Here is a 62418-nt window from a genome sequence, read left to right as displayed (position 1 = left end):
GCTCCTCATGTACTCGCCATACACTCTCATATACTTCCTATATATTCCCCATGTACTACCCACACACCGTCATATATTCCCAATACACTCCCATATCCTTCTATATGCTCCCCATACACTTCACATATACTCCCCATATGCTCCCCATATACTCTATATGCTCTCCCCAAGTACTTTCCATGCACTCTCATATGCTCCCCATAAACTTCCTATACGCTCCTCATTTACTCCCCATACACTCCCATATACTTCCTATATGCTTTCCATGTACTCCTCATACACTGTCATATACTTCCTTTATGCTCCCCATATTTTCCCCATACACTCCCCATGTACACCTCCTGTATTCTCCCCATATATTCCTTATACACTTCCAATGTACTCCCCATACACCCCCCATATACTTCCTATATGCTCATGTACTCTCCATACACTCCATATACTCACTATACACTCCCCATATACCCTCTACTTGCTCCCTATGGACTCCCCATACATTCTTATATGCTCCCCGAGTACTAGCCACATACCCCCCTATATGTTGCCCATGTACTCGCCATACACTCCCATATACCCTCCACACACTGCATATACTCAGTATACACTCCCCATATTCCCTCCATATGCTCCCCATGTACTTCCCATACACTCTTATATAATCCCAGTATGCTCCCCATATACCCCCTATATGTTGCCCAGGTACTTGCCATACACTCCCATGTACTCTCTATACGCTCTCCATATACTCCTCATATGCTGCCCATGTACCCCCCATATTCTCCCCACACACGTATGGCTGCAGTGTGTGCACAGTGTCTATAAGCTGCGGCACATCTGTGGGGGCCAGTGCCGTGATTACAATATTAGAGGAGTAAGGAGCGGGGAGGACTCCTCACACATGGATAATGTAAGCAGCACGCAGCTGTGTGCACTTGTAAAGTTCCTATAATCCCCTCCGCGCTATAAACAGGAAAGTGCACATCATGGAGGCTGCAATCACAAATAATAAAACGCTCCGCCGCCAAGTAACCTCATGTAAGGAAACCAAAACGCAGGCAAAAAGCACCCCACAAAGTGACACCCCACAATGTAACACGTTCCCAGGCGTTGTTTACTAAATAAAGAAAAGGCGCACCGTAGGGTAAAAACGTATGCGTGATTAGAGAAAAGTAGGTCTTTTTTTGTTTTGCGTTGTAGATCTTAATTTGCTGGGTGCCCAAAAACTTTTTAAAAATGTGGTGCGGATGGTGTAAAGTCATTGTCCAAAGTACTATTTCGTCTAATTCTTTCGAACTGACTAAAAGGAATATTGACTTTCCTTTTTTTGTAATGCGTACACGAGAAATCTAAATAACTATTACTGTCTTTTTTTTTTAAAAAAGGTCCATGTGGTTATTTTGTGTCCTAAGGATCCCAGTTCAAGGTCTAAATATTCAATTTTGCGTGCGTTGTATGTCCCTGACAATTTGATACCGCAATCAGTGCTATTCACATCCTCCATAAAGGAAGTAATAGAGGTATCGTCATAATTCCAAATGAATATCAGGTCATCAATGTATCTCCAGTAGAAAATGATATTATTTGTCCAATACTTGCATCCGTAGATACATTGATCCTCGAACCGCCCAATGAACAAATTCATATAACTGGGGGCGCGAATTTCATCCCCATAGCGGTCCTCTTCCTTTGTAGATGCAGTGTATCTTAAAATGTAAATATACCATGCGTCAGGATAAATCTAATACATTTTAGGACAAAAGACTTTTGTTCATCTGGTATTATAGGGTCACTTTCAAGGTATCATTTTGTGCACTCAAAGCCCAACTAATGCAAAATGTTGGAATACAAGGCTGTGACATCTAAAGTGACCCAAGGATATGTGTCCCTTCACTCAATTTCTTTCAAAAATTATATCAGGGACGTAGAATTTCTTAAATAATATGGTAATTCCACCACATATTTTTGTAAAAAGAACATCTACATATTGAGATAAGTTACAGGTAAGGAAGGAGATACCCGAAACACCCCCAATGTAGTGCCCCATCTGACACCCTGTAGTGTGCAACTCCACCACAAAACACCCCAACCCTAAATCCAGCAACAAAAATATCAAATGACACCCCACAAAGTAGCACCCCACATAACACCCTACAACATGACATCCCCAATGCAAAATCCCCACATGACTCTGCACATGACACCCACAACATGATGACTCCCCACGGGACTCTCTGCTCTATGTGATACCCCACAATTTCTCATATAATAATTCCGTTCCCATCCAAAGGGCAAGACTACAGCCATGACTGAGCCCCGGTGGGTGTGGAGGGTCCCTGGACCTGCCGCCGCCGTACATACTGTGACCACCTCCTTGGGCTCCATTGCCGATCATTATCATCATCATGATCCAGGAGTTCTGCACTGCACAATTCTAGATCATCAGGAAAGTGTATTTCCCCAGAGTTAAATGGAGTCCTGTGGTCTATAACACACAGGGCTTGTAAGAATCCATGCACAGCTGCAGAAACAACCCCAATTCTGCAACAAACCTGCTGAGTGAGAACAGAGTCTAAAACGAATTTGCCCCTCAACACTGAGTTACTTCAGCCAATTGCAACAATCTGTACACATTTGGCATTGACATCAGAGATCTTCACAGCGCTATATATATTTTTTTTTTACATATTTGCACCATTTTAATATAATGTTAAATTTTTGACTGTAAAATGTTCTTCCAGAATGCAGAGAGTGTAGGTCCCAGCAGAGGATGCACAGAATGCAGGTCCCAGCAGAGGATGCGCAGAATGCAGGTCCCAGCAGAGGATGCGCAGAATGCAGGTCCCAGCAGAGGATGCACAGAATGCAGGTCCCAGCAGAGGATGCACAGAGTGCTGGTCCCAGCAGAGGATGCACAGAATGCATGTCCTAGCAGAGGATGCACAGAATGCAGGTCCCAGCAGAGGATGCACAGAGTGCCGGTCCCAGCAGAGGATGCACAGAATGCAGGTCCCAGCAGAGGATGCGCAGAATGCAGGTCCCAGCAGAGGATGCGCAGAATGCAGGTCCCAGCAGAGGATGCACAGAATGCAGGTCCCAGCAGAGGATGCACAGAGTGCCGGTCCCAGCAGAGGATGCACAGAGTGCAGGTCCTAGCAGAGGATGCACAGAGTGCAGGTCCTAGCAGAGGATGCACAGAGTGCTGGTCCCAGCAGAGGATGCACAGAGTGCAGGTCCTAGCAGAGGATGCACAGAGTGCCGTCCCAGCCGAGGATGGACAGAGTGCAGGTCCCAGCAGAGGATGCACAGAGTGCAGGTCCCAGCAGAGGATGCACAGAGTGCAGGTCCCAGCAGAGGATGCACAGAGTGCAGGTCCTAGCAGAGGATGCACAGAGTGCTAGTCCCAGCAGAGGATGCACAGAATGCAGGTCCCAGCAGAGGATGCACAGAGTGTAGGTCCTAGCAGAGGATGCACAGAGTGCTGGTCCCAGCAGAGGATGCACAGAATGCAGGTCCCAGCAGAGGATGCACAGAATGCAGGTCCCAGCAGAGGATGCACAGAATGCAGGTCCCAGCAGAGGATGCACAGAGTGCAGGTCCTAGCAGAGGATGCACAGAGTGCAGGTCACAGCAGAGGATGCACAGAGTGCAGGTCCCAGCAGAGGATGCACAGAATGCAGGTCCCAGCAGAGGATGCACAGAGTGCAGGTCCTAGCAGAGGATGCACAGAGTGCAGGTCACAGCAGAGGATGCACAGAGTGCAGGTCCCAACATAAGGTCCCATATAAGAAAGTGGTGCAATTTGCTTCTAAGGTTTCTACATTTTTTTCCGACATGCTCGACAAGGAGAAGGAGCTTAGTGGAAACATGTCTCACCACTATTGTTGAATGCACGTAAGATCTGCATGAATTTCCTTGCGGATTTATGTGCGTTTCTGCAACATATTAGCACCAAAATCCACAATGTCTAACAGCAGTTTTTGGTGCAAATATTCTATTTCCACATGGAAAAAATCCACTAAGTGTACATGAGATTTTGCTAGTACTCAGGGGCGTAGCTATAGGGGGTGCAGAGGTAGCAGTCGCTACCGGGCCCAGGAGCCTGAGGGGGCCCAAAGACCCTTGTGCCATATAAGAGGACACTGGAATTATAGAAAGTATATGATGGTCAAGTTACACCTCTGGCTGAAGGGAAGGGGTTAGGTCAAGAATTTGGATTGAGGGAGGGGGGGGGGGGGGGGGCGTTTCAATTTTTGCCTCAGGTGGCTTGAAGGCTATGTGTGTCCCTGTCCCTTGCCACAAAGTACTGAGGGATGGAGGGGCCCAAGCTGAACTCTTGCCCCAGGGCCCATGAGCCTTTAGCTACGCTCCTGCTAGTACTGCAATATGCTTCAGTTTTCTGCACTGGAATCTCACCTATTCCGCAACATGTGCAGGTGGCCTTAGAAAAAAATGCCTGAAAAATTGGATCCAGAAGCAAGAAAGGCAAAAGATGCCAGCTAATGAACAAAAAGACCAGCAGCAAAAAACGCCTGTGTGTCCTGTGCTTCACATTTCTTATAGACCATCAGCTAACATCTGGAGCTAGCATGTTTTCCACAAAAACCGCTGCAAAAAAACACCACTAAAAACTACCCACAAATGAGTAGAACGCGATGAGGTATTTCGATGAGATTCCATTTAATTGATCCCTAACCCTTAAAGCTTTGAACCCTGTCAGTCTACAGTTCTTGCATCTGTAAAATGTAAATGCAGTTTTGGGATCAGTGATACAATGTTGCACAATATTCTGAACTATTTTTACAAGTGATAGATATTATTATTATTATTATTATTATTATTATATATTAAGTGTAACGTTTTGCACAGTATTCTGAACCATTCTTACAGATGATGTTTTTTTTATGTTTTATTATGATTATTAGAAGTGATACAATGTTGCACAGTATTATTATGAACTCTTGTTACAAGTGATGCCTATTATAATAAATGATACAATGTTGCACACTATTACAAGTTATGGCTATTATTATAATAAGTGATACAATGTTGCACACAATTATTACAAGTTATGGCTATTATTATAATAAGTGATACAATGTTGTACACTGATTACAAGTTATGGCTATTATTATAATAAGTGATACAATGTTGCACGCTATTATTACAAGTTAGGGCTATTATTATTATAATAAGTGATACAATGTTGCACACAATGATTACAAGTTATGGCTATTATTATAATAAGTGATACAATGTTGCACACAATGATTACAAGTTATGACTGTTATTATAATAAGTGATACAATGTTGCACGCTATTATTACAAGTTATGGCTATTATTATAATAAGTGATACAATGTTGCAGGCTATTATTATAATAGGTGATACAATGTTGCACACTGATACTTTGTAACCAGGAAGAGCATCCTCCAGTCCCAGGCAGTCTTGGGGGTCCCTGTGAGGACTGCTCTCAGCAGGGGCGGTTGTGGCTTGCAGACTCTTCTGTGTGAATGGTGGACGTGAGATTTCAAACAGCAGATCAGGCAGTTTATGTATTGGGTGCCCGGAAAATTTTCCAAACAAACACAGCTTGATTCTACTTGGGTGGGCGACTTATCAACAGACTAATTTCCTAAACAAATGAAGGCAGGAGAGGGGCTCATTGGCTGCTACCCCTCGGACACGTGGAGGAAGCTGCTCAGGGCTTTTTTTCTTTTGCAATGAAATTTTAATTAATGTGGGTGGGCTGAGAATGGGACGAATGTTTATCATAGACAATTTATTTTCCAGCGCTAAGTCAACAGAAAATAGCAAACTTACAAGCATTATTTCATGTTCCTGAGCTATGAAGGGCCAGGCAGGGAGCAGGCAGGGCAGAGAGCTGGGAGTCTGCAGCCCTCCTCACACTGCTCTGCTCAGCTCCTGGGAGCTCCTCTTCTCCTTCCTCTGCCACCATGAGCCGCCTCTACAACCACCACCAACCTCAGCTGGCCACTGACCTGTCCACGCCGCCCCTGCTCTACCTCTATGGAGCTGACAGGACTCTCGTGCCCACCATGGGCTTTGCAGCCAGCAGTGTCCTCAGCAGGCAGGAGCCTCCTCAGAAGCCACCCTACAGCTACATCGCCCTGATAGCCATGGCCATCAAGGACTCTCCAGAGCACAAGGTGACCCTGAATGGCATCTACCAGTTCATCATGGACCGCTTCCCCTTCTATCATGACAACAAGCAGGGCTGGCAGAACTCCATCAGGCACAACCTGTCCCTCAATGACTGCTTCATCAAAGTGCCCAGAGAGAAGGGCAGGCCAGGGAAGGGCAGCTACTGGACCCTGGACCCCAAGTGTCTGGATATGTTTGAGAACGGCAACTTCAGGCGCAGGAAGAGGAAAGCAAAAAGCCTTCTGTCTCAGGAATCCAAAAGGTGCAAAGCAGATGCGGCAGAGGATGCTGAGGAGGATGGACCACCTACCGACCAGAGGTCAGTCATTAAGGGTCCTTGCAGTGACAGGGAGCAGGGCTCTGCCAGCAGGGAGGACAGTCTGGAGGTACTGTCCTCTTCGGACGATGAAGGGGGCTCCACAGAACTGGGCAGAGACCCACAGACCAGGACCTCTATGGCTTTCAATCCGCAGACACCAGGATGCTCCACTTCCTTCTTCTTATCTGTGCCTCTCCTTACTGACAAGGGGACATTATCTGCAGCCCAGGATGTGGGGGCCCAGGCTGCTCAGGAGGAGAGAGCCCTGCAGGGTCCAGGACCAGATCAGAGAGAAGCTCAGACCCATCATCAGCCAAAGCCTGCAGCAGAAGCCCCTCCAAAGCACCCCAAAAGCTTCAGCATAGACAGCATCCTGGGCTCACAAGCCCCCAAGGGAGGGGGAGGGGTGTCCAGGCTGTCAGGGGGCTATAGGTGCAGCCCCAACCTCTGCCCTGTGTTCAACACTTCAGTGATGATCGACTCTCAGGTACAGGGGAGACTCTACCACATTGGGGTGCCCTTCCTCTCCTATCTGCCTCTGGCTCTTACACAATCAGGCTTGCCAAAATGAGAAAAACTCTATGACATTTGTTTCCTAGGGATTGCTGGAACTAGTAGTTCTCCTGAGCCTATCCTAACGTGCTTCCCTTTTATTAGGCTTCATAGGTCACAGTGGATGGAAATGTGGGGGCTTCACCCAGCAAGACCTCAGGGGGCTCTCCATTGCTATCTGCACAGCGTCTATTGCAGCCCCCTCCTCTCATGACCCCCCCACGCTGCTCTATATCACAATCTCCACAAATAAATGGCGTTGATCCTGAGGTTCCTCTGTCTGCACTTCTTTCTAGGATGAACCCTGGTCTCTGCTCTTCTCCTCTCTGGATCAAGCACTGGGGGGCTGCGGATTGGGGGGGGGGGGGGGAAGGGGTGGGGGGGTTCATTAACCCTTGTTCTGCTGGGAGGTAATGAGTAAAGCAAAGGGTTAAAAGGCTGCGGGGGGGGGGGGGGGGGGCAGTCTGAGATCAGAGCAGTCTCTTTCCCACACTGTTCCTGGGTCTGGGGGTCAGTCTCATCCACAAGACGCTGAATCAGTGGGAATCACCGACTGGGGGCTGGGAGATATCAGGACCCCCACCCTGGAGTCTGCAGCCCATGAGTAAGAATCTCAGTACATGTATGCAACAATTAGCCAGAAAAAGTAGCAAATTAATAAACGCTAAATAATCAGAAATATCATGAGGTCAGATTTCTCAAGCTAGTTCACACTGCCATCTTATTGCCCCTTCAGGTTCGCGTTTTTCAGGTTGAGCAGCTCGTCTCATGTATGAAATCACATTTTCATCACTTTTCATGATTTTTTATGCATCCTATAAATAATCAGACTCGGGGACATCACTAGGATCTATCATTCAACCGAGAAAAGAACAAGAAAAAGAGTAAAAAATGGTGGTAAAAGGTGTAAATGTCAGGACAGGGACCCCCGAATCCAGGAGATCTGCACAGATGGGGGGGGGGGGGGGGGGGGGGGGGCTCACATCATCCTCAGCCCAGTAACCTTATGGATACAGTATAGAGACAAGATGGAGAAATACAGGAATGGATACATAGATACACACATACAGATGTACAGATACAGATATACAGATATAGATATACAGATATAAATATACACATATAGATATACAGATATAAATATACACATATAGATATACACACATATAGATATAGAGATATAGATATACAGATATAGATACAGTATACACATATAGATACACAGATATAGATATACACATATAGATATACAGATAAAGATATACACATATAGATACACAGATATAGATATACATATACAGAAATATATATATATATATATACACACACACATAGATATACACATATAGATATACAGATAAAGAAATAAAGATATAGATATACACACATATATATACACACATATAGATATACATATACAGATATATATATATACACACACACACACACATAGATATACACATATAGATATACAGATAAAGAAATAAAGATATAGATATACACACATATAGATATACAGATATAGATACAGTATACACATATAGACACAGATATACACACATATAGATATACAGATAAAGAAATACAGATATAGATATACACACATATATATACACACATATAGATATACATATACAGATATATATATATACACACACACATAGATACACACATATAGATATACAGAGATATATATACACATACACACATATAGATATACAGATAAAGAAATACAGATATGGATCCAGAGACATATAGATATGCACAGACATATGGATACATTTCTATGTAACTGTTCACTATGTGTAGACATTATTAGAAGCTGTAATAGGATGATGAGGGTTATCCACAGCATTCTTCTCACATACTGTATACTTAGTATATATATATATCAATGAGTTGACAAAAGGAAAAAAACGACAGAACTGTATGTGTTTCCCCCGGATAAGTGTCATCTCATCACACCACATCTGACAATATGGATGCCATTAACTGTGACAGATCTCGCCCGGTTGTCAGCCACCATTGCACATCTCTCCCAGGACCAGGGGCTCAGTCACATTACACAGAACATTTCTATTTGTGAGGTTTAGCTGCTGCATAAAATAAAACAAAAGGTCAGTTTACACGAATGTCCATCTTTATTCCATCTGTGACTATAACACAGCTGGGGAGTACAACCCCCAGCATCTCGGATGTTCTCCATCCTCCCGGCTTTAACAGAGGAGAATGCCAAATGTATACAATAAAGCTGCATGTGAGAATGTATATGTACACGAGGGTCAATGTATGGATCTGTCTATTATCTATCTATGTATCTCATATCAATCAATTCATAAAGCTTTATTGGTAGGTCTAAAATGATACATTATTGTTGCCAAAGTATGTGGGAAATAGGGGGTTAAGGAATGGGGACAAACCTGGGGTCAGGGTATCTCATATCTATTATCTATCTATCTATCTATCTATCTATCTATCTATCTATCTATCTATTATCTATCTATCTATCTATCTATCTATCTATCTATCTATTATCTATCTCATATCTATTATCTATCTATTATCTATCTATCTATCTATCTATCTATCTATCTATCTATCTATCTATCTATTATCTATCTATCTATCTATCTATTATCTATCTATCTATCTATCTATCTATCTATCTATCTATCTATCATCTATCTATCTATCTATCTATCTATCTATCTATCTATCATCTATATATTATCTATTATCTATCTATCTATCTATCATCTATCTATCTATCTATCTATCTATCTATCTATCTATCTATCTATCATCTATCTATTATCTATCTATCTATCTCATATCTATCTATCTATCTCATATCTATCTATTTATCTATCTATCTATCTATCTATCTATCTATCTATCTATCATCTATATATTATCTATTATCTATCTATCTATTATCTATCTATCTATCATCTATCTATCTATCTATCTATCTATCTATCTATCTATCTATCTATCTATCTATCTATCTATCATCTATCTATTATCTATCTATCTATCTATCTATCTCATATCTATCTATCTATCTATCTATCTATCTATCTATCTATTTCATATCTATCTATCTATTATCTATCTATCTATCTATTATCTATTATCTATCTATCTATCTCCTATATCTATCTGTCTATCTATCTATTATCTATCTATCTATTATCTATCTATCTATCTATCTATCTATCTATCTATCTATCTATCTATCTACATCTATCTATCTATTATCTATCTATCTATTATCTACCTATCTCATATCTATCTATCTATCTATCTATCTTTCTGTCTATCTATCCATGTGTGTATATATATATATTAGTATTGCTATGTGTACATGTATATTTATTGACACGTACAGGTATTTCCATTAGTGTATATAAACAGTATAATTGTGAATATGTATGTTAGTGTGTACAGTAGATATGTGTGTGTTATATGTGCAATCATCTTCCATGACGCTGTACAATATGGGAGAGAAGAAAAGAATACATTCACTGCAAATACAGAGAAGCAGAAGATACAACGGAAGAGCCTGACTGCGGGAAAGCATGTGTGTGATGTATGTGTGTGTGATGTATGTGTGTGTGATGTATGTGTGCGTGATGTATGTGTGTGTGATGTGTGTGTGTGTGATGTGTGTGTGCGTGATGTGTGTGTGATGTGTGTGTGATGTGTGTGTGATGTGTGTGTGTGATGTATGTGTGCGTGATGTGTGTGTGCGTGATGTGTGTGTGTGTGATGTGTGTGTGCGTGATGTGTGTGTGATGTGTGTGTGCGTGATGTGTGTGTGTGTGATGTGTGTGTGCGTGATGTGTGTGTGATGTATGTGTGTGTGATGTATGTGTGTGTGATGTATGTGTGCGTGATGTATGTGTGTGTGCGTGATGTGTGTGTGATGTGTGTGTGTGTGATGTATGTGTGCGTGATGTGTGTGTGCGTGATGTGTGTGTGTGTGATGTGTGTGTGTGTGATGTATGTGTGCGTGATGTGTGTGTGCGTGATGTGTGTGTGATGTGTGTGTGCGTGATGTGTGTGTGATGTATGTGTGCGTGATGTATGTGTGCGTGATGTATGTGTGCGTGAGGTATGTGTGTGTGATGTATGTGTGTGTGAGGTATGTGTGATGTATGTGTGCGTGATGTATGTGTGTGTGTGATATATGTGTAATGTATATATGTATGATGTATGTGTGTGTGTGATGTATGTGTGTGTGTTTGATGTATGTGTGTTTGATGTATGTGTGTGTGAGGTATGTGTGTGTGATGTATGTGTGTGTGTGAGGTATGTGTGATGTATGTGTGCGTAATGTATGTGTGTGCGTGTGATATATGTGTGATGTATGTGTGATGTATGTGTGTGTGATATATGTGTGATGTACAGTACAGACCAAAAGTTTGGACACACCTTCTCATTCAAAGAGTTTTCTTTATTTTCATGACTATGAAGGCATCAAAACTATGAATTAAGACATGTGGAATTATATACATAACAAACAAGTGTGAAACAACTGAAAATATGTCCTATTCTAGGTTCTTCAAAGTAGCCGCCTTTTGCTTTGATTACTGCTTTGCACACTCTTGGCATTCTCTTGATGAGCTACAAGAGGTAGACCCCTGAAATGGTTTTCACTTCACAGGTGTGCCCTGTCAGGTTTAATAAGTGGGATTTCTTGCCTTATAAATGGGGTTGGGACCATCAGTGGCGTTGAGGAGAAGTCAGGTGGATACACAGCTGATAGTCCTACTGAATAGACTGTTAGAATTTGTATTATGGCAAGAAAAAAGCAGCTAAGTAAAGAAAAACGAGTGGCCATGATTACTTTAAGAAATGAAGGTCAGTCAGTCAGCCGAAAAATTGGGAAAACGTTGAAAGTAAGGGCTATTTGACCATGAAGGAGAGTGATGGGGTGCTGCGCCAGATGACCTGGCCTCCACAGTCACCGGACCTGAACCCAATCGAGATGGTTTGGGGTGAGCTGGACCGCAGAGTGAAGGCAAAAGGGCCAACAAGTGCTAAGCATCTCTGGGAACTCCTTCAAGACTGTTGGAAGACCATTTCAGGGGACTACCTCTTGAAGCTCATCAAGAGAATGCCAAGAGTGTGCAAAGCAGTAATCAAAGCAAAGGGTGGCTACTTTGAAGAGCCTAGAATATGACATATTTTCAGTTGTTTCACACTTGTTTGTTATGTATATAATTCCACATGTGTTAATTCATAGTTTTGATGCCTTCATAGTCATGAAAATAAAGAAAACTCTTTGAATGAGAAGGTGTGTCCAAACTTTTGGTCTGTACTGTATGTGTGCGTGATGTATGTGTGCGCGTGATGTATATGTGCGTGATGTATGTGTGTGTGATGTATGTGTGCGTGATGTATGTGTGTGTGACCGCAGCTCACTGTGGGACGTGTTCTGTATGTATTGATGATTCCTTCCACTTATTAGATATCCCTACATAGAATAATGAGTGATTTTTGCGCTCTCTGCTCGCCCCATGCTCAGTTATTTTTTTTTTACTGATATTCAGATCCAGCGGTTAATCCTTTAATTGTTTTTCTTATTTTTTTTAAGTAATTATTTTTTTATTGAGAACAGAAACAAAATTGTGACTTTACAAAGAAGAGAATTCTCTGCTACTGACCAGACTAATAGAATATGAATCTGGGAGATCTCTGAGGGTAAGGTATGAGTCAGGAAGTGAAAGGTTAAATCTGCCGCACAATTCCACAAATAAGACTAGGGCTGCCACTGCGATTGTATGAGGTTGTGAGTTAACATTGCAAGTATGGGCTCATGCACACGGCAAACAGCGAGTCTGCAATATACCGGCACCGGCAATGCATGGAACGAGCATGAGCCCTAAGGCTGAGGCTACACAGGGGTCCTCGCTGCAACCCCCATCACACAACCAGGGATCACTGTGCAGCCAAGGAAATGAATAGAGTCCCAGTGCAACTCCCAAACCTGCCGCAACCGTCACCCCAGAATCGCAGAAAACTCCTGCAGAGCTTCCACCTAGTTCTATGACAGAACTCAGGATGTATTGTGTGTACCCACTGTGACAGACACATCCCAAACACATCACATGTAGCCACATACAATATCATACGAAACTAGACACAATCAGATAACATACACCCCCCATACAATCACATACACCACATACCCTCCCCATACAACCACATACACCCCCATACAACCACATACACCCCCATACAACCACATACACCCCCATACAATCACATACACCCCCCATACAACCACATACACCCCCATACAATCACATACACCCCTCATACAATCACATACACCCCCCCATACAATCACATACACCCTCATACAATCACATACACCCCTCATACAATCACATACACCCCCCATACAACCACATACACCCCCATACAACCACATACACCCCCATACAACCACATACACCCCCATACAACCACATACACCCCCCATACAACCACATACACCCCCATACAATCACATACACCCCTCATACAATCACATACACCCCCCCATACAATCACATACACCCTCATACAATCACATACACCCCCATACAATCACATACACCCCCATACAATCACATACACCCCCTATACAATCACCTACAATCACATACACCCCCTATACAATCACCTACAATCACATACACCCCCATACAATCACATAGACCCCCCATACAATCACCTACAATCACATACACCCCCCATACAATCACCCCCATACAATCACATACACCCCCCATACAATCACCTACAATCACATACACCCCCCATACAATCACCCCCATACAATCACATACACCCCATACAATCACATACACCCCCCATACAATCACCTACAATCACATACACCCCCTATACAATCACCTACAATCACATACACCCCCATACAATCACATACACCCCCCATACAATCACCTACAATCACATACACCCCCCATACAATCACCCCTATACAATCACATACACCCCATACAATCACATACACCCCCCATACAATCACCTACAATCACATACACCCCCCATGCAATCACTTACAATCACATACACCCCCATACAATCACATACACACCCCATGCAATCACTTACAATCACATACACCCCCATACAATCACATACACACCCCATGCAATCGCTTACAATCACATACACCCCCATACAATCACCTACAATCACATACACCCCATACAATCACCTACAATCACATACACCCCCATACAATCACATACACCCCATACAATCACATACACCCCCATACAATCACATACACACCCCATGCAATCGCTTACAATCACATACACCCCAATACAATCACCTACAATCACATACACCCCATACAATCACCTACAATCACATACACCCCCATACAATCACATACACCCCATACAATCACATACACCCCCCATACAATCACCTACAATCACATACACCCCATACAATCACATACACCCCCATACAATCACATACACCCCATACAATCACATACACCCCCATACAATCACATACACCCCATACAATCACATACACCCCCATACAATCACATACACCCCATACAATCACATACACCCCCATACAATCACATACACCCCCATACAATCACATACACCCCATACAATCACATACACCCCCATACAATCACCTACAATCACATACACCCCATACAATCACAATTTGACTCATTCTCATACACGCTCACATTTCCCTCACATATTCAGAATTCTTTTTGCTTTTCCAGCCCCCGGCAGCGATTTCGTTCTGGTGCCGCGCCGTGTGCCGCTCCCACTGGAGATGCCGCTGGGGGTCATGGAAGGTTTGCACAAATAACGCTGTTTTCTGGACACGGCTCCAGTGTTTGGCTGCCAAATATTTCATCAGATTGAAGCAAAAAAAAAAAAATGCCGATATTATTAAATGTTGCTGGACCGGCGGCTGGAATAATATGGTCAAATCAAACAAAATCATGAATTCCATCAAGAAAGATCCATATCTCAGATCAGTGTGAATAGCGAAGCTTATATATCAGCCATGTGATGGCGCCCACTAGTGACTAACATGAAGGGGACAAAACGGGGCAATGGACATCGGTCCCTTCCGGGGTGCACCACCAATGAGGCCAGGTGAGGCAGCACCAGGTAGGGGCAAGAGGGGGGCAGCAGAAAGGCCATGGGCAATGAACGCTTTTATTGTGTTAAAAAATTGGCACGGGCGACGCAGTTTCAGTTTTCGCCTCAGGCAGCAGAAAGGCTAGGTGCACCCCATACATGCAATCATTTCTCATTGGCCCAGGGCGCTCTAAGATCACACCCATACAGTACACTGTGGTTGGGGCCAACCCCATTGGGCTGATGAGTCCTTGGATCAATCCATTCATCATGATAGGGATTTGCAATGTTAGACCCTGTGTGGACGGTGGCCTTGTGTGGACATATAGGGTGAGTGATGTCTGGACATTCTGTCTCATGTATTGTCAGGCCGGCCACACACGAGAGACCTGTCCACCAAACGCTCCTTCTGCCAACAGCCAACCCCCCATACACATGCATCCTTGGCCGTTATACAGTACGTCTAATGTGCGCGGGCAGCTTTTGAATCCTCATTTACTACAATGACTATGTGATGAATCTTAGGACTTTGTCCCTTTAAACTCTTCACTTTAATCTGAAAAAAAGGTTTTAGAAGAAAAAAAGACCATTTTCCTCCCCTCTAAATATAGCAGAGCCGGGTCAGCAGAATCGCCGCTCGGAGAGCAGAGCAGGAATGTACAGAAATAAATAACTCTTCCAACGTTTTTGGAAACCAAGTGGAACCTAGGAGTTATTTCCTGATTAAACGCACTTCATGGAATGAATTAAATTAGCCTCGGTATCGGAGTGACCCGGAAGCCGGATGCTGCGCTGTCTTCACCCCGCTCCCCAGGGGAGCACATTCCAAAAGCTATTATTATACCGGGGAAATCAGGGGTTAACCTCTGCTGGAATCTGATCGATACATTGTTGCAGATGATAGTGACAAAGATACAACATGTCCAGTGCAGGAAGGTAGGGTTACTGGATAGGAGGAGCTTAAAGGGGTATTGTAACAGGTGATAATCGATCAGACAATCATTGCCCCCCCCAAAAAAAATTGCTAGGGTGGGGAACCCAGCTCCATGTCATCGGCGCATCCAAGATTAGGGAGTGTGGAGGACCCAGTTCTAGGAGTGGGTATGGATCTCTGCTAAATGATAAATGTGAACAACCAATACACCCCTTTAAATGACATCCCTACTACCCAAAAAGACAATTAACATACACATCTCCCTGTTTTCAATATCTCTGCTTGCTGTCAACAAAGGGAAAAGGTATCAGTGTATTGTACATGTCAGACAGAAATTTCCTTTACATCCAGAGCCTTGAAGCCATCCTGACCTAGTCCTGTGAACTCCGCTGATGGGTTGGGGTAGGTTCACACACAGCTTTTCGGAGGAGGTTTTGAGGTAGGTTTTTCCAGCCAAAAGCAGAAGTGGATTTGAAAGGAACCAGAAATATAAAGGAAGAACTTAAACATCTCCTGCTGGATCCACTTCACCCCGAAAGTGTCAGGAACACTACACTGATATATTGTAACAAACCTGCAGATGTGAGAAGTCCATGTTAAGATGGGTTTTCAGCATCTAACTTTAATCAACAATGCCTTCATTTGATGAAAACAAGCAGAGATATTGAAAACAGTGAGGAATTGAAACAAGGATGAAGCTGTATTGACTGCAGTGTCTTCTGGGAATTCATCCAATCTGATTTCGTCTCCCCCGTATTTGCCGCCATGTGTCTTATTGCCGCCTCAGTTTGTTGATACAGAATTTCCAGCTGATTCGCCTGAATATCAATAAGGCGCTGCACATATTTTCCGCCTGAAGTGCGCGGTTCTCACAAGGCAGGCTGCTTTACAAATAAATAAAGCGCAGTCATCTGTGTCAGCGCCCGCACAGGGGGCAGAGGGTCAGCGGATTAAACATGGCTACCTGGAAGCAGTTAGGATTCTCCATTCACACCCAGTGACCTCCTGACTCGGGGACAGTTCGTTTTCTTTGGCGCACACACATGAAAAGCTAACAAGTCGCATCTGAAGTTTAGATGAATATGACAAGAGCTCAGATACTTAAAGGAACACTCCACCGCTACGGCAGTTCACTGCTTGTTTATTCTTCCTGTACTTATCTCCTTCATATCTCTGTGTAAAGAATGGGGAGAAGGGAATATACTGCTGCCAGACTCCTCTGTCCCTTCTAGAGACTCTGTCTCCCCCAAACTCCTCTGTCCCCTCCAGACTCCTCTGTCCCCTTCCAGAGACTTTATCTCCTCCAAACTCCTCTGTCCCCTCCAGACTCCTCTGTCCCCTCCAGACTCCTCTGTCCCTTCCAGAGACTTTATCTCCTCCAAACTCCTCTGTCCCCTCCAGACTCCTCTGTCCCTTCCAGAGACTTTGTCTCATCCAATCTCCTCTGTCCCCTCCAGACTCCTCTGTCTCCTCCAAACTCCTCTGTCCCCTCCAGACTCCTCTGTCTCCTCCAAACTCCTCTGTCCCCTCCAGACTCCTCTGTCCAGACACCTCTGTCTCCCTCCAGGCTCCCATGTCCCTTCCAGACTCCTCTGACCCCTCAAGGCTCCTGTGTCCCCTCCAGAATCCTCTGCCCCCCCCCCAGACTCCTCTGTCCTCATCTAGATTCCCTTTGTTGTTCTCTAGACTCTGTGTGTCCTCCTCCAGACTCCTCTGTGTCCTCCAAACTTATTTGTCTCCTCCTGACTCCTCTTTCCTCCTCCAGACTCCGTGTCCTCCTCTAGACTCTTAAGACTCTCTATGTCCTCCAAACTCCTCTGTTGCCCACCAGACCCTCTGTCCCCTCCAGACCCCTTTGTCAATTCTAGACCTTTATGACCCTTTAAGACTCTTTAAGTCCTCCTACAGACTCTCTATCTCCTCCAGACTCCTCTGTTACCCTTCAGACTCCTTTGTCCCCTCCAGACTCTCTGTGTCCTCCTCTTCACTCCTCTGTCCTCTCCATCCTCCTCTTCCCCTGTCCAGACCTCTCTGCCCTCTCCATTCTCCTCTTCTCCCATCCAGACCTCTCTGTCCTCTCCAGGCTCCTCTGTCCTCTTCAGACTCCTCTGTCCATCTCTGTCTTCTTCAGACCTGTCTGTCCTCTCCAGACTCCTCTGTCCTCTCCATTCACCTCTTCTCCCATCCAGACCTCTCTGTCCTCTCCAGGCTCCTCTGTCCTCTCCAGACTCCTCTGTCCATCTCTGTCTTCTTCAGACCTCTCTGTCCTCCCCAGGCTCCTCTGTCCTCTCCAGACTCCTCTGTTCTCTCCAGACTCCTCTGTCTATCTTGAATCCTCTGTCCTCTCCAGACTCCTCTGTCCTCTCCAGACTCCTCTGTCTATCTTGAATCCTCAGTCCTCTCCAGGCTCCTCTGTCCTCTCCAGGCTCCTCTGTTCATCTCTGTCTTCTCCAGACCTCTCTGTCCTCTCCAGGCTCCTCTGTCCTCTCCAGACTCCTCTGTCCATCTCTGTCTTCTCCAGACCCCTCTGTCTCTCTTGAATCATCAGTCCTCTCCAGACTCCTCTGTCCATCTCTGTCTTCTTCAGACCTCTCTGTCCTCTCCAGGCTCCTCTGTCCTCTCCAGACTCCTCTGTTCTCTCCAGACTCCTCTGTCTATCTTGAATCCTCAGTCCTCTCCAGACTCCTCTGTCCTCTCCAGACTCCTCTGTTCTCTCCAGACTCCTCTGTCTATCTTGAATCCTCTGTCCTCTCCAGACTCCTCTGTCCTCTCCAGACTCCTCTGTCTATCTTGAATCCTCAGTCCTCTCCAGGCTCCTCTGTCCTCTCCAGGCTCCTCTGTTCATCTCTGTCTTCTCCAGACCTCTCTGTCCTCTCCAGGCTCCTCTGTCCTCTCCAGACTCCTCTGTCCATCTCTGTCTTCTCCAGACCCCTCTGTCTCTCTTGAATCATCAGTCCTCTCCAGACTCCTCTGTCCATCTCTGTCTTCTTCAGACCTCTCTGTCCTCTCCAGGCTCCTCTGTCCTCTCCAGACTCCTCTGTTCTCTCCAGACTCCTCTGTCTATCTTGAATCCTCAGTCCTCTCCAGACTCCTCTGTCCTCTCCAGACTCCTCTGTCCTCTCCAGACTCCTCTGTCTATCTTGAATCCTCAGTCCTCTCCAGGCTCCTCTGTCCTCTCCAGGCTCCTCTGTTCATCTCTGTCTTCTTCAGACCTCTCTGTCCTCTCCAGACCTCTGTATTCTCTAGATATTTTTGTCTCCCCACAGACACCTCTGTCTAGAAGGGAAAAGATATCTGGAGCAGGACAGAGGAGTCAGGCAGTGGCTTATTACCCTGTGCCTATTACGAAAACATGCATGCTCAGCCAGGCCAAGTCCTGTATATGTGGGATCAGGAGGAATAGACACCTCACAGCTATTGACGGCGTATGGGCACGTTTAAATCTGAACTGGTATGAAGATTTTGTAGATTTAGTTAAATAGGTGTCTGAATTATATAAAAACCGCCTATAAATGGCCTAAAAGAACAAGCGAATGAATACTCACCTGTTTTCTTCCCTGTTGCACGGGATGTCTCTGCTGAGGCCAGTGATTGGCTGCAGTGTGTGCACAGAACGTCACCGCTGCAGCCAGAAAAACAAAGATTAGCGGTGAAGATGGGCGCACAGCGCAGGAAGAAGCAGGTGAGTATATACACTCATCTGTTATTTTAGGTAGGTTACACGGCTACACTGAGTTTCTATATAATACAGACAACCCCTTTAAACCGTGGATCTGTAGATGCTTTGGATGTGACTGCAGTACCAGATGTGATGTAACTCAGGATTTACAAAGATTCTAGATGGTAAAAGGGGATTCAAAGAGAGAGATCAGACGGGGAGACGTGAGAGGGGTCGGCGTGGGCTTCACGTTGATCCATTTAATATTTGCAGATGTAAAAACAGCATTAAAATTATTTTAACAAGTCGGACTGGGAACAGGTCAGCGGAGCAATGGAGCCTTCACTATGAAGATGAAGGGTTCCCAGCAGGACCCTCGGGGGTAAGAGAGGAAAATATGTAACAATGTTTCAGCTGAAGCTGCCACCTTCTTAAGTCTCCATTTGATATGTGGCCAGGTTTCGGGACCACCCCTCCAGTAATGGCTGCGTGCTGAGATGAATCCCAGCATTTGCCATAAATCAGAAGGAAATGAGACCACCTAGGCTATTCCTGAGTAAGAGGGATGGGACCCACTGCGGTTCTGAAGAGCCTCAGGATGAAAGGAGCTTATGCATGAGGCGGGGGCTGCATCCATCACACAGGCCTCACACCCCTCGCCATGCCCCGGACTGGGCCTTCACAATGAATCCAGTGACGCTCGTTCCTGCAGGAACGGGGCCAACAATAAAATACAGAGACATTCCTGCTCCATGCGTTGGGGAAAGTAATATTCTCTCCAAACCCCAGCCCCTTGTGAGTTGTGGCTTGTATAAGATTTACAAGAGCTTCTCGTGGCCCCGGCTGAAAAGCGGCCATTGTGTGATAACATCTGCCCAGACTGGAGGTTTCATGTAGGAAGCAATTTCAGGAATATTTGGGTCAATTAAAAGGTGTCTGGTTATAATATATATAAAGTGTAACTGGATGTCAGGACGGAGTCCACCTCTGCATCACCCCAAGGAGGGGAGCGCCAGTCGGCTGCAGGAGCTCCTGTGCAACCAGGGGCCCCGCACTGTAAGGTCCTATTACACCCTCAGACTCTGCAGGCGATTGTTGGGAGGGGAGCGCTCCTTCCCGGCAATCACCTGCTGGTGGGCGGAGGAGACAGCTCCTATCTCATGCAGCAATCTCCTCCACAGTATCACTCATGCCATCGCTCCTCCCCATACTGAACCATTGTTTGCCGGTGTTCCGTTAGATTTCCCTACCCTTATGACTTCCTGCTGTGACGCGGCCGCACCGGACATGACGTGCAGGTGGTGTGCTGCGCCGCGCAGGTGCAAAACGACGGGGTAGGGAAATTTCACAGCAGAGTTGTTCAGAAGCTCAGCTGGACACTGGGACACTGCGCATGCGCTGGGAGCCTCACCAGCGGTTAGGGTAGGGAAAAATTACGGGCCAGTGCGCATGCGCCGAGGGTAGTGAAAAATTACGGGCCACTGCGCAAGCGTGACTAACCAATGGGGTAGGCAAATTTCACACTTAGAAACGTGCCCGAATTTTTCCCTACCCTAACCGCTGGTGAGGCTCCCGGCGCATGCGCAGTGTCCCAGTGTCCAGCTGAGCTTCTGAACAACTCTGCTGTGAAATTTCAATACCCAGTCGCACCTCCTGCACGTCATTTCCGGTGCGGCCGCATCACAGCAGGAAGTGACGAGGGTAGGGAAATCCCACGGGTAGGGAAATCTAACGGAAGCAGCAGGGAGCCGGTGGTCGTGTCCCCTCACTATTATAGGGTTTTCAGGTGTCACACAGTCTAGGTACGAGGGCATGCAATCGTCTACCTCTGAGACCCTTGTATGTGCTTAGCAGTCAGGGAGAGCTCTTCAGGTTTTATAGGGGTCACCTTTATGCTCCTTAGTTTGGGATCAAGCCAGTCGGATGTTTATCCATAACTTCCAGCTTTCTGCAACATCATCCGTGACATTATAAACCGCCATTACCGTCTTAAGCATGGATCCGGTTTCAGCCTTGATTGACCGCATGCAAGGTCTTTCGCTGGAGGTAGCAGATCTCCGTAAAACTGTGTCTCAGTTTCAGGTGACCGGTTCTTCTGGCGTTCATGGAGTTTGTTCCGAGCCTAAGATCTCGCTTCTGGATACGTTCTCCGGGGGTAGTGAGAATTTTGTTCGCTTTAGAGAGGCTTGCAAACTCCATTTTCGCCTACTTCCCCATTCCTCTGGTGATGAGGAGCAGAGGGTGGGGATCATCATCTCGCTGCTCAGGGATAACGCTCAGTCTTGGGCCTTTTCGCTGCCGGTGGGGGCACGGCCCCTCCGATCGGTGGATGAATTTTTTGTAGCCCTGGGGCAGATATATGATGACCCGGATCGTATTGCTCTGGCTGAATCTAAACTGCGTCTTTTATGCCAGGGTAAACAGTCCGCAGAAATATATTGTTCTGAATTTCGGAGATGGGCAGCTGATACTGGTTGGAATGATGCTGCACTCCGAAGTCAATTTTGCCATGGTCTTTCGGAAAGATTGAAAGATGCATTCGCTTTTCATGAGAGACCTGCCTCGTTGGAGTCTGCCATGTCCCGGGCTGTTCGTATTGACAGGCGTCTTAGAGAGAGAGGAGATATCACTCTTTCCTGTCATATTCAGTCCAAGGACAGTGGGGCGGTCTCATTCAGTGCGCAGGGGTCTCAGTCTCTCTCAATCCCCTCTGAGCAGGAGGCCATGCAGCTGGGTTTGCTTGCCTCTGTTAGTAGAGGATTCATCTCTCAGAGGAAGGTTTGTTTCTGTTTTGGGGGTATAAATCATTTGGCTAATGTTTGCCCCTCTAGGAGATTCATAGAGTTTTCTGAGGGTAATAATAAAAAATAAATAAAAAAAACCCTCTAAAAACTTTCCATTTGCTACTATTGGCAAGGTTGATGCGGAAATTGAAGGTTTGCCATTTGCTTGTAGTTCCCGTTTTCTCCTACCTGCCAGGGTGGCGCTAGATAGCAAGAACATTGTGTGTGAGATTTTTGTGGATAGTGGAGCAGCTGTCAATCTCATTGATAATCAATTTGCTATAACACATGGTTTCCAGGTATGCACTTTGGGAAAGGATATACCTCTTTTTGCTATCGATTCCGCTCCACTTTCTCAAAGATCGTTAAAGGGCATAGTTCACAATATCCGTATGACTGTGGGTGACGCTCATGTTGAGGATATGTCATGTTTCGTCTTAAGCGGATTACCTACTCCTCTAGTGTTGGGGCTACCCAGGCTCACTAAACATAACCCCACCATTGATTGGCAAGCGAGGCAAATAAATGGTTGGAGTGAGTTTTGCAGAGAGAATTGCCTCACGGCGTCTCTTTCAGAGGTTTCTACCAAGACTGTGCCATCTTTTCTCTCTGAATTTTCGGATGTGTTTTCCGAGAGTGGTGTCCAGGAGCTGCCCCCTCACCGGGAGTACGACTGCCCTATTAATCTCATCCCAGGCGCCAAACTGCCTATATCTCGTTTATACAATCTCTCCCAACCTGAGAGGGTCGCTATGCGTACTTATATCTCGGAGAGCCTGAGAAAGGGACACATCTGACCCTCGAAGTCACCTGTCGCCGCTGGTTTTTTTTTTGTTAAGAAAAAAGATGGTTCTTTAAGACCTTGTCTGGATTTCAGGAGCTGAACAGTATCACTATTCGTGACCCTTATCCGCTTCCTCTGATCCCGGACCTGTTTAACCAAATTGTTGGGGCTAAAGTTTTTTCTAAGTTGTATTTAAGAGGGGCATAAAACCTAGTCAGGGAAGGGGACGAATGGAAGACGGCCTTCAATACCCCTGAGGGTCATTTCGAGAATTTGGTTATGCCCTTTGGTTTGATGAATGCTCCGGCCGTCTTCCAACATTTTGTGAACAGCATTTTTTCTCATTTAATGGGGAAATTTGTACTGGTGTATCTAGATGACATTTAGATTTTTTCTCCTGATTTCAAGACTCATCGAGACCACCTACGTCAGGTCTTGCTGATTCTGCGGGAGAATAAATTGTACGTTAAACTGGAAAAATGTGTGTTTGCGGTTCCGGAGATTCAATTTCTTGGTTTTCTTCTCTCTGCTTCTGGTTTTCGCATGGACCCCGAGAAGGTCCGCGCTGTGCTTGATTGGGAGCTTCCTGAGAATCAGAAGGCGCTGATGCGGTTTTTGGGTTTTGCCAATTATTACAGGAAGTTCATTTTGAATTATTCCTCTGTTGTTAAGCCACTCACTGATATGACTAAAAAGGGGGTGGATTTTTCCTCCTGGTCGGTAGAAGCGCTTAAAGCCTTTTCTAGTATTAAAGAGAGTTTGCTTCCGCTCCCATCTTGGTACAACCTGATGTCTCTCTACCTTTTTATTGTTGAGGTGGACGCTTCTGAGGTGGGTGTGGGTGCGGTCTTATCTCAGGGTCTCTCTCCTGCCAAATGGCGACCGTGTGCCTTTTTCTCAAGGACACTCTCCTCTGCAGAGAGAAATTATGATGTGGGAGATAGGGAGTTGTTGGCCATCAAATTAGCTTTTGAGGAATGGCGCCATTGGCTAGAGGGAGCCAGACACCCTATTACCGTGTTTACCGACCATAAGAATCTGGCCTACTTGGAATCGGCCAAGCGTCTGAACCCGAGACAGGCCAGATGGTCTTTATTCTTTTCTAGGTTTAATTTTGTTGTCACGTTCCGCACTGGGGTTAAAAATGTGAAGGCAGATGCCCTGTCACGTTGTTTTCCGGGAGGGGGGAACTTTGAAGACCCGGGTCCCATTTTGGCTGAAGGGGTGGTCGTCTCTGCTCTTTATACTGATTTGGAGGCAGAGGTTCAGGCAGCCCAGGCAGAGGCTCCTGATCTTTGTGCTCCTGGGAGGTTGTTTGTGCCTCTCGCTTTACGACACAAGGTTTTTAAGGAGCACCACGATACTGTCCTTGCTGGGCACCCGGGGAGTAGAGCCACAGTGGATCTCATTGCTCGGAGATTCTGGTGGCCGACTCTTCGCAAGACGGTTGAGGGTTTTGTGGCAGCCTGCGAGACTTGCGCTCGTGCCAAGGTCCCTCATTCACGGCCATCGGGTTCTCTCCTCCCGTTACCCATTCCTTCCCGTCCTTGGACGCATCTGTCCATGGACTTCATTACGGACCTACCTCGTTCCTCGGGGAAGACTGTGATTCTGGTGGTAGTCGACCGTTTTAGCAAAATGGCACATTTCATTCCCTTTCCTGGGTTACCCAATGCTAAGACGTGGGCGCAAGCGTTTGTTGATCACATTGTCAAATTGCATGGCATTCCTTCAGACATCGTTTCTGATAGGGGCACGCAATTTGTTTCCAGATTCTGGAAGGCCTTCTGTTCTCGCTTGGGGGTTCAGTTGTCATTCTCTTCTGCTTTTCACCCGCAGTCGAATGGTCATACCGAACGCGTCAATCAGAATCTGCGCTGTTTTGTGGCAGAGAATCAGGAGGATTGGTGTTCTTTTTTGTTCCTTGCTGAGTTTGCTTTAAATAACCATCGCCAGGAGCCCTCTGATAAGTCACAATTTTTTGGTGCATATGGGTTTCATCCGCAGTTTGGGACATTCTCTGGAGAGGTTTATTGGGCCTTACAAGATCTTGTCCGTCATCAATCCCGTTGCCTTCCGTCTTGATCTTCCTCAGACTTGGAAGATCCATAATGTTTTTCACAGGTCCCTATTAAAACCTTATGTCCAACCCATTGTACCCTCCTCTTTGCCTCCTTCTCCGATTGTTGTTGACCGTAATCTTGAATTCCAGGTCTCTAGGATTGTGGATTCTCGCATTATCCGTGGTTCTCTCTAGTACTTCGTTCATTGGGAGGGTTATGGTCCTGAAGGAGAGGATGTGGGTCCCAGTGGCGGACATTAAGGCCACTCGTCTCATCAAGGCTTTCCATAGGTCTCATCCTGAGAAGGTGGGCTCTGAGTGTCCGGAGTCCACCCGTAGAGGGAGGGGTACTGTCACCGCCACGTCTGTGAGAAGGTCTGACAGAGGTCCTTTTCTACCTCTTGCATGATGTTCTTTGTTTTGGTTTCACTTTGTCATCTCATTTCCTTCTCCCAGGTGTCACCTATTAGACTAATCCTCTTTCCTTTATATTCCCTCCCATACTGCCTCACTTTGCGGTTTATACTACTTCCTGGATTGAAGTGTGCACTGCTGGAGACTTCTGTTACTGCTTGTTCAGATAAGTCCTTTCATGTATTGTGTTTTCTTGCTGGCTTGATTCTAGGTGACCCTGACTCCCTCCGTATTAAGTGCAGGGAGCCGGTGGTCGTGTCCCCTCACTATTATAGTGTTTTCAGGTGTCACACAGTCTAGGTACGAGGGCATGCAATCGTCTACCTCTGAGCCCTTGTATGTGCTTAGCAGTCAGGGTGAGCTCTTAGGGTTTTATAGGGGTCACCTTTATGCTCCTTAGTTTGGGATCAAGCCAGTCGCATGTTTATCAATAACTTCCAGCTATCTGCAACATCATCCGTGACAATTACTCTGCCAGATCATCGCTGACGAGTGTTCTTACGAACGCTTGTTAGCGATGATCCTAGCGATTATCCGTAGGTGTAATAGGCAGCCCTCACACATGGAGCAGATTGTTTGCTGTGAATTATGGGGTGGATTTTGTTGCAGATTTCTTGTATGAGAATCTCTCCATTTAATTCAATGGTGGAAAACGCTGCAGAAAATTTTTCCTTGTGGATTTTTCCACAGCAGAATCAGTTTCCCATTGAATTGAAGGGAATGATTCTCATACAGAAAATCCGCAACACAGCATTATATACAGTATACTGCAACACAACACGGGGATAGACAATTTTCAGCTCCATAGGATAACATGGAGGAAGTCTTGATGTAGCCGATTTTCTGGCGGACCCTAATGCCTCCCATATAAGGCTACTTTCACACTAGCGTTCGGAGCGGATCTGTCTGATGTTTCATCAGACGGATCCGCTCCGATAATGCAGACGTTCGCATCCGTTCAGAACGGATGCGTCTGCATTAAAACTTAGAAAATTTTCTAAGTGTGAAAGTTGTCTGAGCGGATCCGTTCAGACTTTACATTGAAAGTCAATGGGGAACGGATCCGCTTGAAGATTGAGCCATATTGTGTCATCTTCAAGCGGATCCGTCCCCATTGACTTACATTGTAAGTCTGGACGGATCCGCTCGCCTCCGCACGGCCAGGCGGACACCCGAACGCTGCAAGCAGCGTTCAGGTGTCCGCTCACTGAGCGGAGCGGAGGCTGAGCGCTGGCAGGCGGATGCATTCTCAGTGGATCCGCCTCCACTGAGAATGCATTGGGGCCGGACGGCTGCGTTCAGGACCGCTCGTGAGCTCCTTCAAACGGTGCGCACGAGCGGACACCCGAACGCTAGTGTGAAAGTAGCCTAAATTGTAGGCTCTTAGAGCTGGGGCTATAATACAAAGCTTCATGTCTGCGCCTGAGTTGTCAGAAATGTCAAGTGCTGCAGAAGAAAGTGGAAAGAAAGTATAATAATTTGGAAAGACAAAAAGTTGCATTGTTTCGATTTTAAAGGAATGCTCCGACTGAGGTGAAGCAGAAGACACATACGTGCTTTTTTTCCCCCCTTTGCTTCTGACGATTTTGAGATTTAGGTGGCATATTTTGGGTCTTTCTTGCTGCTGGAGCATTTGGTATTCTCTTTGTGCCGTTTTGACAACACCTTCTCTATAGGGATAAATCCCGGCTCCAGAAGTTAAAGGGAGTCTGTCCCCAGCTCTTCTCATTCTCCACTGCTTATATTGCCTTCTTGCCCACACTTGAGCATAACGGTACCTTTGTTGTTTCAGTCCAATTTTCTAAAGCTGCAAAAACAAGGTTTTCGTTGTATGCAAATGAGGGCTCGCAAGTGCGGCGTTCTGGCTGTAAGTGCCCAGGCCCCTCAGAACCCATCGCATTCACTAAGGGATAAACCAGTGGATCCTGAAACAGAAACTCAACAGTAAATCTGGGCCAGTTTCTCTTTAAAGTCTAAAATCCCCGCTTGCTGTAAGGGAATAGAAGAATTCAGCAGATTTTAGTGGACACTGTAGGGGTTGAATGAGCAGTCCTCCAGCAGTCAGCAGACTATGTTCTGGTGTCTTTGGGTCACTAGTTGCACATCTGTAGGAGAATCTGGAGAAGGACACTTGGCGCTTATATAATACATGCAGAAATCAATGCATTCCTGTCAGGGCGCGAACTCTGCGCACCCGTCAGCGTCCTTGCCCCTAATTGACAGCCAAATAAACAGCGATATAATTATGTTTGTCCTGTGGTGGGTGGTCTCGCCTCTTCGCAGTGATGTGGTACCAATTTCCAGGTCTTGTCATATGTTCATATAAAACACATTATGTGCATCAGAGATTGATCCTCGGGCACGGATAAAAACAAGATCCAGTGTCTCATCCTCGCTGCCAGCAAATCCGGATCTCGTTGCTTCATCTGTAAACGACTGAAATATGGAGTTGAGGAAATTGTAAAAAAGGAGATAAAAAGAGAAGGAAAGTTGTAGATGAATAATCTGTGCCGACCATAGAGGACTGTGCCGGAGGGAGAAGGCAAAAAAAGGGGAGAAAAAGGGGAGCGTAAATGGGGGTAAAGGGAAACGGGGACAGGGGAATATAAGGGAAGGGAAAGGATGGGGGGAAGGGAAACGGGGACAGGGGAATATAAGGGGATGGAAGGGATGGGGGGAAGGGAAACGGGGACAGGGGAATATAAGGGGATGGAAAGGATGGGGTGGGAGGGAAACGGGGACAGGGGAATATAAGGGTATGGAAAGGATGGGGGGGAAACGGGGACAGGGGAATATAAGGGGAGGGAAAGGATGGGGGGAAGGGAAACGGGGACAGGGGAATATAAGGGGATGGAAAGGATGGGGTGGGAGGGAAACGGGGACAGGGGAATATAAGGGTATGGAAAGGATGGGGGGGAAACGGGGACAGGGGAATATAAGGGTATGGAAAGGATGGGGGGGAAACGGGGACAGGGGAATATAAGGGAAGGGAAAGGATGGGTGGGAAACGGGGACAGGGGAATATAAGGGGAGGGAAAGGATGGGGGGGGAAGGGAAACGGGGATAGGGGAATATAAGGGGAGGGAAAGGATGGGGCGGGAGGGAAACGGGGACAGGGGAATATAAGGGGAGTGAAAGGATGGGGGGGAAGGGAAACGGGGACAGGGGAATATAAGGGGAGGGAAAGGATGGGGTGGGAGGGAAACGGGGACAGGGGAATATAAGGGGATGGAAAGGATAGGGGGGAAGGGAAATGGGGATAGGGGAATATAAGGGGAGGGAAAGGATGGGGGAAGGGAAGCGGGGACAGGGGAATATAAGGGGAGGGAAAGGATGGGGGGAAGGGAAGCGGGGACAGGGGAATATAAGGGGAGGGAAAGGATGGGGGGGAATGGAAGCAGGGACAGGGGAATATAAGGGAAGGGAAAGGATGGGGGGGAGGGAAGCGGGGACAGGGGAATATAAGGGGAGGGAAACGGAGTGTGGGATAAGGGATTGGATAGGAGGGGCGCCAAAGGATGCCAAAAACGAAGAAAGATGAGTGGATAGATAGGCTGCTCACACTCAATTGAACCAAAGGTTCATACAGCGGCCCAACTAGCGGGACAAAGACACAAAGAGAAAAAGAACTGGTGGAGCGCCAAAATATGAAAAGGAGGAAGGCAGGAGATGATAACCCCCAGGTGTCTAAGGTCTCTTTAAGTGGTGTAAAGACAAAAGGCCCCAAAATCCCCTGTGTGGAATGAGGGAATTAGACAGGACTAAAAGGTCCACAGTGTAGAGTGATGTCACGCCGTGCCCTGTGAGAGGCCTGAGAAGATCTATCTGACAGATTGTTCTGTTTCACTTTGTTGTGGTTTTGGGCAGGATCCCACCTCCCCACAGGTTCTGCTCATTAGCTGTTTATACCCGCCTCTCACTATAGCCCTTGCGGTTTATATTTGCTTCTGGAGTTCTCAGCTGGTGTTTGGTGGATCTCTTGCTCCCCGTCCGTCTTAAGCTAAGTCCTACTCCTTCCCTTTTGTTGTGTGTTTTGGCTAGGCCTCAGGAAGACGCTGGTTCCTGCATCTTGCGCTAGGAACCGGTTGTCTTATCCCTACCTCCCTAGCTGAGGGTTTGTTTCAGTTTCAGCTAGGCTTAGGTTCCAGCGCATGAGCACTTCCACCTTTAGGATTTGCTCATGTTGTCAGCAGTCAGGGAACGACTCGGGAATTGTCAGGTGGTGACCTTTCCCTGTTCCCTAGCTTTGGGGCCTAGCCTGGTGTTTTGTTTCTTTTGTTGTATTTGGTTTGCTTCCCTTCCCTCACCGACCGTGACAAGTGATCAGCAATTGCACAGAATGCCCGAATGGTCACAGGTAATAGATGGGGGGGGGCTCTTAATAAAAAAAACAATATGAATAAATAAATATATTAATAAAAGCAATTACATCGGAATGATAAGATATGTGTAGAAATAGAACCCAGTAGGGTGTATACACACACTTTGTGTGTTACTCACTTCACTCAAGACACTTGACGCCAAACCCTCCCTCGCCGAGGTCACCTGTAGAGTAGTAGTCCCCTTGATGTCCTTTAAATAGATGACCCAGGGACTCTAAGTAAGATGCAAGGCTGTTTATTTATCAAAAGCTCGATGCGTTTCGGGGTATTCAAAACCCCTTCATCAGGAGCACAACATAATACATAATAAAAGGACACTTACCAGAATATATAGTGTACGCCTAAAAAGAAAGCGGCAGATTCACGTGGTGGAGCAACAACCTCCGATCCCATGACCCCGGAACCGGAAGTGCTCTCCAGCGTATTCATGCGTATTCAATAAAATCTATTCATAGTATTATAAAACTGGTGTAGGACAGAAAGGATGAACTTCAACTCAAAGCGACCTGGATCCCCAATAGGGTTGTGGGCCGAACGGTGGCTTGGGCCGAATGGTGGCGTGGCAAGAGGCGTGGAAGGCATATGGGGCGCAGTTCTATTGCCAACACAGTTTAAATAAAAAAAAGGGGGGTATGGAATACATGAATAGAATTAAATGGTTAAAGAACGATGTAGATTCTGAAATTCAGAGCGTATAAAAAAGATATATATAAATGTTAAAATCACAACCTCCATCAAACTAACACCAGAAGTCGGGCATGTGCTCCAATCGTGGAACGCAACCCGGCCAGGGGAATAGAAGAAGGAGGGATATTAGTTGCGATAATGAAAAAAATAAAAATAAAATAAGAGATAAAATACAAAAAATAACTATGAATAGAACTATAAGAGATGTGGATATAAGGACATACATAATAAGAGACTGTCAATTAATTCGGTAGATCATAAGACTATCTAAAAAGTAACAGGTGGTCCTTCCAGAATGGGCATAAAAATAATAATAAGCAAAAGAATAAATATAAATAGATAAATAAATAAATAAATAAATATCACAGGTATACGGAATGAACATAAAGGCATACATAGTGGTAGGTGATAAGCCTAAACACATACCAGGTGATGGAAAGGCCATTAGTAATCATGGGTGCGGCAACTACCTTAACAACTAATGCTTTTTGTACAGATGTTTTTTCCCTTAGTTTATGTACTTCAATGGTTTCTCTTAGTTTATATGCTTCGGTAATGGCTAAAGGATAGGTTCCAGTTGTTTTGATTTATCTTCTGGATGAAAGCAGATAGGGAGGAGGGTTCTCCTTTCCAAATTAAAATAATGTCGTCAATAAATCTTTTGTAAAAAACAATGTCTACATGGTCAAGGAGGCCCTCCTTACTTTCAAATGCCCCCATAAACAAATTTGCATAGGAAGGAGCAAATTTGGTGCCCATTGCCGTTCTACACTTCTAGAGATAGAATTCCCCCTTGTAGTGAAAATAGTTGTGTGTAAGTATAAAATGAATAGAGTCCAGGATAAAGGCCTTGGAGGTTGGAACCTGTCCTCCACTGTACATTGCTGATACATCTAGTGTGACCCAGAGCATTCCTGGTTCCCAGCAAATATCCTGGAGAAGTGTAATTAGATGGCTGGAATCTCTTAGGTAAGACAGTAGATGTTTAACACACCTCTGTAATATCTGATCAATGTAATATCTGTCAATATCTTATCTGTGAATCCCCTATCAACAAGTACTGCCAAGGCCTTCTTGAATTCGTCACTGGGATTCTCTGGCAGTTTGGTGTAATATTTCTCGTCAGATAGGATTCTTAGAGCCTCGTTGTTATGGGCAGTGGCGTCCAAAATGACAATCCCCCCCCACCCTTGTCAGCGCTTTTGATAACTATTTCCCTATTGGATTTAAGGGAGGAGATTGCTTTAACCTGAGCACCATTGAGATTCTGAGGAGGTTTAGTCCCTAACTGACCGGGACTGACTAAGGTCTTAAGGTCGGCAAGGACCATGTTGTAAAATGTTTCTAAGCGTGGCCCTCAATTCTCCACTGAATAGAACGTGGATCATGGTTTGAATTGGGATGGGATAGGCCAATCGAAAAGTTCCTCAATTAGGGCATCGACCACATTCTCATCCATCTCAGTTAATCCTATATTGGTAATAGTAGAGGGGATAGAATTAATGGCATGGTTTTTTAATATATTGTGGCAACTTCCGTATATATTGATTTAGGTCGACAAACAGTTCAAACATATCAGGCCCTCTGGAGGGAGAATGATACAATGAATGATAGAATAAATGATACAGTAATGATAGAATGAGCGATACAATGAAGGATACAAGGATTGATAATAGAATGACAATGAAACAATGAATGATACAATAATAACACAATGATATGATAAAATAATAGAATTATATGACAGTATAATACAATTGAAACCAGAAGACACATTTGCATGTTTTTCTCAATATCTGACATGAAATCAGAATAAATCTTTCCTGTTTTTGGTCAGTTAGGATTACCAGAATTATTATTATTTGCCAAATATCAGAATAATGAGAGAGAGAATGTTTTAAGGCATCTTTATTAGTTTCTGCAATGTCAAAAGTTTCCATACACTAAGATTACTATGCCTTTAAACCATTCTGGACCGCCCCTCTGATGATGTCATGTGTTTTGAAGCTTCTAATTGGTGATTACAGACACACCTCTGGATGTATTTAAATGCAGACCTGAAACACACTTCTTCTTTGTGTAGCGTCATGGGAAAGTCTAAAGAAATCAGCCAAGATATCAGGAGGAGAATTGTGGACTTGCACACGTTTGGCTCAACTTTGGGTGCAATTTTAAGATACCTGAAGGCGCCTCGCTCATCTGTACAAACAATTATACGCAAGTACAGACAAGATGGGAATGTCCGTCCATCATACCGCTCAGGAAGGAGACGGCTTCTGTGTCCCGGAGATGAACGTGCTTGGGTCCGACACGTGCATATCAACCCAAAAACAAAAGCAAAAGACCTTGTGAAGATGATGGCGGAAGCTGGTAAGATTGTGTCACTATCCTCAGTGAAACGAGGACTGTATCATCATGGGCTGAAAGACCGCTCTGCCCGGAAAAAGAAACTGAAAAAATCCAGATTAATGTCTGCAAATGCACAAAGGAACAAAGACCTACATTTCTGGAGACATGTCCTGTGGTCTGACAAAAACTAAAATTGAACATTTTGGCCATAATGACCATCGTTATGTTTGGAGGAAAAAGGGAGAAGCTTGGAAGCCTAAGAACACCATCCCAACTGTGAAGCACGGGGGCGGCAGCATCATGTTGTGGGGTTGTTCTGCTGCAGGAGGGACGGGTGCACTTCTCCAAATAGATGACATCATGAGGGAAGAAGATTTTGTGGAAATACTGAAGCAACATCTCAAGACATCAGCCCGGAAGTTAAAACTTGGGCGGAAATGGGTCTTCCAAATGGACAATGACCCGAAGCGTACAGCCAGACTGGTTACAGCGTGGCTTAAGGATAACAAAATCAGTGTTTTGGAGCGGCCATCACAAAGCCCTGATCTCAGTCCTATTGGAAATGTATGGGCAAAGCTGAAAAGTCAGGTGCGAGCAAGGCGACCAACAAACATGGCTCAGTTACACCAGTTCTGTCAGGAGGAACGGGCCCAGATTCCAACCAACTATTGTGAGAAGCTTGTAGAAGGATGTCCAAAATGTTTGACCCAAGTAATACTGTTTAAGGGCAATGGTACCATTGAAATGTATGTAAACTTTTGACTTTGCAGAAAGTAATACAAAGGCCTTAAAACATTCTCTCTCTCTAATTATTCTGGCATTTGGCAAATAATAATAATTCTGGTAATCCTAATTGACCAAAAACAGGAAAGGTTTATTCTGATTTCATGTCAGATATTGAGAAAAACATGCAAATGTATCTTTTTATATAGTGTATGTACACTTCTCCTGGATATAGTTATTCAGCCCCTTTGCTGTGACACTTGACATTTCGCTCTGGTTCCTCCTATTTCTCTAAATTATTTCTGAGATGTTCTAGACCTTGATTGGAGTCACCGGTGGTAAATTCAGGTGATTGGACATGATGTGGTAAGTTCAGCCCTGTCTATTTAAGATCTCACAGCTGACGATGCATCAGAGGAAAAACCAAGTCATGAGGAGGAGAGAACTGCCTGTAGAGCTCAGAGACAGGATTGTGCGGAGGCTCCGATCTGGAGAGGAGGACAAAAACATTTATGTTTTACTGTAAGTTTCTAGGAACACAGTGACCTCCATGATTCTTACATGGAAGAAGAACAACCAGGACTCTTCCTAGAGCTGCTGCCCCCCAAACTAAGTAATTTGGGCATTGGAAATGGAGATGACCAATAACCCAATGGTCAATCTGGATGAGCTCCAGAAACCCTTTGTGCAGATAGGAGAAACATCCAGAAGGCCAGCCATCACTGCAGATTCGACCAATCTGGGGTTTATGGCAGAGCGGCCGGAAAGAAGCCTCTCTTCAGTAAAAGACACATGAGAGCCACCTGGAGTTTGCAAAAAAAAAGCACCTGAAGGACTCTCAAGCTGTGAGAAACAGAATTTTCTGCTCTGATGGAACCAAGATTGAACTTTCAGGCCTCAATTCTCGTCATACCTGGAGGAAACCAGGCACGGTTCATCAGCTGCCCAATACCACCCCTACAGTGAAGCATGTCAGGGGCAACCTCATGCTAGGCGGACAGGGAGACTGTTCAGGGTGGAGGGAAAGCTGAATGGAGCAAAGTCCAGAGAAAATCTTAATGAAAGTCTGATCCAGAGCTCTGGACCTCAGACTGGGCCGAAGATTCACCTTCCAATAAGACAATGACCCTAAGCACACAGCTAGTACAACTTTGAATGTACTGAGCGGCTCAGCCAGAGCCCTGAACTCAATGGAACATCTCTGGAGAGACCTGACAATGGCTGTCCACCGACGGCCCCCCATCCAACCTGACAGAGCTGGAGAGAATCTGCAGAGAAGAATGGTCGAAAATCCCCAAATCCAGGTGTGAAACTTGTGGCCTCATCTCCAAGAAGACAGGAGGCTGGAATTGCTGCCAAAGGGGCTGAAGACTTATGTCCTGAGTAAAGGGGCTGAAGACTTATGCCCCGAGTAAAGGGGCTGAAGACTTATGTCCTGAGTAAAGGGGCTGAAGACTTATGTCCTGAGTAAAGGGGCTGAAGACTTATGTCCTGAGTAAAGGGGCTGAAGACTTATGCCCCGAGTAAAGGGGCTGAAGACTTATGTCCTGAGTAAAGGGGCTGAAGACTTATGTCCTGAGTAAAGGGGCTGAAGACTTATGTCCTGAGTAAAGGGGCTGAAGACTTATGTCCTGAGTAAAGGGGCTGAAGACTTATGTCCCGAGTAAAGGGGCTGAAGACTTATGTCCCGAGTAAAGGGGCTGAAGACTTATGTCCCGAGTAAAGGGGCCGAAGACTTATGTCCCGGGTAAAGGGGCCGAAGACTTATGTCCCGGGTAAAGGGGCTGAAGTCTTATGTCCCGAGTAAAGGGGCTGAAGACTTATGTCCTGAGTAAAGGGGCTGAAGACTTATGTCCCGAGTAAAGAGGCTGAAGACTTATGTCCTGAGTAAAGGGGCTGAAGACTTATGTCCTGAGTAAAGGGGCTGAAGACTTATGTCCCGGGTAAAGGGGCTGAAGACTTATGTCCTGAGTAAAGGGGCTGAAGACTTATGTCCTGAGTAAAGGGGCTGAAGACCTATGTCCTAAGTAAAGGGGCTAAATAATTATGTCCAGAAGAAATGTTTTTCCTTTCTAATAAATTAGTAAAGATTTCTCACCTCCTCCTCACTTTTTCATTATGGGGATCGAGGGCAAAATGATAGAGGAACTGATAGCAAAAGGAGCGAGAGAACAAAATGTGAGGACAGTGAGAGGGGCTGTAGATCTGAATGCAGTGTATAATGATACAACAATACAATGAATGATACAATAAATGACACAATGTATCACTGAGTGTAAGAAAGATACATTCAGTGAGTTCTGCCAACAAACAGAAACATATAAAATATAGGAAAGTAAAAGGTTCAGAGTTCAGAGTAGCATCACGACAGTAGCATCACTGGTTGGGGGTGTAGCTATAGGGGGTGAAGAGGTATCAGTCACACCCAGGCTATGATGTCTGAAGGGGTCCGAAGGACCTCACATCACACACGTACACATTGTCCAGCCCATCCCCACCCGCAGTGTCCTTTGATTAAGACACCAGGTGGTGCATCCTCCATGGGGCTGAGATACAGGAAGGACATTGTGGTTTTCATTCCCTAGGACTGGGATGTACAGAGGGTCTTGTGAACCACAGTCTGAGAGCCTTTCGTGGGGTCAGGGTGCATCTCTCTGGGGCTTTATTCCAGAAATGGGCGACATGAAGAACAGAAACCAGAGAAGGACACAGGGATGTGCAAATGATTTGTATAGTTTCTTTATGGCATCAATGGGACCTGAAAGGTGCCAAATTATCAGATATTCTGGAATATTTGAAGCTCATAGAACGGTCTGTAACACACATAAGAAATCTCCAGGAAGATCAGGAGACAAAAATACAACGTGACCTCAGAATCTACTGATGCATGGTGGTTAGCGTTCACAGTGTACCAATATCAAAACCTCAACCCAGCTATCAAGCATGGTTTGGGGGCGGGAGGGGGGGGGCTGCTTCATGGTTTTGGGATCATGGAGAGTACGTCATGGTTTGGGGCTATGGAGGAGTCACCATGGGTTGAGGCTGGTCGAGGGAGCATCATGGTTTAGGGCAGTGGAGGGGCATACTGATATACTATCCTAGTTTAGGACTGGTAGGGAGGGCATGATGGTTTTGGGCTGGTGGAGGAGGCAGTGTGGTTTGGGGCAGTCGAGGGAGCATCATGGTTTGTGACACATGGAGGAGTCACCATAGTGTGAGGCTGGTTGAGGGAGCATCATGGTTTAGGGCAGTGGAGGGGCATACTGATATGGGGCTGGTAGAGAGAACATGTCTGATTTGGAGGTGGAGGATGGGGCATCATGATCTGCGGCCAGTGCAGTGGGCATCCTGGTATACACTTACACAGAGATGCTATCAATCACTGTTAACACCTCCCATGTACAACTATCAGTAACTGACAGCTATCTATGTATACACACTTACACAGAGAATGCTATCACTGATAACACCTCCCTGTGTAAAACTATCAGTGACTGGCGGCTATCTATGTATACACACTTACACAGAGAATACTATCACTGATAACACCTCCTTAAGTACAACTATCAGTGACTGACAGTTATCTATGTATACACACTTACACAGAGAATACTATCACTGATAACACCTCCTTAAGTACAACTATCAGTGACTGACAGCTATCTATGTATACACTCTTACAAAGAGAATACTATCACTGATAACACCTCCTTAAGTACAACTATCAGTGACTGACAGTTATCTATGTATACACACTTACACAGAGAATACTATCACTGATAACACCTCCTTAAGTACAACTATCAGTGACTGACAGCTATCTATGTATACACTCTTACAAAGAGAATACTATCACTGATAACACCTCTTTAAGTAAAACGATCAGTGACTGACAGCTATCTATGTATACACACTTACACAGAGAATACTATCACTGATAACACCTCCCATGTACAACTATCAGTAACTGACAGCTATCTATGTATACAGACTTACACAGAGAATACTACCAATCACTGATAACACCTCCCCATGTACAACTATCAGTGACTGACAGGTATCTATGTATACACACACAGAGAATGCTATCAATCACAGATAACACCTCCCCGTGTACAACTATCAGTGACTGACAGCTATCTATGTATACACACTTACACAGAGAACGCTATCAATCACTGATAACACCTCCCGTGTACAACTGTCAGTGACTGACAGCTATCTATGTATACACATTTACACAGAGAATACTACCAATCACTGATAACACCTCCCCGTGTACAACTATCAGTGACTGACAGCTATCTATGTATACACACTTACACAGAGAATGCTATCAATCACTGATAACACCTCCCGTGTACAACTATCAGTGACTGACCGGTATCTATGTATACACACTTACACAGAGAATACTACCAATCACTGATAACACCTCCCTGTGTACAACTAGCAGTGACTGACAGGTATCTATGTATACACACTTACACAGAGAATACTATCACTGATAACACCTCCTTAAGTAGAACTATCAGTGACTGACAGCCTTCTCGAACCTCCTCAATGTACAATGAGATTAGAAAGAGGCAAGATATAAGCTTATAAACTACTAGTTTTACTTCATTTTTTTCCTACGAAACTATGAGGGACATTTACTAAGATCGTCAATTTAGACGCCAGTCTTAGTCCATGTCTGCTGCCTCTTGATGCTCCTAAGTTATTGGATGTCTGGTGGATGTGAAGACTGATGGAGGTCACTCAGGTGGACCAGGTCATCTTTACTGGTTTCTAAGCATCCACCCTATATACATTAGCAGTCTGGAGTCATGGGGGCCAGTAACTGTCTGTGAATGTGTAAGAAGCCTTCACTGGTCGTGTGGGCACCTAAGCCACTGAGTCAGTATTTTCTCTTTCCCAAAAGCAGAAAAAGCCCCTGAGGTCGGGTCCGGTTCAGGACTATTTATACAGGTTTCTGTGGACTGCGGCCGCACCACTAATCACTAGTTACTTACCATCCATAGCCTTGAGTCCAGTGATCACAAGATTAAAGAAGATTTCTTGTTAGGGATTCAATATCAGGTTCAAGATTTAAACACAGAGGCGTGAGAATCGAGCCCTGCAAATAATGTGACCTCCTACATGAGCATTGGCTGTCCCATAAGTCTCGAAGTGTGGTATGTGATTCCAGAAACTTTGAAATCCAAGCACCGTGATCCTGCAGGTGACTACTGTCCACACACATCATAGGAAAGCTAGAGTGGTACATTCCTGAGCCAGTCCTGCTCCCACAGCTGAGGGTTTGTCACAGTATCTGAGCTGAAAATCCTCTGTGACATAAACACATCAGCAGTATAGATCTGTGTCCTGATCTAATGTTACAATGTAAGTAAAATGTATCAGCGCAGAATAAAATGTATCTGTCTAGCGTTGTCTAGCCTGGATACCACTCCAACAACTCGTTGCTCTTTCAAGTTCTGAATAATTCTGAGGAATAACAATGCAAAGTCTACAAATGTGCAGAACTTTTCAATTTCTTCAGTTTCTTCTAATAACTTTTCTTTCCATAGATGCCCTGGAAATCCTACACATTCATCTCCAAATCACAACAAGAAAAATGTTTCTCCAGTTTTTGTTTGTTACAGAGAGTAAAGAAGAAGGAATATTCAGCGGTTCAATAATAGCAGCTCCAGCATTTTCTATAAAAACTTAAACATTTACCATAAGAAATACAACTATATTAGGCATATTACTGGCGCAGATTACAGCTCAAAAGTTATTTGCGCCGCAATCTGCAACTTTTCTCCGCTAACACCAGGTCTAAAAAAGTGGGAGTGGTGGGGGAGGGGACGGGCGGGCAGAAAATGGTCTAAATGTAAGATAGCAAGGACGCTGTTTTACAATTAGACTAGCGCTGAATACGCCAAAGTTATGTAGAGACTAGCGTCTCTTCATAACTTCAGCGGATCCATTGCCAGAGCAGGGGCTTATTAAGACCGTCGTCTAAAACGCTGGTCTTAATAAATTACCCCCTTAATGTATAAACTGTAGAATTGCCGGAGATTTCCTTTGAATGAGTAAGCCGATATTTAGCGGCATCACCCCTGTTCCTGAGAACTGCCTGACGTCTGTGCTCCACGGCGGCGTTGACCAACTTCTGACCCCTCTGGACAGGTCTTCAGTCCAGGATGATGGGACTACATTCCACAGTTCTTCTGCATTTTGGGTTTTGCCTCATAAACCGCATTTTTGATGTCACCCCACAGGTTGAGGTCAGAGTTGGGCAGCCGCTCCATTACCTCAGTCCTGTTTGTAACCAGGATCTTGTTCTCTTACTGGTGGGTTTTGGGTCATTGTCGTGTTGAAGCCTCCATTTCAAGGGCATTTCTGCTTTAGTATATGGCAATATGATCTCCTCCAGTATTCTGATATATTCAAACTGAGCCATGATAAATAGGACCAACCCCATGATATGAGGACCATCCCCATATAGGATGTCTGCCCCACCGTGCTTTATGGTCTTCACAGTGCCTGGGGGGCGTCTGACATACTGTCTGCTGCCACTAGACCCAAAAATAACAATTCTGCTTTCATCAGTCCACACAATGTTCCACCATTTCTCTTTGGGCCGGTCCATGTGTTCCTTGGCAAATTTTAACCTTTTCAGGACTTTTCAGGGAGTTCTTGCTGGTAACTTGGCTTCACTTCATCATCTTCTGATTGTAGCAGAGCTCACTGGTGACATCAGATCTTTCCTACATCTGGAGGTGACCATTAACTGAGCCTTCATTCATTCGCACAGTAGTTCTCCACTTCCTCCTGCATCTTTCAGGTTTTGGTTGCTATTTCAAGGCATTTAAGATCATTTCAGCTGAGTAGCCTAGAATTTGCTGCACTTCTCTGTATGTTTTTCCCTCTGAAATTGACTTTTTTATTAAAGTATGTTCGTCTTTAGAACAATTTCTGGAACAGCCCATTTCCCCTAGTATTTCAGAAGGAAATGCTCCATAACTAACATGTCATCCTCCTACTTTAAATAAGTTCCAACATTGACACCTGTTATTTCATATGAATAACTTCAGCAACTTACATCCTCTCTGCTTTTATTTTAAGCCCTTTCCAATAATGATTCAATTACTCAGAATAATCGGGATTCAGGTCTTGATTGTTGGGTCTGTTTTTATCTATTACTCAAAATGAGCGACATGAACAGATTCCTGATTGTTGATTCTGTTTTTCTGTTAGTCTCCTGGGTCTCCTGGACTTACAGGTAAATTATTTGCTATGTAGAAATATCACTTCTAGCAAAAACACTTATTTGCCAGGTTCATGATGTTGGATTGCTGTTTTTGAACACTACTTTACATGTACAAAGAAAATCTGTAAGATTCCTTCAGTAAAGTACTGCTCATAGCTGAGGGTTTAATACAAAGTAATCAATCTTGAGAACTAAACTCTGCTAGAATGTATCAGTGCAGCCACAATGAGTCTGGAGTCAAGAGGGTTGTCTTCACTTGATGCAATGGTAAAAAAACCTTAACAGATTTACAGCAAGAAAGTCCCCTTCATAGCAAGCAGGGATCTTGAAAATAGTGGTCACCTCACACCAAGATCTACTTTCTCAATACATTTGTGGTAAACTAAAAATTTTCATCAGAACTTAATTTTTTGTACAGTTCTCACCAAAAAAGTTGAAAATGATATGGAAAAGTGGGCGTTCAGACCAAGGAGTGTTTAAGAAATATTTATTCAGTGAAATCCTAGATAATTGTATATTTTTGATGCAAATCTACACCTAGTATGGATTTTATTTTCTAACTTTAGGCCGTCCTAAGTGGGCCACGTTCATTAGGAGGTGCGTGTCTTTAAACACATTTGGTGCAAACCACTATAGCGGAGCAGTTTCTGTAGTGCATTAGATAGAAAATAGATAAATTATATGATGATAAACCTTCATTTACATAAATCTGGACATCAGGTCTTTATGAAATCTGACACAAAATGGCAAATGAGAGTCACTTACTGTTGGGGGGGGGGGGGGGGGGGTTAGTCATGTGACCGTTCAGTAAGATGGGAAAAACACAAGATCATTTGTCAAGTCTTCTAAGAAGCAATGACTGGATTGTCCTAAATGTTAAATCCACATCCCATCCACATATAATCAGGGAGATTATTTTACACACCGCTAAATACTTTGTACGCTGCATAATTACACCCTTACTGCTCATATGTCAACTTCAATATACAGATTGTCTGACAAATTTCAGCAGCCTTTACTTTTCAGGAGGAGAACATTCCATTTTTATGCCGGCATCCAATTTTACCTTCCCGTAATACCCAATTTTGTTCTAAATTTACTGTGAGCTTCATTTCCTCTAAAATGAACAGCAAAATTGTAGTTTTATAGCCAAGAAAGAATGAAGAGACTGATCTGAAACCTGCCCAGGTTATACCAGGGCCATTTTATAATTATATACAATAGATACCCAGGTTATACCAGCATGCTCCATATCACTATATACAAGAAGATGTATAACTTATACCAGCTGTACATATATAATTATATACAGGAGATACCCAGGTTATACCAGCATGGTCCATATAGAATTATATACAGGAGATACCCAGGTTATACCAGCTATACATATATAGTTATATACAGGAGATGCCCAGGTTATACCAGCTGTACATATAGAATTATATACAGGAGATACCCAGGTTATACCAGCTGTACATATATAATTATATACAGGAGATACCCAGGTTATACCAGCATGCTCCATATCACTATATACAAGAAGATGTATAACTTATACCAGCTGTACATATAGAATTATATACAGGAGATGCCCAGGTTATACCAGCTGTACCTATATAATTATATACAGGAGATGCCCAGGTTATACCAGCTGTACATATATAATTATATACAGGAGATGCCCAGGTTATACCAGCATGGTCCATATCACTATATACACAAAATGTATAACTTACACCAGCTGTACATATATAATTATATACAGGAGATGCCCAGGTTATACCAGCTGTACATATATAATTATATACAGGAGATGCCCAGGGTTTACCAGCTGTACATATATAATTATATACAGGAGATACCCAGGTTATACCAGCTGTACATATATAATTATATACAGGAGATGCCCAGGTTATACCAGCATGATCCATATCACTATATACACAAAATGTATAACTTATACTAGCTGTACATATATAATTATATACAGGAGATGCCCAGGTTATGCCAGCTGTACATATAGAATTATATACAGGAGATGCCCAGGTTATACCAGCTGTACCTATATAATTATATACAGAAGATGTATAACTTATACTAGCTGTACATATATAATTATATACAGGAGATGCCCAGGTTATACCAGCTGTACATATATAATTATATACAGGAGATGCCCAGGTTATACCAGCTGTACATATATAATTATATACAGGAGATACCCAGGTTATACCAGCTGTACATATATAATTATATACAGGAGATACCCAGGTTATACCAGCTGTACACATATAATTATATACAGGAGATGCCCAGGTTATACCAGCCGTACATATATAATTATATACAATAGATACCCAGGTTATACCAGCTGTGCATATATAATTATATACAGGAGATGCCCAGGTTATACCAGCCGTACATATATAATTATATACAATAGATACCCAGGTTATACCAGCTGTACATATATAATTATATACAGGAGATACCCAGGTTATACCAGCTGTACATATATAATTATATACAGGAGATACCCAGGTTATACCAGCTGTACACATATAATTATATACAGGAGATGCCCAGGTTATACCAGCCGTACATATATAATTATATACAATAGATACCCAGGTTATACCAGCATGCTCCATATCACTATATACAGGAGATGTATAACTTATACCAGCTGTACATATAGAATTATATACAGGAGATGCCCAGGTTATACCAGCTGTACATATATAATTATATACAGGAGATGCCCAGGTTATACCAGCTGTACATATATAATTATATACAGGAGATGCCCAGGTTATACCAGCTGTACATATATAATTATATACAGGAGATGCCCAGGTTATACCAGCCATACATATATAATTATATACAGGAGATGCCCAGGTTATGCCAGCTGTACATATATAATTATATACAAGAGATGCCCAGGTTATACCAGCATGGTCCATATCATTATATACAGAAGATGTATAACTTACACCAGCTGTACATATAGAATTATATACAGGAGATGCCCAGGTTATACCAGCTGTACATATATAATTATATACAGGAGATGCCCAGGTTATGCCAGCTGTACATATATAATTATATACAAGAGATGCCCAGGTTATACCAGCATGGTCCATATCATTATATACAGAAGATGTATAACTTATACTAGCTGTACATATATAATTATATACAGGAGATGCCCAGGTTATACCAGCATGATCCATATCACTATATACAAGAAGATGTATAACTTATACCAGCTGTACATATATAATTATATACAGGAGATACCCAGGTTATACCAGCTGTACATATATAATTATATACAGGAGATGCCCAGGTTATACCAGCTGTACATATATAATTATATGCAGGAGATGCCCAGGTTATACCAGCTGTATATATATCACTATATACAGGAGATGCCTAGGTTATACCAGCTGTACATATATAATGATATGTATTAAGGCATTTGCCTGGATTTGTGGGAGGGGCTGAGGTCCGCCTCCAGCCTATTTAGGGCACCCCCCTTACCTGGCTCCTGCACCGTCTGAGGTCTGAGCTTTGTGAGAGGAAGTCGCTTGTTGGAGTTCTGAGGAATTTACCTGCGAGCCGCTGATTTTCTGAGAGCTTTTTCGTCGCCGTCTGGTTCTGGTTGTGGAGCATTGCTGTTCTTTTCCCAGCTTCTCTCGGTTCACTGTGGGTCGCGTTTGCCCGTCAAACTGTGAGTTATTTCGTACGGGTCTGCAGGGCCTCACGGTCGCCCCAGCACCGGTTCATCTCATTTCATCAAGGCACACCAATGTCACGGTTTCATGCAAGTCACCATCATTCATTTCTGTCACACCTGTTCATGCGTTCTCATTACGATCCGCACCACCAGTTGGTCATACACACTGGCAGCATGCGGCATGGGTCCTGGTTCAAACACCCCCCCTTTTCTGTTGTTGTCCACTCGCTGCACCCATGTCACCAGCAGCTCCTTTTTAGGCCCTCCGGCGTCTCCACAGGGCCGCCATGCCGGCCAGCAACCTGCTGATCCCAGCACATTCCCCGGTTTGGTTCACCCCAAACAAACATTCATCATGCACAGCACAGTGGGCTGCTGCCGTGCACCCCCCCATTCATTTTCACTTTTCACTGGGCTGCCGTTCGTCCCTTCCCTGTCGCCTCCTGCCTGTTGCCGCTCCTCCTGCCGCGCGGCCGATGGCGCCCGACCGCGTCCTGGGGCCTGATCTGCGCATGCGCGGCCGGGGGGGGGTTCTGCGCATGCGCGGCATTTTCGATGGCGCATGCGCAGTGTCCCGACGCCTCCGGACGTTGGTGTTCAACACACTGATTCTTCCCAGCCCCCACATGTCACTCCTCAGTCACAAACCCCCCCCGGTCATTCATGTGCGCAGTCGTGGGGGCCAGCAGCAGTGCAACCGCACAATCTCCCCCCCCCCCTTTTCCATTCATTACCTGCACTGGGCTCACCGCGGCCGCAACGTCCCCTCACCACCTGCTGCCTGGTTGCCGCTCCCCCTGCCGCGCGGCCGGCCGCGTCCTGGGGCCTGTTCTGCGCATGCGCGGCCGGGGTTCTGCGCATGCGCGACGGCTCGTCGGCGCATGCGCGGTGTCCCGGCGGCCGTGCGCGCGGCATCTGTGTCCGGGGGGCCGCCGTCGGGCGGCAGGGGAGGCCACAACATGCCCCTCTTGTTACACATTCCCCAGGAGCCCCAATAAAGACAGTGAAACACATCACACCCATGAAATAAACAAACAGGGAATCATGAGCAGGCCCCTCTTGGCCAAAATCGTACATGATCTCACCATGCTGATCGCCGGAGGGGCATAGACTTCCCATCCGCATTCAGCTACAAGTGACTGTCTCTAAAGGGGTCGTCACCTTTTCACAACCATGTTCAAAAAAAAAAAAAAAAAAAATATATAATATTTATATTTTGCTTCATATTCAATAAACATGTGGGAATTGCGGGGGCACGGTCCAGAAATGTTCCAAAAAAAAAAAAAAAAAAAAGGGGAAAATATTTTGCAGGCGCACACTTTCCGCCAGCCCATGGCCACGGCACGCACTGGTCTCGTTCACATCAGGCGCAAGCTATCATTTCATGTGTAACCACCATGATCCTCCCGGTCATACATATGTACCACATGCATTTACGCTTTTCATCACGCTATGTCATGTTTACCCTCCCCCTTATTTTTTAGGCGGTCAACCTATACTGTTTTACACTACCGTGTATCCGGAGAATTTTTCTTGGTACCAGGTACGTTCACCTGCTCATTTACCAAAATCTTCCTTACATTTCGGATGGTCCCGTTAGGGTCAGCGTGCTGGCTTTAGGGGCACGATCATCCCACTAGGTAACCCCCCCCCTTTCTTGGCTTCGCCGACAGTTAGTGGTCCCGCGAGGCCGACACCCCGCCTCAAACGTACGGAGGCACCTGCCCAACGCGCCACCTCGTTAGTAAGCCTCCTCGCATGTTGCATAGAGAGGGCCTCACCTGTCACTCCCTTCCCCTAGTCCTGTCTTACAGTCACCGAGAGGCCAACGCTCCTGCCACTACCACGAGTGGCCTCATTACCCCCTCGCGCCAAATCATAGGTAGAGCCTCTCAAAGCCGCTTGGCAATTAGCAGGGCCTCATCTGTCACCATGCAAGTGTAATTTTTCGCCATTTGGCCTAGCTAGCCAGCACGATCCTGCATGGCCTCAAATTAATCAACTTTTTTATTGTAGTATGTCGCTGGATGGGTTGGGAAACTTCTCCCTACCTGGCACCCCTGCTAGATCTGTCACTGCCACTTCGGGAGACGATCTAGCCAGTCCAGCGTCCATCCGGTCCTGGACAATTCCTCGCATCACGGCGGAGTTGAGGAAACGGCATGTTCCCTTCCCCGCCACGGCTAGGAAAGCGGAGCTGTTCCGGCTGTTACGCGCTTCAACCGATACTAGCGATGCGGGGCAAGGACCCAGCCAGTCCGGCACCGGGGACATCCATGCCATGCTGGCCTCTCTGATGACATCCATGTCAACAATCAACGCCAGGCTGGAGAGGCTGGAAACGGTCACCACGACCCTCTCCTTGGCGGGTCCGCCACCGGCGGCATCACCGGCACCGGTCGGTTTGCCGGTGGTCACACCATCCACTAGCGTGGAGGACCGGGAAGTCAACCCGGCGCATATGATTCCTGAGCACTTGAAACGGGATATCCTGGAAGGTAAGGATATAAACCTGGCCTCCCTTCTGATTGCCTCCCAGGACGTGGTCGAAAACACGACGTACGCCTATGACGAGGTGTCAGTTGTGGTCAAGTCCAGGGATGCCCGGCTCAATAGGAAATTGACCATTCCCGAATTCGTGTTGGCCTTCGGAATCTACAGAGAGGTCATCTGTGCGGTCTACCCCAACAGAAGGGAGGAATTCGACCTCTACTTACACAAACTGGTGGATTTGGGCAACAAATACGGAGGGTCAGCGTTTTATGACTATCACAGGTCTTTTTCGGCAAAGGTGGCAGGGGCTTTCTCCCAGTACGGAGTCCGCTCCAACTGGGCGAGGATCGACACGGTCATTTTTTGTCGCCACTTCGCAGGCCTTAGGACCCCAGCCTGTGCGCACTGCTCCTCCACGGCCCACACCACCAATTTCTGCCCGAACACGTCGGTCAGACAGGGCCCCTCCCAGGCAGCTGGTCCCTCCGGGGTCCCGGAGAGACTGGCCCGGGACAAACTGGGTCGGCCGATCAAATTTCTAGGCAAATCGATGATTTGCAATAATTTCAATGAGGGGTCCTGTAATTATAACGGATGTAAATTGTTACACATATGCACCAAATGTTTCCGGGCACATGCCAAGTCCATGTGTCCAAATAAAATGTTTACCAAACCGTATCTAACGACTATCAACATGCCAGTTTTTACCGCGCTCATGTCGCAACACCCCTCCAGGCATCTATCAGATTTCCTCGTTTCAGGATTGACAGAAGGATTTCACACGGGCATCCTGTATATGCCAACAGGCACCCTGGAATGTCCCAATCTTTTGTCCGCTCTACACAACCCCACCGCCATTGACGCCCTCATAGCCCAAGAGGTAACAGAGGGTTTTGTGCTAGGTCCTTTCAAAACTCCCCCATTCGCCACATGGCGCACCAACCCCATTGGCGTCGTCACTGGGAAATCTTCCCAGAAACAGAGGCTCATCATCGACCTATCGGCACCTCACGGGACGGGCAACCCCAGTCTCAACTCCCTCATTCCCTCGGAGGAATTCTCTCTGCAGTATACCACCATAGATCACGCCATCACGGCCATCAGTCAAGCAGGGGTGGGGGCATGGCTCAGCAAAACCGACATCGCCAACGCCTTCAAATTACTTCCGATTCACCCTACACTGTGGCACCTGCATGGCATCAAGTGGTCTGGGGATTATTATTTTTTCTCCCGATTGACCTTCGGGTCCAAAAGCAGCCCGGCCATCTTCGACGTGTTTGCGGAAGCATTATGCTGGTTGCTATTGAATATAGCAAGGTGCCCGCTGGTTTTACATTACCTTGATGACTTCCTATTGGTGGAAGAAAACACTTCCCCTCCTTCCAGCCTCAGAGCCACCATCAAGCTGTTCAAGGAACTGGGGGTCCCCCTCTCCACCAAGAAGACAGAGGGGCCGGACACGATCATCACCTTCCTGGGTATCCAGTTGGATTCAGCTTCAATGCAAGCCAGTTTGCCGTCCGGGAAGATCCAGGACATCCTCACCCACATAGACGGCTATCTTCAACTCGGCACCTGCAACCGCAGAGAACTACAGTCCCTGCTGGGCTCCCTGAACTTTGCCATGCGCATCATACCCCAGGGTCGCTCGTTTATTTCACGGCTTCTGCACCTCTTCCCCTTGTTCCTACACGACTCGCACAGATTGTCCCTGGATGCCCACGCTGCGGCGGATCTGGGTATGTGGAGGAGATTTCTGTCCACCTGGAATGGTAGGAGCTTGTTTCTCCCTCAGCTGTCGGACTCTTCCCCCTCTATCTGGTCAGATGCGGCATCTACCACAGGCTTTGCGGCCATATTTGGGGACGATTGGCTGTGGGGCAGCTGGCCTCCTGAGGTCCAGGGTCTGGAAGGATTCTCCACTACCTCAGCGCTTTTTGAGATCTATCCCATCGTAGCGGCTGCCGTGGCGTGGGGTCATTTATGGGCAAATCTGGCGGTCCGCTGCTACTCGGACAACCAAGCAACCTGCCAGATTATAAATAAAGGTCGTTCCAAATCCCTCACAATCATGAGGTTCATGCGAAGACTTACTTGGCTGGCCGCCTGCAACAATTTTTTCCTGCATTGTTTCCATGTCCCAGGGGTGTGCAATTCGGCTGCTGACAATTTATCTCGCTTCAAATTTCAGGCTTTTCATCAGGATCTCCCATCAGCATCACCCACTGCCTCCAGCACCCCGTCATTTCAGCAACTCATTCTGGACTAGAGGCCATCATGCGGCATAGCCAGTCTTTGTCCCATTTTTCACTATCAGTCAATACACATAGAGCATACAACAGAGCATTCACGCTATTCAACAGATTCCTGGTAGAACACAACATCACGCACCCTTTCATCATGACGTCTGTTTTGGGATTTGCTTCCTTTTGCCACCTCAAACTAAAAATGTCATACAACACCATCAAACTGTATCTTACTGGCATTCAACATCATATGCTAATCTTGCACCCTAACTACACCAGCTTCATGGCCTCCCACCAAATCAAAACAATACTCAGAGGCATTCAGAAGACGGAACCCGCACGTCCAGCCCAAAGGCTGCCCATCAACAGTCATGTTTTCAAGGCATTATCCGACCTGCTGGACGCCACGCCTTTTGATACAAATACCAACGCGGTCATCAAAGCTGCTATTTACTTGGCCTTCTACGGGTTCCTGAGGCCCGGGGAATTCACTACCACCTCCGCATCCCAAACCTCATCTTGTCTTCTTGTCTCCCACTTATCTAAACACCTGGATCACTACGTCCTGACCTTACCTCACTCCAAGAGTAGTCAGCGTTCACCTGTCAACATCTCATATTACCCCACGCACAACAAATGGTGTCCGGTGAGGGTGCTGGACACATACAGTCAGCTTCACAGGTTCCTACCCTCTCAACCGCTACTTCAACTTCATGGATCGGTGCTCACCACGACCACCTTCATGATCCATGTCAGATCATTTCTCACCCAACTGGGCCTTGACGCGGCCAACTACTCGGGGCACTCCTTTCGCATCGGAGCTGCATCCACGGCCTCCAGTGCCAACATCCCTGCCCATGTTATCAAGAAATTGGGACGCTGGAAGTCGTCCGCTTACGCACGATACATTCCCAATCCAGCGCAAGAGTTAAGGGTGGCTTTCCAAAGCATGTCGGGTTGAGCTGTTTACATGTTTTATTGGTTACAAATAAACTGGTTTATTTCCATTTTTTGCCCTCTTCTTTCTTAGGCCTACCTCGTCCTCGGTTTCGGCACACCACAACCGACTGCATTTCTTTCCCTGCTTCCCAGGGCTCTTCTCTGTACTACCGTAAGCACCTAACACAAGTATTAAGGCATTTGCCTGGATTTGTGGGAGGGGCTGAGGTCCGCCTCCAGCCTATTTAGGGCACCCCCCTTACCTGGCTCCTGCACCGTCTGAGGTCTGAGCTTTGTCCCTCCCACCACTCCACTCATTTACAACTCATTTCTTTTATGTCTTTTCCTTGGGTGGGCCCTCTTCTTTCTTAGGCCTACCTCGTCCTCGGTTTCGGCACACCACAACCGACTGCATTTCTTTCCCTGCTTCCCAGGGCTCTTCTCTGTACTACCGTAAGCACCTAACACAAACAATAGATACCCAGGTTATACCAGCAGGGTCTATATCACTATATACAAGAAGATGTATAACTTATACCAGCTGTACATATATAATTATATACAGGAGATGCCCAGGTTATACCAGCTGTACATATATAATTATATACAGGAGATACCCAGGTTATACCAGCTGTACATATATCATTATATACAGGAGATACCCAGGTTATACCAGCTGTACATATATCATTATATACTGGAGATACCCAGGTTATACCAGCTGTACATATATCATTATATGCAGGAGATGCCAAGGTTATACCAGCTGTACATATATAATTATATACAATAGATACCCAGGTTATACCAGCAGGGTCCATATCGCTATATACAAGAAGATGTATAACTTATACCAGCTGTACATATAGAATTATATACAGGAAATACCCAGGTTATACCAGCTGTACATATATAATTATATACAGGAGATGCCCAGGTTATACCAGCTGTACATATATAATTATATACAGGAGATGCCCAGGTAATACCAGCTGTACATATATAATTATATACAGGAGATACCCAGGTTATACCAGCTGTACATATATAATTATATACAGGAGATGCCCAGGTTATACCAGCTGTACATATATAATTATATACAGGAGATACCCAGGTTATACCAGCTGTACATATATAATTATATACAGGAGATGCCCAGGTTATACCAGCTGTACATATATAATTATATACAGGAGATACCCAGGTTATACCAGCTGTACATATATAATTATATACAGGAGATACCCAGGTTATACCAGCTGTACATATATAATTATATACAGGAGATGCCCAGGTTATACCAGCTGTACATATATAATAATATACAGGAGATGCCCAGGTTATACCGGCTGTACATATATAATAATATACAGGAGATGCCCAGGTTATACCAGCTGTACATATATAATAATATACAGGAGATGCCCAGGTTATACCGGCTGTACATATATAATAATATACAGGAGATGCCCAGGTTATACCAGCTGTACATATATAATTATATACAGGAGAGGCCCAGGTTATACCAGCTGTATATATATAATTATATACAGGAGATGCCCAGGTTATACCGGCTGTACATATATAATTATATACAGGAGATGCCCAGGTTATACCGGCTGTACATATATAATAATATACAGGAGATGCCCAGGTTATACCAGCTGTACATATATAATTATATACAGGAGAGGCCCAGGTTATACCAGCTGTACATATATAATTATATACAGGAGAGGCCCAGGTTATACCAGCTGTACATATATAATTATATACAGGAGAGGCCCAGGTTATACCAGCTGTACATATATAATTATATACAGGAGAGGCCCAGGTTATACCAGCTGTACATATATAATTATATACAGGAGAGGCCCAGGTTATACCAGCTGTACATATATAATTATATACAGGAGAGGCCCAGGTTATACCAGCTGTACATATATAATTATATACAGGAGATACCCAGGTTATACCAGCTGTACATATATAATTATATACAGGAGATGTCTAGGTTATACCAGCTGTACATATATAATTATATACAGGAGATGCCCAGCTTATACCAGCTGTACATATATAATTATATACAGGAGATACCCAGGTTATACCAGCTGTACATATATAATTATATACAGCCTCAGCTCCTCTCTCTCACATACAGTGGATATAAAAAGTCTACTAAATGTCAGGTTTCTGTGATGTAAAAGAATAAGAAAAAGATAAATAATTTCAGAACTTTTTCCACCTTTAATGTGACCTATAAACTGTACAACTCAACTGAAAAACAAACTGAAATCTTTTAGGTGGAGGGAAGAAATAAGTGTGCACACCCTCTTATAACTGGGGATGTAGCTGTGTTCAGAATGAAGCAATCACATTCACAATCCTGTTAGATCGGAGTCAGCATACACCGGCCATCATGTAAAGGGCCTCTGATTAACCCCAGATAAAGCTCAGCTGCTCTAGTTGGTCTTTCCTGAAATGTTCTTGGTCACATCCCACAGCAGAAGCCGTGGTCCACAGAGAGCTTCCAAAGCATCAGAGGGATCTCATTGTTAGAAGGGATCAGTCAGGAGAAGGAGACAAAAGAATGTCCAAGGCATTAGATCTACCATGGAACACAGTGGAGACCGTCATCATCAAGTGGAGGAAATATGGCCCAACAGGGACATCACCAAGAACTGGACGTCCCTCCAAAACTGATGAAAAGACGAGAAGAAAACTGGTCTGGGAGGCGACCAAGAGGCCGACAGCAACATTACAGGAGCTGCAGGAATCTCTGGCCAGTCCTGGCCGTGTGGTCCATGTGACAACAATCTCCCGTATTCTTCATATGTCTGGGCTATGGGGTAGAGGGGCAAGACGAAAGCCTTTTCTTACCAAGAAAAACATCCAAGCCGGGCTACATTCTGCAAAAACACATCTGAAGTCTCCCAGAAGCATGTGGAAAAGGTGTTCTGGTCTGATGAAACCAAGGTGGGACTTTTTGGCCATAATTCCAAAAGATGTTTGGCGCAAAAACAACACTGCCCTTCACCAAAAGAACCCCATCCCCACAGTGAAGCCTGGTGGGGGCAGCATCATGCCAAGGGTCTGCTCTTCTTCAGCTGGAACTGGGGCCTTAGTTAAGCCTGAGGGAATTCTGAACAGGTCCAAATACCGGCCAATATTGGCCCAAAACCTTCACATTAAAGGTGGAAAAAGTTCTGAAATGATTTATCTTTGTCTCATTTTTTGGACGCTGAGAACTGTAAGGAGAAGAAGTCCATGAAAGTCACTGAGGTCCACTTCTATCGGGAGCAACTGAATATCTCTAAGCATGTACAAGTAGTGGTAATTTAAGCATTGACCCCCTTATACCCCTCCTCAATCTATACTATATTATTAATTGAGAACTGCTTTATCAAAGTGAAAGGAATACTGCACATATAAATAACAGTTGGTTACGGCCATCAACCTCATATGGGCCGAATCTAAAATATTACCCTACAGATATTGCCGAACGCTACCTATGCATTACAATAGAATATCTGGAACAGGTCATGGCCGGTGTATGCTGACTCCGATCTAACAGGATTCTGAATGTGATTGCTTCATTCTGAACATCGCTACATCCCCAGTTATAAGAGGGTGTGCACACTTATGCAACCACATTATTTTAGTTTTTTGTTTTCTTCCCTCCACCTAAAAGATTTCAGTTTGTTTTTCCGTTGAGTTGTACAGTTTATAGGTCACATTAAAGGTGGGAAAAGTTCTGATTTATCTTTGTCTCATTTTTTTACATCACAGAAACCTGATATTTTAACAGGGGCGTGTAGACTTTTATATCCACTGTATATAACTCTGTGTATAATGGATCTATAGAATATATGAGAGATCACTGTGTATAATGGATCTATAGAATATATGAGAGATCACTGTGTATAATGTATCTATAGAATATATAAGAGATCACTGTGTATAATGTATCTATAGAATATATGAGAGATCACTGTGTATAATGGATCTATAGAATATATGAGAGATCACTGTGTATAATGTATCTATAGAATATATGAGAGATCACTGTATATAATGTATCTATAGAATATATGAGAGATCACTGTGTATAATGTATCTATAGAATATATGAGAGATCACTGTGTATAATGTATCTATAGAATATATGAGAGATCACTGTGTATAATGTATTTATAGAATATATGAGAGATCACTGTGTATAATGTATCTATAGAATATATGAGAGATCACTGTGTATAATGTATCTATAGAATATATGAGAGATCACTGTGTATAATGTATCTATAGAATATATGAGAGATCACTGTATATAATGTATCTATAGAATATATGAGAGATCACTGTGTATAATGTATCTATAGAATATATGAGAGATCACTGTGTATAATGTATCTATAGAATATATGAGAGATCACTGTGTATAATGTATCTATAGAATATATGAGAGATCACTGTGTATAATGTATCTATAGAATATATGAGAGATCACTGTGTATAATGTATCTATAGAATATATGAGAGATCACTGTATATAATGTATCTATAGAATATATGAGAGATCACTGTGTATAATGTATCTATAGAATATATGAGAGATCACTGTGTATAATGTATCTATAGAATATATGAGAGATCACTGTGTATAATGTATTTATAGAATATATGAGAGATCACTGTATATAATGTATCTATAGAATATATGAGAGATCACTGTGTATAATGTATCTATAGAATATATGAGAGATCACTGTGTATAATGTATCTATAGAATATATGAGAGATCACTGTATATAATGTATCTATAGAATATATGAGAGATCACTGTGTATAATGTATCTATAGAATATATGAGAGATCACTGTGTATAATGTATCTATAGAATATATGAGAGATCACTGTGTATAATGTATCTATAGAATATATGAGAGATCACTGTATATAATGGATCTATAGAATATATGAGAGATCACTGTGTATAATGTATCTATAGAATATATGAGAGATCACTGTGTATAATGTATCTATAGAATATATGAGAGATCACTGTGTATAATGTATCTATAGAATATATGAGAGATCACTGTGTATAATGTATCTATAGAATATATGAGAGATCACTGTATATAATGTATCTATAGAATATATGAGAGATCACTGTATATAATGGATCTATAGAATATATGAGAGATCACTGTGTATAATGTATCTATAGAATATATGAGAGATCACTGTGTATAATGTATCTATAGAATATATGAGAGATCACTGTGTATAATGTATCTATAGAATATATGAGAGATCACTGTGTATAATGTATCTATAGAATATATGAGAGATCACTGTGTATAATGTATCTATAGAATATATGAGAGATCACTGTGTATAATGGATCTATAGAATATATGAGAGATCACTGTGTATAATGGATCTATAGAATATATGAAAGATCACTGTGTATAATGTATCTATAGAATATATGAGAGATCACTGTGTATATAATGTATCTATAGATTATATGAGAGATCACTGTGTATAATGTATCTATAGAATATATGAGAGATCACTCTGTGTAATGAATCCTGTGAAAATAAGCTTTTTACTGAAATTAATTAACTTTTTGATGATATTTTAATTCTCTGAGATGCTGTATTATGTAACAATGTACAGATTACTCTAGATTAGTGTTAATCGAGCATGCTCGGCCGAACACTAGTTTGGCTCAAACATCTTGATGCTCAGCACATGGCGGTATTCGGCCGAATACGGCATGTGCTCAAGCGCAGTGCTCAAGTCTCCTCCCCGCACGTTTGTTGGCTGCTACGCAAATAAACGTGTAGGTAAGTACTGCCCTTCACTATAATGCTGTAGCCATGTTGGTTACTGGTATTACAGTGATTGGCTGGCCGGAACGCGTCATCGGGTGCTATATACGTGTTCGGCTCAGTGTTAGTCAGGGTGTGAAATATATTTTTTTAAGTTGAAAAACTTGTCAAGAGACCCAAAAGTCCTTTTGAGGACTCTAGTGTGTGGCAGCAATATCTATTTTTAGCGCATCCTGCGATAAATAGCGTGCAATAGTTAGGCCGCTGCAGACAGCGACATTATCTGCGCTACATCTCCTGTGTAACGTGTGCGCATCCCAAAAATATCTGTGACATCCAGTGTACATTTTCCGTAGACGGTGTCCACTGCGGACAGTGACATTACCTGGGGTATATCTCCTGTGTAACGTTTCCACATCCCAAATACCTGTGACATTCCCTGTAATTTTATATTAGCCGCTGCTGACATCAGCGACATTATCTGCTGGATATCTCCTGTGTGACGTTTCCACATCCCAAATACCTTTTTTTAATTTTTTTGCGCATACACTTACAAATCCTACTCTACTGTACGTGTGACATACTTGCAAGCATATATACCATTTAATATGTAGAAGGCGAGCAGTAAGGGACGGGGCAGTGACCGTGATGCTGATGGTGCACGCAGAGGCCGTGGGCGCGGTGAAACTGTGCCTGCTACCAGAGCACAAGAAAATAATCATCCACGATACCTAGCTTCATGTCCCAGTTTGCAGGGCGACGCAGGACAACGCTCTCGAAGTCAGACCAGTGCGACCAGGTGGTCAGTTGGATTGCAGCAGATAATGCTTTCAGTCGGTTAAGCACACCCTGTCTTCCACCAAGTCCAGTCTCAGTAGCCAAGAGTCTGGTCAACACAATCCTCACCCTGATCCTCCTTCCTCCCACCATGGAGTCTTGCCAAACAAGTGATCCCACACTCGGATATTTCAAGGACCTCTTTTCATCGCCATTCCTTGATTTGGCCCTCTCGACAAGCCTGCTTGATGAGGGACATGAGATCTTGTGCCCTGATTCCCAAACTCTTGAGCATCCACAGTCACAAGAAGATGTTGATGGGGAACGGCAATTAGTGTTTCACGAGGTGGATGATGATGATGAGACACAGTTGCCAATAAGTCAACGGCAATTAGTGTCTCAAGAGGTTGATGATGAGGATGAGACACAGTTGTCAATAACTGAGGTTGTTGTTAGGTCAACAAGTCAGGAGGATGACCAGAGTGAGGAAGTGGATGAGGAGGTGGTGGACGATGAAATCACTGACCCAACCTGGGAAGGTGGCAAGTCGAGCGAGGACAGCAGTACAGAGGGGGAGGGATCCGCACAACTGCAACAGGCTGGAAGAGGCAGTGGGGAGGCAAAAGGGAGAAGGCAGGCCACACCAAACAGGTCCAAGAACACCCTTGCGGAAATCTCCTTTGCCAAGGCGTAGGAAACTGCAGGCGACAAAACAATTGTAATTTGCAACCTGTGCTATACAAAAATGCCCGGGACGTGAACACTAGCAACCTCACCACCACCAACATGATCCGCCACATGGCATCCAAGCACCGTAATAGGTCGGCTGAACGTCTGGGTCCACAATCTGTGTCTGCGGGTCACACCACTGCCTCCTCTTCCCCTGTGTTACGTGCTGGCCAATCCTCTTTCGAAGACGCAGGATGCCTCCCGCCCTGCACCTGGACCTTCACAAGCACCATCAGCGACCACATCCACTACCGTGTCCCAGCGCAGCGTACAAATGTCCTTACCCCAGGCATTTAAACGCAAGCGCAAATACCCAGCCACTCACCCACAGGCCATAGCACTAAATGTGCAACTTTCCAAATTACTGGCCCTGGAAATGTTACCATTTAGGCTTGTGGACACTGAGGCCTTCCGCAGCCTGATGGCAGCAGCTGTCCCTTGTTACGCAGTCCCCAGCTGCCACTATTTTTCACAGTGTGCTGTGCCCGCCTTACACCAACATGTGTCCCGTCACATCACTCGTGCCCTGACCAACACAGTTACTGGGAAGGTCCACTTAACCACGGGCACATGGATAAGTGCTTTCGGCCAGGGACGCTACATTTCCCTGACGGCACACTGGGTGAACGTTGTGGAGGCCGGGAGCGAGTCGTACCCTGGGATGGCACAGCTGCTACCGACGCCAAGGATTGCGGACCCTACGTCCATCAGGGTTTCCGCCACCACCTACCTTCGTGGCTCCAACCTCTTCTCCTCCTCCACCTCCTCCTCCACTTCCACCTCAGAATTATCCTATTGCAGCACCAGTCAGCCATCAGTCAGTAGCTGGAAGCAGTGTAGCACTGCAGTGGGAAGCGGCAACAGACCGTGCTGAAGCTGATCTGCTTAGGTGACAAACAGCACACCGCCACAGAGCTGTGGCAGGAGATAAGAGACCAGACTGAGCTGTGGCTCTCACCACTCAACCTAGAACCAGGCATGGTTGTGTCTCATGATGGCCGTAACTTGGTGGCGGCTTCGGAGCTCGGCAAGCTCACACACATACCATACCTAGCCCACATCTTCAGCGGTTTCTAAAACCTATCCCAATTTGCCTGAGCTACAGGTGAAGGTGCGCCACGTGTCTGTCCATTTCCGCAAGTCATTGACAGCTTCCGCCGGTCTGTCAATTGCCAGCTCACCGACTGTTGTGCGACGTGAGCACGCGCTGGTACTCCGCGTTCCACATGTTGGCCAGGCTTTGTGAGCAGCAGAGGGCAGTAGTGGAATACCAGCTGCAACATGGTCGTCGCCTTTCCAGTCAGCTTCCGCTCTTCACAAGCGAGGAGTGGGCATGGATGTCTGACCTCTGTGAGGTTTTAAGAAACTTTGAGGAATGAACACAGATGGTGAGCGGCGATAACGATATTATCAGCGTCACCATCCGTCTTCTGTGTCTACTCAAATGCGCGCTGCTCACAATTAAGGCGGACATTTTGCATGTGGAAGAGGTGAAAATGGGGGAAGACAGTACTGTCACGGAACCATGAACCAGACGTACAACAAGAGATAAGTGAAAATGAGAAGGCTTTATTGAAAATAAAGCTGTAAAGCAAAAGTCCAAACGGATGGTGAAACCGAGCAGAGTCTTTGCGAAGCCAGAGGTCAGGAACCAGAAGGGTAGTCAGACGAAGCCAGGATCAGGAACCAGCAGGGTAGTCAGACGAAGCCAGGATCAGGAACCAGCAGGGTAGTCAGACGAAGCCAGGATCAGGAACCAGAAGCAGCAGCAGTCTTAGAAGCATGTGAACACAAGAGGACCAAGCAAGGAACTGAAGCCACAGACCTCCTATATATATGAGCTAGGCATCCAGCTCCTCCCAGGGGAAGGAGGAGCCGCAGGGTGGAAGGCTACAAGAAACCCAGAATCCAAGATGGCCGCCAGCACATGTCAAACGAAGGAGAGCAGCAAGCAGGTAAGACCATGACAAGTACACAGGGTGATAGCCAGACATCAGTTCGTCTTCTCAGCACGAATTGGTTGATGAAGAGGAGGAGAAGGAGGAGCAGGAGACGGTTTCCTCCGCTACAGAGGGTAGTACCCATGGAAGTTTAATTCCATCTGTTCAGCGTGGATGGGCAGAAGAGGAGGAAGAGGATGAGGAGATTGAGAGTCTTCCTCCTGATGATGACAGCGAAGTATTGTCTGTTGGGACTCTGGCACACATGGCTGACTTCATGTTAGGCTGCCTTTCCCGTGACCCTCGCATTTTACGCATTTTGGGCAACACTCTCCAAGGCCTGGGACAGTTTCATGACACCCCGCCAGCACCCTCACCCTGATGCGTGGCCTAGTGTCACAAGAGGGGAAAAATTTTAGAAGATGGTGAAGGAGAACATAGCAGACCGTGTCAGCGTCCTCAATGATCCCTCTGTGCCTTACAACTACTGGGTGTCCAAGTTGGACATGTGGCATGAACTGGCGCTCTACGAGAGCGGGTATTTAATGCTGCTGGGGGCATAATAACTGATAAGCGATAAAATGAACAAGGCCTGGATTGCCCCTGACTTCTCGACTCCACCAGAGGAAAGCGGCTGAACATAAAGGTAATTTACATGTGTTTTTTATAATGTACTGAATACACTGTATTCCCATGCACCCCTTCCACCACAAAAAAGGGTATATGGTTAAATTTTCCTTTTCTCGTCCTCCTCCTCTTCCATCATATCAACATGCCTATTAGTCTGCCCTCGCTCCTAATGTTGTAGAGGGTCAGCTCACCTGCAGGCCTTCGCATATAATGTTTTAGAGGGTCAGCTCACCTGCAGGCCCTCGCCTACAATCTTTTAGAGGGTCAGCTCACCTGCAGGCCCTCGCCTACAATCTTTTAGAGGGTCAGCTCACCTGCAGGCCCTCACCTACAATCTTTTAGAGGGTCAGCTCACCTGCAGGCCCTTGCATGTAATGTTTTAGAGGCTCAGTTCACAAGCAGGCCCTCATCTACAATATTTTATTGGGTCAGTTCACCTGCAGGCCCTCGCATATAATGTTTTAGAGGGTCAGCTCACCAGCAGGCCCTCACCTACAATCTTTTAGAGGGTCAGCTCACCAGCAGGCCCTCACCTACAATCTTTTAGAGGGTCAGCTCACCAGCAGGCCCTCATCTACAATATTTTATTGGGTCAGTTCACCTGCAGGCCCTCGCATATAATGTTTTTGAGGGTCAGCTCACCAGCAGACCCTCAACCATAATGTTTTACAGGGTCAGCTCACCAGCAGACCCTCGCATACAATCTTTTAGAGGGTCAGCTCACTTGCAGGCCCTCGCATATAATGTTTTTTGAGGGTCAGCTCACCAGCAGGCCCTCGCCCATAATTTTTTCAATGGTTAGCTAAGCAGCAGGCACTCGCCCTTAATTTTTTCGATGCTCAGATCAGCAGCAGGCACTCACCCCTAATGTTTTAGAGAATCAGCTATGCAGCAGACCCTCAACCCTAATGTTTTAGATGGTCAGCTCAGCAGCAGACCCTTGCCCGTAATGTTTCAGAGGGTCACCAGCAGGCCCTTACTCCTAATGTTTTTGAGGGTCACCAGCAGGCCATCAATCATAATTTTTTAAGGGTGCGTATGATGCCCTCTTTTATGTGTAATAAAGGGTGTATTGTAGTGCCGGTTCCTTGTAATTTTTGGAAGCCCTTTCACTTAGTGCATAGGCTTTATGAGTGTAGAAGTCCCACTACCTGAACAATTGTACCACAATGTGAATGAGGCCCTCCTTTATGTGATATACAGGTTGTATCGGAGCGCCTCTTCCTTGTAATTTTTGGCAGCACTTGCACTTTATCTTTGGTTTTGCACGTATTATTGTCAGTCTGTAAAAGTGGCGTACTTGTGGCAGGCGCAGCGCTGTGAAGTGCCTTTTGCGCTGTGGCATTAGAAGAATTCTGATATCTCTGACTTTTAGTCTAACCAGACTGTCTATTACTCTGTAATTCCTCTAGCGCCGTTCTATGGAAACAGTAGGTTTAAAGAGCACAGCAAATGCTTGAAATAACTTCTTTATTAACTTCAATTTTTCTTCATATATAACACTGCCGCCTCCGCAGCAGATAGTCCATGTACATACACGTGTTGAAAAGATATCACAAGATGGCGGTATGCATAAGATGGTGGTTCAAGTGTTCAATATTGTCATTCAACATAAAATGGTGGATATATTTCTCTCTTATCTGTACTCTTACTTTAAGTTATTTAAGCACTTTATGATCTCTCTGAGAGGTATATCTGAGATATATTTGAGGTCGCAATTTGCAGTATGCAGTTAGCAGTAACTATTTGCAGATTGGTTGAGTATGATTTGGTATAGTTGTATGCAATTTGGATTGCAATATGGAATTTGAATTGTGAACTTTGTAGTTTGCAATTGGTGGAACTGTAAGTAAACACACATATAA

At 45.0% G+C, this 62418-nt stretch overlaps 1 protein-coding gene across 1 annotated transcript; it reads left to right on the top strand.

Annotated features, from left to right (window-relative positions):
• The first annotated feature begins 5892 nt into the window (after positions 1-5892).
• Positions 5893-7195, top strand: FOXL1 (forkhead box L1). Its single transcript, XM_040409946.1, has one exon. It carries the CDS (start codon positions 5955-5957, stop codon positions 7050-7052), a length of 1098 nt encoding a protein of 365 aa, XP_040265880.1. The 5' UTR covers positions 5893-5954; the 3' UTR covers positions 7053-7195.
• The last annotated feature ends 55223 nt before the right edge of the window (positions 7196-62418 follow it).

The sequence above is a fragment of the Bufo bufo genome, chromosome 10 (genome assembly GCF_905171765.1).
Source record: "Bufo bufo chromosome 10, aBufBuf1.1, whole genome shotgun sequence".
Lineage (NCBI taxonomy): Eukaryota > Metazoa > Chordata > Amphibia > Anura > Bufonidae > Bufo > Bufo bufo.
Note: the sequence above shows the minus strand (reverse complement) of the source record. Positions and strands in the feature narration are given on the sequence as shown.

Excerpts from the sequence above, each read along its gene's own strand:
- FOXL1 (XM_040409946.1), top strand. The coding sequence starts at position 5,955 with ATGAGCCGCCTCTACAACCACCACCAACCTCAGCTGGCCACTGACCTG.